Source organism: Miscanthus floridulus, chromosome 17 (assembly GCF_019320115.1).
Source record: "Miscanthus floridulus cultivar M001 chromosome 17, ASM1932011v1, whole genome shotgun sequence".
In the NCBI taxonomy this organism is placed as follows: Eukaryota; Viridiplantae; Streptophyta; class Magnoliopsida; order Poales; family Poaceae; genus Miscanthus; species Miscanthus floridulus.
In genome coordinates this window covers 9,329,191-9,400,230 of record NC_089596.1, presented here as the reverse complement: position 1 = coordinate 9,400,230, position 71,040 = coordinate 9,329,191, and the positions used below count along the sequence as shown (strand labels likewise).

Below are 71,040 nucleotides of genomic sequence, written 5' to 3'. Positions count from 1 at the left end.
CGAGCGGGGTGTACTTCAAACACAACTTTCAAATTCGATCCCCAATCAGGGCGATAATTTGGGTCGTCAATCAATGTTCACTCGCATTCAGTTTGGCGCGAGATCATCGGAGGCCCAACATCACTTTTCTTTTAATAGTGCCCTGCCTAGCATTTTGGGCAAATGTCATGTGCCTCCTAGACCAGCTTCATTGCCATCTGGGCTTATTTAATTTTGCACATGCTGCTTAGCATATGGCCATGCAAGTGGAGGATTTGGTGGAGTTTGATGCTTTGGTGCCAAAAGAGCCTCTGCCTATTGATCCACCAATTCAAATGGACAATGTGCAATTGGGCTTTGTGGAGGCCTTTATTCCCGTTGTTGATCCAAGCATGCATTTGACCAAAGCACATTCAGGCCCAAGCCTAGACACCATCAGGATGTGGGCCAAGTTTTTCAACTCTATGGATCAGACTCTTCCAACAGTTGCTATTTCCACCTAATGGATGAATTTTTTTCACCCTTCTGATGATGAAATAGTCGAGCTTTGATTGGGCCAAGGAGTTTTTATAGTCTACTGGTTGGGCTACTGTTGCCAACAGCTTTGCTGCCTCTGGTAATTCCTTTTCCTTTACTCTTACTCATGCTAAGCCTTTGATGATCATTACTGATATTACCTGTCCTGTCTCAGAAAATGCTTTGAATGCAATTTCTGATATTATCTCCACTGATTTTGAAGATGACCTGGATACAGGCTCCTCTGATCTTAATTTGCTGGATCCATCCTCTCCAGTGCTGACTATGGAGTAGCCAACGCCTCTTCTTCAGACTCCTTTACCCTCCTTGACTGCTGGCAAGTCAATGCCTCGTGCCTCGTGCCAAGAGGGGTAAGTCTCTACACCTTTCTGAGGTTGCTAATCTGCGATGAAGTGACCATTTTCATGGCATCACTAGAGGCTTCAAATCTCCAATCTACAGAGACCGTAATTGCCTGGGTTGTAACTCTGACCCACCCTTGTTATCTACCTCTATAGTTCATGACCTCGACACATCCTTCTACAAGATCAGTGTTGATTCATTGACTGATGAAAAGCTTGGAGAAAAGCCCAACAAGAAGGGAACTATTCAAAAGGCCAAGGCAAAGAAGCCCAAGAGTGGTGGCCTAGAAGGAAATGCTGACAAGGCCAAAGAGAAGAAAGCCAAGAAGGCAGACAAGGGTCCAGAAGATGGCCCTGATCGGAAGAAGGGCATCTTTGTTTTGTCTGAGCTCATTTTCTTTTGCTATTATCTTATTTTGTTATCTATGGCTGTAAGACAGTGGAAAATACTTAGCTGGAATATTCATGGCATAAACTCTGAAAAGAAGTGGAACTCGATTAGAGATCGAGTCAATGAAAGTTTCTGTGATATTATCTGCCCTCAGGAAACTAAGCGTTCTTCTTTTGATCTTGCTTTCTTTCGCCTCTTCTACCCTTCAACCTTTGACAGTTTTGAATGTCTGCCTTCCAATGATGCCTTTGGTGGATCTGTGATCATTTGGAAGAGCTCAATGTTCTCTGGTCAGCTCATTTTTCAGAATGAGTATGCTACTTCTGTTCTTTTTTCGTCCACCCAAAATAATGCAACCTGGGTTTTAACTAATGTCTATGCACCATGTACCCCTATTGGCAAGAGGGCTTTTGTTCAATGGCTAAGTAATATTGCTATGCCTGATAATGTTGAATGGTTACTTGTGGGTGATTTTAACCTCTACCGTAATCCTGAGGACCGTAATAGGCCTGGTGCTGATTTTGCTGAAATGCTACTTTTCAATGAGGCTATTAGTGCTCTTGGTTTAGTAGAGTTATCGTTGAAGGGTCAAAGGTATACGTGGACAAATAAACAACACCCACCTCTTCTGGAGCGCTTGGATTGGTTTTTTAATTCAACCAGCTGGACTTCTATTTATCAAAACATTGTTGTGTCTACATTGGCCATGGAAACTTCAGATCATGTTCCATGTCTTGTGATAGTGTGTACTGACATCCCTAAAGGTAACATCTTTCGGTTTGAAAACTTTCGGTTGATTGTGTCCTCTGTCACCTGAATGTGGAGGAAGACATGGATCATCTCCTGTTTCATTGTCCTTTTGCTACAGCTTGTTGGTCACTTCTTTTTGCAGTCATACCTGGCACCTCTGACCCCTGTGTGATTGTTGAATCATTGAAGATGCAGCTTCATCAACTTTTTTTCATGGAAATTATTGTGACCATGTGCTGGTCCATTTGGATGATGCGTAATGACATGATCTTCAGAGGCATCCCTCATTTTATTCTGCGCCGCAAAGAAGTCTTCAAGAAAGAATTTGCCCTAGTTAAGCTTCGGGCAAAGGCTGCTCTTCACCCAAGAATAGGTTTATGGCGAGAAGCATTTGTGTAATTCTTTTTTTTTCCTTACCTTCTTTGTTTCTTGATTCTTCCTTGTAAGACTGTTTTTATTCATTAATAAAATTCCAGTAGGGGTTCAAACCCCTCCTGTTTCATAAAAAAAATGCGGCATCCTTTTCTGAGACATTGCCAACAACAAATATTGCCATTGAGGAGAGCTAAGAGAAGCACCATGACCTTCATTTAAATGTCAAGTAGAGAGAGCAGTGGAGCATACAAGTAGTGGTGTATTAGTGACCTGGGGATGTTTCCTTACAACTCTAGTAAACAACTTTATTTTCATGCAAGGATCTAAGCCCATAAGCACTTGAAATCAACACCTGGGAGTGCTTAAAGCACCAATCAACTTCGCCCCGAGAAGCAAAGTAAACATGCCCTTATAGTAGGCTCTTGCTACGTGAAGCTAGAGTATGATGAGTAAGAGCCCATCAACTCATTAGTCAAACTTTGCAAGTGAGAGATGATCAGAGAAACGGTGGGATCAGAAAATGTAGTCCACGAGGATGGTGGCCTACAACATTTAACTTTAAAGAAGTGGAACTAAGGTTACAAGAACAAATCATGTTTTCCGAGAGCCATACATGTGTCTACTCCATTTCGCATCTGCTCCAAGCTAAGAAGATGCAATACTCCTAAATTAGTATGCTAATATCAGTGAAAGAATAATTAGTCAAAAGTACATCTGAAAGCCAATCAACTAAATATGTGAGCCATCAAATATGCCTGTAACTAACGATATATAAAATGTAAGGTAAATTTGCTATGGTACATCCAATTTGTGTGGCATAGGCCATCACATATCGAACTTCATATGTTAGACTGCATTCCATTATAAAGTCATGGTTATTTTTGACAGAGACCCAAGAAATATAATGCTCCTATCTCTATTTTCAAAGGTGAGAGAGAAGGGTTATTAAGAAAACCCTCGTCGCTGGCCAGTGAAGGTCGGGCCCAATTTAGAACGTAGGCCTGCTGCCACCGCACTACAGAGCCGAGGCCCAAAAGGCCCGCCAGGGGGGCAAATCGGTGAATCCCGCAAACTAAAACCCTACCCCAACAAGTATATATACCCTCCCAACCTTAGTCCTCGCTCTCGTTATCCCGGCGGCGGCGGCGGAGCGGAAGGCGAAGGAGGAGGAGGAGCAGCAGGCGGCGCCGAGGAGCGGCTTCCCACCTCGAGCTTGCAACCATGGTGAGCCCCGCCACCCCTCTGTTCCTCCCCGCTCCTTTGCACGCGCACGCTTTCGTGTAGATCTGGGTCGCCGCGGCGCCGTCTTTGTTTGGCCCCAGCGTAGAGCCGCCGCTGCAGGTGCCTCTAGCTCCTCGGTTCTTCTCCGCTGTAGGTCCTTTTTGCGCGTAGAGGCGGCGGCGGCTGATTCACGGTTTGCTGGCTCATTTGGCTAGCTCTAGATTTTGGCGGTTTGTTTTGCCTCGTGAGTAGTTGCTGTGCTTAGTACATCCCGCCAGCCAATCACCACTCACCGATCCATTCCTCGAAAATCCGGACCAAGCCATGACGGATCGAGGACGCACGTGTAGGGTTCATCTCAGTAGAAAGCCTATTGATTGTACCTCAGTTTTCAAATCTGTATTTGAACTTGTGAGGTGCAGTATCAGATTCCTGGGTGCAGTAGTGTGGGATGGGACGAGGCTTAGGACATAGTTTAGTTGAAGGGTTTGTGGTCATGGGCAATTTAATCTGGAGTGTAAACATGATGCTTTCAGGATGTATATAGGAATGATGGAATTATTATTGCTAGGAATGGCTTTCAAGCAACGTGTGTATTGTGATCTGTGACATCTTTAAATAATAAACAGTAGAAGATAGTTTATCTTTAACTTTTTGCTGAAAAATTGTCACTGATCTGTGTTTGAAATGGAACAGTCAGTTAATCTCTAGCCTTGTTCTTATTTAACAACCAATGAAATCAGGATGTGTTGCATATGAAAGCACTTTATTATAATATGTTGTGCTTTTCTGATCATTATTATTTTGCAATCCAGGCTAGGGGACTGAAGAAGCACTTGAAGAGGCTCAATGCGCCCAAGCATTGGATGCTGGACAAGCTTGGCGGAGCTTTTGTAAGTAAACAAAATCTTCTACCTTTGGCACCTTCATTGTTCTGTAGTTCTCCATTTGTCTGATGTTTAATTTGGTCTTTTTCTGTAGGCTCCCAAGCCATCGTCTGGTCCTCACAAGTCAAGAGAGTGCCTGCCTCTGATCCTCATCATCAGGAACAGGCTCAAGTATGCTCTGACATACCGTGAGGTCATTTCTATCCTGATGCAACGCCATGTACTTGTTGATGGCAAGGTCAGGACTGACAAGACCTACCCTGCTGGGTTCATGGGTATGCCAACATCTCTGTTAATGTTGAAAGACACTTATAAGCCTATTTTGGCTACTGATTTGTGACATCCTTTTTGGCAGATGTCATTTCCATCCCTAAGACCAATGAGAACTACAGGCTTCTGTATGACACCAAGGGCCGCTTCCGTCTTCACCCAATCAGGGATGAGGATGCTAAGGTTAGACCAATTCTCTTATGTAACATTTGTCAGTGTTCTAGTTGAGCGTGATCTTATTATCCGCTAGGAGGATCCTGTTTCCAGTTTTGTGTAATTGGAAGTTTGTAATAGTCCCTTTATTTGATCTGTGCTTAATGTTCCTTGCTATATGGTCTATGCTGTATGCATGGAAGTCTTGCATTTGAAAATGTTTGTGCTACGATTTGTAGGATTATTAATACATGTGGCTCGTCAATCTATCCATTTATTTATATTGCCAAAAATTCCCAATCCTTTTCATAGTTCATGTATGTTATTGGATCAAATGCTGATTGCTATTTCTTTGATCTCTGTGCAGTTCAAGCTCTGCAAGGTTAGGTCTGTTCAGTTTGGCCAGAAGGGCATCCCCTACCTGAACACCTATGATGGCCGCACCATCCGCTACCCTGACCCGCTCATCAAGGCCAATGACACCATCAAGATTGATCTGGAGACCAACAAGATTATGGACTTCATCAAGTTCGATGTTGGCAACGTCGTCATGGTGACTGGCGGAAGGAACACTGGGCGTGTTGGTGTTATCAAGAACAGGGAGAAGCATAAGGGCAGCTTTGAGACCATCCACGTCGAGGACTCCCAGGGCCACCTGTTTGCCACCCGTATGGGCAACGTGTTCACCATTGGCAAGGGCAACAAGCCGTGGGTGAGCCTGCCCAAGGGCAAGGGTATCAAGCTGAGCATCATCGAGGAGCAAAGGAAGCGGGATGCCGCTGCCCAGGCTGCTGCCGCATAAGTCCTCTGAATGTGCTTGGAGTTTTGCTATGTCTAGTTCATCTGCAATGATATAGAACTATGTTCAAAGACATGTTTAAGTTTTGCCTGATGCTTGTTAATTCGTGAACTATGTTTGCAGCTAGCTGTAATGCTGTCTATCGTATTCAACTGTGTTGTCGACAACGAGCCAACTTGTTTTGCTTCCCTGTTTGCTTGAGCCATAGTGGTTATTGGAAACTTGTGTCATGGTGTTTGCCTATGGTATTATGAATTCTGTCACTCAAAGCAGGAACGGTTGTTTCTTGAAAATCTTCGGTTTTACTATTGACTACAGAGTAATCCACCTGTTATCCGCGCATTGCTTGAGGCTTGAGCTGTAGCCTGTAGATGATAAGGATGTGTATGATTACTGTTAAGATTCCACAGGTCGGCATGAACTTGCTGACTTGTTAATTCCCATGCTTAGACGTGATCAAACAATGAAAAACTGTACATTTTGTCATTAAACATGCAGTAAAAAGTTCTCTCTTTATGTAAGGGATGGGAAGAAGAGGAGAACGCAATGAGAAATGGAGTGACCACCATCGGCAGAACGGCCACCACTTCAAGCCGTCGCCTCAAACCATCGAAGTATGGAAAGTCTCCAACGGGCAACGGCCTTTTTTTTTTATTTATCTGCCTCTCTTTTTTCCTACTCCTATTGCCGTTCCTGTTTCCGAATCAGTTCCCTTACTCCCGTTCCATCTCCGGATCCTTTTTTTTTTCTTTTCTTTTTTGTTTTTACTTGTAAACATTTAAAATAAATAATAAATATAACAAAATTAACCTTACATCCTCTCATAGGCAGCCTTTGCATTCTGCTTCCTCTTCTCCACAAGCTTTTGATAGATAGAGCAAACAAAGGGCAGTGAGTACCAGGATACAAGTCATGATACATTCCAATGTAAAAACAAACATGCATTAAGCTACAAGTTCACAGATCTTGCAATATCAAACTGGTGATCTCAAAATGATCTTAGAGACATGCTCGATATTTCACCAGTTTCATTGGATTTTATTGTTACAAGTTTCCACAAATATCTCGTGGCAATGATGGGTAACAAAATATTCCAGATCTATAGGTAGAGTTGGTAGGGATCAGTACCGGAGCGACTTATTTCCGATAATATTTTGATTGCTTATGAGCTGACCCATTATCTCAAGAATAAGAAAAAACGGTGCTGAAAGCTATGCGGCCATCAAGCTAGATATGAGCAAGGCATATAATGGGACCGAGTGGTCCTTTTTGGAAGCAATAATGTTGAAGCTGGGATTTTGTGAAGAATGGGTGGCGCTGATCATGAAGTGTGTTTCATCTGTATCCGATAAAGTAAAGGTTAACAGAAATCTATCAGGAAGGTTCCTTCCGGAGAGGGGGCTACGGCAAGGGGATCCACTATCCCCCTATCTTTTCCTACTATGTGCAGAAGGGTTTAGTGCTTTGTTACATGAAGCTGAGCAAAATGGTTCTTTGAAGGGTGTGAGAATTTGTCACTAAGCTCCAAGTGTTTCCCATCTCCTTTTTGCGGATGATTCATTGGTGTTGATTAAGGCAAACCGGGAGAATGCAACGCAGCTCCAAAGAGTCCTAGAGTTGTATGAACGGGTGTCGGACCAAACAATTAATAAAGACAAGTCTACTATGCTCTTTAGCGCCAATGCAAGGGAGTCAGACCGTGATGAAGTGAAGGGAATTCTCCAGATAGCGAAAGAAACTATGAATGATCGCTATTTGGGGTTGCCTATCTAGGTGGGGAGTTCACAGGTGGCCACCTTCAGCTATCTGAAAGAGAGAGTATGGTGGCGAACACAAGGTTGGAAGGAAAAATGTCATCGTGAGTAGTAAAGGAAATTCTAATTAAGGCGGTGGCATAGGCTATCCCAACTTTTACCATGGGATGCTTTGATCTTACCAAAACTCTATGTGATCAGTTAAGCGCGATGATATGCAAGTTCTGGTGGTACCAACAGGACAATGAGCATAAGATGCACCGGTTGAGTTGGGGAAAACTCACACAACTGAAGGGTGAGGGTGGAATTGGGTTTGGAGACATACATTGTAATGACCCGAAATCCGTTACAACCTAGGCAGTCATTTTTGGACGTCGAGAGAGGCCAACTACTGAAAATCCTACAGAGATCCATGTTATGATTACACAAGATGAAGCACCGAGAATCCGTTAACACACCTGTCATAGTGAAAGAAAACCTCTACTTGGATTAGAGTCCATTCTATTGACATCATCGACACCAGCTCAGTCCCCAAGGAACCACTCAAGAGAAATGCATTGGTCACCAACAACCACCCATCCAATGACTTAGTCAATTCAGCAAAGACAGAGACTACCAGACCGTCTGCCAGGTTACTAGACCATCCGACAGAGCATAGCGCAGCAACAAAAAGTGGGAATTGAGTTGTTTGCCACCTAAGTGGGGGGGACCCACATGTCAGCACGAAATGCGATGGATATTTCTCAGCTGAAGCCTCACTCTCACTCATCCTCCTATTTGCAACACTCACTCTCTCTCTCTCTCTCTACTCACTCAAGAACAAGCAAGAACCCTAGAAGCTAGAGGGGGGAGATTGGAGAAAGGATTGAAGAAGATGAAGGAGAGGAAGAAGGGAAGCACTAGCAGCAGCCCATGGACACCCCTCACCCCTCAACCCCTTCATGGTGAGCTCCAGAAGAACCATCTCCATTTCTTGAATTCTTCACCAATGATCAAATCCATGGATTTTTATGCAAGATTGAAGACTTCTTGCTAATGGTAGTTCCATCGTATGTAAGTAAACTCAAGGAGTTCTTATTTAGTTCAATCATCCAATGATTTCATGGATAGTCCTTTGATCCATCTCTTTGGTGTATTGCAGGAAAAAAACCTAAGAACAAGCTAAGTTTGGATGAAGAAGCGTGAGTGAAGGAAGCTTGGATCTTCAACCTTTTTTTCGCTATGGAAGCTCTCAGATCTCAGAGCTAAGGCTTTTATCCTATTCTCACGGTTTGTCCTCAAATTCTTGTATCTCTAAGTTTGATCCTAACCTATAGCCACACTTAGTAAAACAAGCCCATAACCTAGCTATCTTGAGCCTAGTAAGCCACCTAAACTATCCTAGGGATATCTTGCACATGCATAGACCACAACTGAGCACATCTAAGTTTGGAACCCAAGATCACCCAAGAGCATAGGTTCTATCGTCCGATTGATAGAGTGTCTGTCAAATTGACGGAGTGTCCGTGGTATTGCGCGGAGCGCCCATCGGTTTATAAAGTGAGCAGCCAGTGAACCCGAGGGCACCGAGGCCATACCGGAGCGTCCGATGAATTATAGAAAATAGTAACCCAGCAACCCGAGAGAACCCAGTTCCTACCGGAGCGTCCGTTAGTTGGTCGGACCATCCGATGTTAGCAGCGAACCCTAGGAATGACTAAGTCCTGAATCTACCGGAGTATCCGACAACCTAAATAGAACCAACCCAGAGACAACCCACCTTAGAACCCTGTACAAAGGAGTATCCGTCGCCTAGGACAGAGTGCCCGCCAATCACAGAGAGTGTGAGATTGTTTAGCAAGCTTACCCAAGAAGCCACCCATACCAGTTTGGGTCCTTTACCAAAAAGGACAATAGTAGAGCCATAGATAGAGCCTCTACCCCAAGCTCTAAGCCAAGTCATGTACCTAAGCCTTCCTCGGTCATCCTCACTCTCGATCCTTGTTCTCTTTCAGGAGCCGAGTAGCATAAGGAACGTGTGTGAGGTGTCGTCTACAACTTCGACTTCGTTCGAGCGACAAAACTAGGCAGGCACCCCACTACTATAAACCCTATTTTTGGTACTTATCATGTTTCATTATGAGTTTTGCATTCCATGTAGATTTGGAGTAATCTTGTTCACTCTACACTTAGAGTCACTCATTAATCTATTAGAAGCCTCTCATCTAAACAATAGGAATGGGAATGCTTAATTGCTTATTGCTTAGTTGGTTAGCAACGGTAGAAGTCGAGCATGAGAAGAGAACTCATACTCGCGCATGTAGGATGCTACACTTGGATAAGTAATCACTAAAACTAATGAGGGTACAACTTGACTTACTTTCCTAATCTAGATAGGATTCACTTCACCTAAGGTTATAAACCTAGACATTACCTTAGTAACTTTGATCATGCGAGGGGTAGGTCGTTGTGAGTATGAGAACTCAAGTGATGTAGCTCATGGAGATGTTAAGGACCATTTATTGGGATACGTGAGTCCGAGTAACCACTCGTACAGACCACATGTCACGGATGGGGTCGACAAGCCAAGTAACTAATTGCGACCGGTTTATCCGTGAAACTGGCAGGGGGTGGCGCTGGTCGGGAATGTCCGAGACATTGACCGGGCACCAGTCGAACCTTTCGTCGGACATTCAGGCTAGATTAGGGAAAGGTTGGAAGACGTGAGACAACCCTTATCTTGTGCACAATGTATGAAGGTTAGTCCTGTTCTTCCGTGTGGGTACAGTTATACACCTCTACAGAGTCTTGAAAGCCTGAAGTCCCTCGGGATGGACCTCTTATGGTTATTCTTTCTTTCTATACCCATGGTAGCATAATGATGGAACCCAATGATGTTGTTACGAATGCTGAAGGATCTTTTGGATATCGTACCATGTTAATGTTACTTCTTTAAAATGGATCATAGCATATCATATCTTTAAGAAACGCCATGTACCTTTTGCAATTATACAAATGCCTAATATTACCCTTTGCATCCACCAAATATCTATGTATTGGAATTAAGTCCCACAAGTACGAAATGTACTCACGGTGCTGACGTTAAGTTGTTTTGCAGGTGTTGTTGCCCCGGTGGATGCGAGGTAGTGCTCTATTCACCGCTGCATAGTAGACCTTGGATTGGGCGAATCCAAGATGAGCTACGAGTTGACTCTGATAAGAGCTTGAGCGAGATATCGAAGAGTTGAACCTAGAGGGAGAAACTAAAACTGTATAAATTTTGTGAATCATGCATTTTCGTAAGCTTAATAACCTTGATAGCCGGGCATGATGTTGGATGTTATATGCGTTGGTTTGCCACATGGGGGGTTCCGTGTCACTTGACCGTTACAAAGATCCTGAAGTGTCGCGGTGTCCTGCACGCGACATACATGTATTCAATCTAGCCATGCTGGCTAAGCAAGGCTGGAGGCTTGCTATGAATTTGAACTCGCTTTGTTCACAATTGCTTAGAGCTAAGTACTAGTGTACTACCTGGATGGTGATGTCCTAAAGGCAAAACCGCGACGTTGCATACCATACTCATGGATTAGTTTTTTATCTGGCATTGATCTTCTAAGGAAAGGGATTATTTAGAGGGTTGGGGATGGATCGGGTATTAAGATTTGGGAAGATCCTTGGTTGCCACGGGACCATCTTCGAAGACCGTTCATGCCAAGGGTAGGCAGCCTCTTGTCGCGGGTGTCATAGTTGATTGACCCGGCCACAGGCTTATGCATAGGATGAGCAGCTGGTTCATGATCTGTTGTAGGAAGATGGTGCTAATGCAATTATGTGTTTGCCAGTTCATAAAGTTACGGATGATATGTTAGCTTGGCACTATAAATCCGCTTACAAAGTTTGTGTTGAGGATATTAAGAGAAGCGAGGAAACGAAAGGGGGTCATCCTCCTCTTGGGGTAATAGCAAGGCTGGTAAATGTTGGCAGCAACTGTGGAAGATAAATTGCCCCAAGAAGATGCTACATTTTCTTTGGCGAATGGGGCATAATACTTTGGAGCTATGGGTGAACCTGAGGCGTAGAGGCATGAAGATAAATCATATCTATTTTCCATGAAATAGGCTTGATGAAAATGGAGATAGGACAAACTAGTGCTGCGAGCCAACCGACTCTCTCTCTTTTCCATGAAACTAGTGCTGCGACCCAACCGACTCTCTCTCTTTTATAAGGGAGATAGGACAAACTAGTGCTGCGAGCTTCCATGCATCGTCGTTCTTCATTTTGGTTTTCAGTTGGGTCGCAAAGGAGCTTTAAAGTGTAGTGTCGTGATATATAGAGGGCGATGCACGGTTAGGTGACAGCCTCCGCAACAGTAAAAGGTATGGCACAGTGCGTAGGGGCATATTGTAACACCCCTGGTGTTACGAGCTTGCTTAGTACCAGGATTAAGACCTAAAAGAGACTAGCAAACAGGTTCGCTGGTTTTAAGAATTTAAAATTAACATGAGATGATAAACAAAAAATTATATGACTCACTTTTGCGATTGAGAAAAAGTCAAAAGAAATATTATAAGTTAGTTTACTTAATGCGTAAACATGCTAATAGAAATCGTAGCAAGGAAAGGTTAAATAAGTAGTTTAATCGTTAGCACGAAAGACAATTTTTATAAACAAAAATAAAATGTAACTGGAGCATAGTACTTAAGTAAAATTGACGAGCAAGTTATGTAGATGAAAATGCAACATTAATTTTGGAGAATAAATACTGTTAGCTAGTATTTTCGGAGCTCAGAAATCAAACTTGGAATTAAGATGAGTCATTTTCGTTGTCGGAGAACACTTGAACTTATGTTTAAAAGTATCATTTTTTACGAATTATATTGAGCAAAATAGTTAAATGGTGCTTAAATATTTTGCTCCTATGGGTTAGTATAAGGTATAGACTATCGCATGAAATACTTGGTAGCAGTTAATAGGGTTTAGGCCTTTTAAAAATTATAACAAAAGTGTTAATGACGGTTAGTTTGAATTGAATCCTTAACTTTCCTAAGTATGGAAAAGTAGTAAGACGATGCGATTTTGTCATTTAAATTTTAACAAAAATGCCTAAACATTAATTTCAAGTTTTGGTATCGTTGGTTGCATCAAAGTGAGTGTTCGAGCTTGGTATAAGTGGTTGTGGTGTTGGGTAGTACGCTGCTCTTGCAAAAATTGCCCAAACTACGTTGGAACGCGCTGTGAACCAGGTCGTTGGCTCTTTGTTCGTGAACTGGAGCCGGCGCGACGAGCTCGTTTTGGCATGCTTCTATCTCCCTCTCCAGTTGCTCTCGGGGCATGAGGTTTGCTTCGCTAGCTAGTGGGTAGTACCGGCCTTGGGTTAGCATCATTAGTTGGACTTTAGTTGAGTTAATCGACAGCCTTGGGTCCACTTTAAAAATCATGCAAGTCACTGCTGGCAGCCGCTCAGTCGGAGTTTATGGTCACCGCGTACACGGCACGGCTAGCGACGAGCTCAAGCGTGGCCGGGCTATTGCTGCTCCATCGGCGCACGCGCGTCTGGACGTTGCCGCGTGGCGTTCCTGGCTCTGCATGCCATTCTCGGTGGGGTCGCAGCCTTGCTCCTGTCGCTACCCGTGGGCTTGCCGGGCTCGGGCGGCTGGCCATGGTGCCGAGCACCAGTTCGAGGCAGGGCTGTGGCTACCATGGCTCAGCCGACGTGGCGACCGCCCTGCCATTTGTTTCACCTACCGCGACGATGACCCCGGTCACAGTGGCGACGGACGCCTCCCTACTCTGCTCTGCTGCTAGCCGGCACCAGTGACCCCGCTCGGTCTTGCCACTTCATGTCGTGCACTTCGCGACAACCCTTCCCATCTCATCAATTGTACCACATGCTCGCTTTGCCACCAACCGGAGCTGCCCACCATAACTGCTCGGCTCACTCGTAGAGACCACTCCACCGCCTCACCGTGCGCGGAGCAGCCATCATTTCTCCCTTTTCCCATTTCCAAGTTATAGCTTCGTACTGAAATCCCTCGCTCCTGTGGATAGCTTAGAAGGTTGGCTAAGCGCCTTGTTTCTCTTGCACTGTGGGCCACCAATTTGGCATTTTACCGCCGCCGGTCATGAGCGCCGACGCGACCTATGATTTGGGGGTAAGTCCATAACCCAGAGGTAAGGGTTCAATTGGTGGCGTTTCTAGGCTCACATTGACCTCCTCTATCCGATGCTCGTGTTGATTTGGCCAGGAAACCCATCGGCGACGTGGTGACGCGTCGGTGCCGCCGTGCTCGGGCGCATGTGGCCGAGCCACCTCGACCCTCCCCTACTTCAACCATCTCCATAGCGCGCACCGCGGTGAGCCTCTGACCCTTCTCTGCCATCACGACCTGTCTGATAGGGCATAGACTCACCAGGTGGATCCTTCGTCGACGTGGATAGGTGGGATTAGTACACCGTTGAACGTGTCACTGCCTTCTACTTTTGTGCGTAGGTCCAGAGGTCCATGTCGGTCCAGTAGATGCGTCATTGTGGGCCTCAGTAGGCCAGCGTGGTCGGGCGGTGCCGGCCGGGGCCGCGCCGACACGCACAGGCACGTATGGGACCCGCTGTTGCGAAGGCGAGGTATTCTGGGGTGCTTTGTGCAAAACTCAAGACTAGTGGAAGACAAGCACCTCCGTAAGTGTGTTGTTTCGGGTGGTTCTGCCACAGGTGGTATCAGAGCATAAATGAGGAAATAAAGCTTCAAAACCCTTTTCTAAATTAAAATTTGATAACCTATTTTTACAAAGGTTAGGGCATTTGCATATGAAGTATATAAATAGCCCTATTACTATAGTTAAGAATTCAGAATAGGTACAACTAGTTTTCTCCGATGGACTAATTCCCGTGCCGTATACGATCTTAACTCTGTCGCGTTAGTACTGCCTTGGTTGTCGTGTAGTACTAGTAGTGGGTGTGTCTTCTGTAGGAATCACACGTGTCGTATTATGCATGACTGACCGGTCCTTATTTGAGAATTACTGCTGTACTGTGGCTCCGTGCTTCACGTTCGTTTGTGGTTCACGCCTGCCATGAGCCACACCTTTCTGTAATCCTTCTGTGCTCATGCTGGACCTTTGCTCTACAACCGTACTAGTCCTTTATGGCCTCGGGTATCGCTCGCCTCGAACGCGCGGAAAAATTTGGCCGGTTCATTTGTAGTGGCCCTGTGCAGGAACCTAATGGTGGACTGCACCAGGACCACTGACCGCTCTACCATTACAAAAGAGGCCTGGTCTAGCCATTGGTACCACCACTCGGTGCACTCTAGCTCACTTAGCCTTCCTTTTGAGCCAGCTTTTCACTCAGTCCTTCCTTGCAACCACCCAACAGGGATGGCAGGAGCCTAGGTTAGTAGTTACAGCCTGAACACTGAGGCTTTACCCAAAATCCTATATGCCACCCTGCAAAAACCTAGGGTCAAGGATCGTCCCAAGTATTAGGGCCGTGAGTATAAAAAGCATGGCACTGAGCGGTGTGAAGTTACCATCTATATTGGGAAGAGTGAGGAGTTCCCTGACATCACTGAAGCCAGTAATGTGACCGCAACTGGGTTTTGCTTCGTCAACACCTACCAAGTTGTGGTCCACAAAGCCTTGTGGCACCTTTGTCAGATCTATGAAGAGCCCATTGCTCATACCCTCATAAGGTTCTTTCCACCTTTGGAAAAGAATCGATAGGTATGGAGGGCTCGTATGGAGGCTTTGCAAGGGCGGGATGCGTAAGAAGACAGTCCAACCATGGTGCACTTGACCATGTACCTGCTTGCTCTGGATGAGTAGTATGACCAGCAAACCTCGGAGCTAAGGAAGTGCCTCTGGCGAGCCGAGGAAGCCAAGATCTTCTCTAGGATGCTCTATGTGCAGCTCGCTGAAGCGTATGCCAGTGTGGCAGCCATAGAGAGCCGTGAGACTGCCATGTTGAAAGCCCTAAAAGAGGCCGAAGATCGGCATGGCCATCAGTTGGGAGAAGTCTACCTTATCACCAGGGCCAAGCGTATGACGCTAGCCGCTGAAGGGCAGGATCCCTTGATCTTGGAGGGAATCCCTGTCCATCCGGAAAGACGAAGAACCGATATTGTAGTGCCGCTAGCACCTCCACCCTCGGAGATATCAGAAGTAGAGTCCTTGCTTCCCATCACTCAGCCACCGTGAAGAGAGGAGGCAGATCTATAGATGGAGTGGTAGAAGAATCCACCTAGCCGGGAGGAAAGCTGTCATTTTTTTTTGAGCATTTTAATGACTTTAAATGAAAAAACTTAAAACTAAAAAGTCGTAGGTCTCGCCGAGATCTATAATTTTCATATAAAAATTATCTTTATTTAATTCTATAAAAAATATGATTTGATATGATTAATATATCTAGAAAAATCTTTTTTTTTTTTGCCCCGGCGGAACGGCGCGGCTCGATGGCAGTGCGACGCGAGTGGGTCCAAGACGCAGGCTCGCGGTCGAGCTGGAAAGATGGAGCTGAAGAGAGAAAGCGTGCACCAAGATTCGATTTCGAGAAGCTTCTGTAACCGGAAGCGAGGCAAGGGCCGTTTCGAGCGGGGCAGAGCCCGGCCCAGGGCTGCCGACGCCTGCCGTGCCGCGTGCGAACCACGCCGACGGGCAGCCGTGCGGACCGACGAACGGCGCTGTTTCTGGGCGTCCTCGCGTCGCGTGACGGGGTCTCGGATGTGGAGGAGGAACAGGAGGGCGGGGGCGCGGGAACGGCGTTTTGCCGGCTAATGCGTGCATGATTTTGTTTATATAAATAATGATAAACATATTAATAAATGCTTTAAATAACATACGTAAGCCAGCTATAACGTAAGGTTTCGTGGTGTAGTTGGTTATCACGTCAGTCCAATGTGATGCACCGCTAAGCATCGGAGGGTCACTGGGTCAGCGCTGTCACGTGTCAGAGTAGGTGACCCATACGGGTACCTGAACCCAAAATAAATTTTGTCCTCTCTCATGAAGACTCATTTGTAGAAAGAATATTTTTTGAGTTATGTTGTTGAAGAAGATTAAAAATAAGTATTGAACCTTTTGCCTGTAGCGTTACTTAAACTTGAAATGGATCTTAGACGATGTTCCTGGAGATAGTCTAGGCTCTAAATACTCCATGCTTCATTCAGCCTATGTATATGAACAGTGAACAAGAGGCTCTAATACTCCATGCTTCACTCTCGTTCCTACTTGATCACTGTAACTGTAAGGCCCTGTTTGGCAGCTTTGTAATTTTATTCACCAGTAATTCATTTTCAGGTGTAATATCTTGTGCACTAGAATATAGCTTTAATATCTTCGGTATGTTAAATATTTGTTTGGGTAATCATCATGGAGCCGCCATGACAGGTCTGTGCAGTCTTCGACAGGAGCTGCTGCTCTCTGCGCCGCTCAGGATGTCGGAGCTGCTGCTCACCTTGCCGTGAGGGCCTCGGGCTGCCCGACTCACAGCACACCGTCGGACCTGTCGCTCGCCTTGCCGCGAGGGCCACCTGAGCCGCCGCCCACCTTGCGGCGAGTGATGCTGAAGCCATTGCCCTCGCCTCCACACGCAGGCTATCGGCGATGAAAAGAATTGTCCGCGGCAAAGCTCGAGCAGTAGTAGCTTGGGGCTGTCGGCCACCTCACCATATACAGCTCAGCTTCAGCTAGACGGTGGATCGAAGGCCAGCGTATCTGTCTTCGTCGGCGATCGTGGTCTGTGCATCAGGACGGATGACGCATTTCATCAAACGATTGGTATTCGCAAATCACAACTAGCAAGAAAATTTGACTCTGCAAAGCACGTGAGACAAAGAATGGATCCTAGGGTACGAACGTGGGCAAAGGAGATGGCAGGGTCGCCGGAGTGCTCAACAGCTATGACCATGCCACCAGGGGCGGAGCCAGGAATTTATGGCTGGGTATGCCACATGTATAAAATTTTAAAGCAGCCGCAGCAGGGAAAAGGGCAAGGGCCGTAGCCCATAGAGGGCAACCGGTCGAGCCGGCGAGGGGGGGGGGGGGGGGGGGTGGTGCAGGGGCGAGTCGGCCGAAGTGGGGGACGTGGCGAGGTGCTGCCCGGCGGTGCCGGTCGCCGGAGTAGGGGAGGTGCTACGTGCTCGGGGCCGTCTCGAGAAATTTGGGGCTGGAGCGACGATAAATCGGGGCCCTAAAGTTTATACAAGTTATATGGCTAATAAAATTAAATCATAGCTTCAGTGAAATATATAACTTTAATATGTATTATACACATACTTTCACTTAAATTTATAACTTTAATATGTATTCTTTTGTACCATATGTAGAAATACAGTAAAAATATTACTAACCTCAAGAATCATATTTTCTATTTCTAGTAGACATGATGTGGATTGAATTAATTTAAATAAATTCATAGAGTGTATATATGTATTAAGTCAACTCCCATGCCTAAATGTCTAATCTCTTCGGCCCTTCACTCTAATCAGAACAAAAGAAAACACAAAAAAATCAAATTAGCCGACAACAACATTAGTAAATTATTAAATTAAGAATTTGCTAGCACACCAGGACTCTATAGGTCTAATTAACTTACCTGTTCCAGCCAGTCCAGGTGTTGAGACTTGCGGTCTCAGACAATGTGGAGGAGGTAGAGGCCTCCGCCCACCAGGCGCTGCCCTCAGGCGAAGGCTCGGAAAACAGGCACGACAAGTGGCGTGTAAGGGAATGACGCGTAATGCTGTGGTTTCATTAATACATTCACCAACCTCCCGGTACTGTTACAAGTGTTCCCTATTTATAGGGCTCAACTACCACTTTTACAGAGTTTACAATAGTACCCTTCAACTGCTACAGTACATTCTCAGAATATTTCACTACTCGCCTTTCCTCTCGGGGGTAATCTTGTCATGCCGCCCTCAGGTACTGGGCCTACGCGATCAGCCGGCCCATCAGGCCTCAGGATTCGGCGATGGGCCTTTGGACCTCCGCCGTCGGTCTCCGCCCCTGGGACGCCAAGGCCGCAGACCCCCGACGCCCAGTATTGTTGTCCTCCTGCTTGGGTCTCTGCCCCTATGAGCGGAGGCCGAACCGCCGCGCCCGCGCCGTCCACGAGCGCCTTCCTCTGGTTACCTGCACAAACACGTAGGTAACGTTGACACTTGATTAGCCTTGCAGCGGGGCGGCCTCCGCCCCCTCCGCCCGGAGACGCCTACGAGCTAACCGGGCGGAGGCTGCGCCAGGGTCACCAGCAGCGTCCTACAAGCAGTCTGAGAAACCGTCATCTTTCTGGGTCTAGAGGCGTGGTAGCTGAGCCTTTGCTTAGGTAGTTGGTCGGAGACGTCTTTGCGAACTGCTGGCCGCGTAGGTCTCCGCCACTCTCGGAGGCCGTGTTACAACACCATGCACATATTCAGAGTCACAAGCAGGCCAAGATCGGAAGACACTAGGCAGGAAGAGGACACTCGGTAGACGGGGTCGACGCTCAGTTCTTGCGATATTGCGGCAGATGAATCATCGAGTGTAATGCTTCGGCTTGTGGGGCGCGGCGGCAGATGAATCGTCAGCCAGTCAGGCACACGACAGGCAGCAACGGGCCGTGAAGCCGCATGCGAGCAGGGGCGCTGGGCAAGGGCGACCGAGCGACGGAGTCACGGAGATGTATTCCGGGGCTTCGTTCGTGGACTGCCAGAAACTTTTGTTGTATTAGGCCTTCGAGTGACTCTTCCAAGACACGTATAAACCTGTGTATTAGTGTATATTATACATATTATTTTTTTCTTCCAAATCATGGGTATGCCAAGGCATACAGGGGCATACCCCTGCCGCCGCCCATGCATGCCACTACGGGCGCCTAGGTCGGAGGAGAGCTCGGGGAGGCACGAGCCTCGCCGTTCCTCGGGAGGAGCCATTGGCGCCGCCGAGCTCCCAGACCCGGAGCCCGCTGAAGAAAGTCAGAGAGGTTTGCCGCTGCGTCTCCATATGAGAAAGAGAGAGAGATCAGAGGCGGAAATGGAGAGCTCGGTGCCCCCACGGCAGTCTTCCAAGCGAGCGGATGGGAGAAGGCCCCGATAGTTGTCGTCTTTTTCTCCGGAGCTCAAGAGATGATTATTTTTATCCGCTGGTTTTGGTCCAAACCGGATGCAATATTATTACTTATTAGTCTCACCGACCATCCAAACAACTAACTTTAGTTTGGGTTGAAAAAATTTTAGGACATAAAATTTACAAGGGTTTTAGTCTAAATACCGGACACCTAAACATGCCCTGACACTAGTTTGATGCAAGGGTCAAGTAGTTTGGAAATCGCTTTGTCATTGTCCCCTAGCAGCACTGTACAGCATGCCGTTGCCGGTGCCCACTTAGGCTGCGTTTGGTTGCCGAAATTTTTGGCAAAACGTCGCTGTAGCGTTTTCGTTGTTATTTGACAATTAGTGTCTAATCATAGTTTAATTAAGCTTAAAAGATTCGTCTCGTGAATTTCGTCTAAACTGTGTAATTAATTTTATTTTTTATTTATATTTAATGTTTCATGCATGCGTCAAAGATTCGATGTGATGAAGAATCTTAAAAAATTTGGTATTTTAGGAGGGAACTAAACAGGACTAAACAGGACCTTATTGGTCGGCTGTCTTATCTACGAGGCGTCGTTACTCGTCACAACCAGACGGCCCCGGCTGCCGGCAGCGTGCGTGGATCAGCAGCCAGCAGGAGTGCAGGACCAGGGACCAGAGAGTGTACTGCGATCTGCTCTTGTCTCGTCTCCCGTGTGACCTGCACGCACGTATGCGTAGTGCATTTGAGGCCCGCCGACAAACGCGGCCCATTCAATTCGCTGTGTGAAGTAAACTACTCCTACTCCTTTGTTTTCCGCAGACTCTAGGATAAACTATTCTTATTTGCTTTTAAAGTCTTTTATAGCTGTGCGTTGTACGAGGTCATGATCTTTTTAGGGTATTTTTTTTACCGAACCTCCGTAAAATGAACACACGAGATTTAAGGATTTTGTATCGGACATGGACACGTGGATCCGGTGGTCTTCGTATCTGAACCGAATAGGAAGTGGACACATGAGTGGGAGACGATTCGTATCGGACACGGACACGTGATCATGGATCGAGACTTGGTATCACCGGGTATATAAAGGCGTTAGAGTCTTCTTAGGCCCCATTAGTTTCGTTGAAAAGTCAGGTTAAAAAATATTGTTCGCTGATTTGCTGTGAGAGAAAAACATTATAACATGATAATCCAAGCTGATAAGTTCGGTACTTACAATCCATTTCGCACCTGTTCCGAAGATTTGAATGTATGCCAAATTCGGATTCCAAATAAATTTCTAACTAACCCAGACCTCGAAACAAGATGAGGATGAGACAATGCAGGCACGCACACTGGTCCAATCGGTGGCCGCAGAGGATCAGGATCCCCCCACGGCTGTCTGGCTGAACGGGCATCCGATGCGCCTGCACTTCTGCAGCAGCAACGCCCTCGCTCACGCGTGGGGCCCTGCCCTCCCACCGCGCGGGCCTCGTGGGCCCGCCTCTCTTCACGCCGCGGCAATTATTTTTCCCGCCGCCCCGCCGTGCACCTCGCTACGCTGCTCGCACTCTCGCTCAGCTGCTCGTGGAAGCCTCCCATCAATGGCCGCGGCCGCCTCCGCCCCATGCTGAGCCAAACCCCTACTAGTGCCAGCCCAGCACAGGAGGAGCGCGAGAGATCCTCGCCTACCTCGGGCCTCGGCGCAGCCGGCGCGCCCTCCGGTGCCCCGCCCCACCACTCACATGGCGGACTCGACGCACCACACCATCTGCCGCGCCGCGGCGCGCCCGCGCGGCTGGTGCTGCTCGTTCGCGGGCGTCCCGGACAGCCCCGAGCACCGCCGCGCGCTCCCGGCGTCGCCCGCGGTAGGCGCCGCCGTCCCGAAGCTGCCTCCGCCTCCGCCTCCGCCGCTGCCGCCCAAGTCCCCTCTGGCGCCGTCGTCGCACCACAGCTCGCCGTCGTCGAAGCTGGCGGGGCTCATCGACCCGCGCAGGATCCTCTCGCCGGGCCGCGTGTCCCCGATCGACTCCGAGGGGTCGCCGGCTGTCGCGGACGCGGAGGGGCCGCCGAGGGAGCAGGCCGCGCCTTTCGTGGCGGTGCGGGAGGACGAGGACGAGGAGGACGGGGAGCGGGGAGGGGAAAGGAACGCGCTGGATCTGAGGTTGTGCCTCAGGGGCAGGGACGGCCGGTGCGTCGCCATGGACCTCGACTCCGCCGTGCTGTGCGGGAGCAGCGCGTTCTTCGCCGCCATGGTTCCCAACGCCTCTGCGAGCGGGGGCGGCGGCGGGGGCAGGAGGGTCGAGGTGGATGGGGTGGACAACTTGGAGGCGTTCAAGGAGGCGGTGGAGCTCATGTTCGAGCCCGACGCCATGCGGTGGCTCGCCAGAGCCGGCGTGTCACGGGCAATTGCTGTGCTCGAGGTCAGACAGATGCATCCCTTTCATTTCCTTTCCCTTCTGTTTGTTTCTGCCGACAGCACGGTCCAAATTTGTGATGTGAGTGACTAGGGAGGTAGTACTAATGGTTGTACCAGTCACATTGCATGATTACACAGCTTAATTTGACTGATCAACTGATCATGTTGCGATGAATTCAAGGTATAATTGTCGCCTAGATGTTCGTGTTCACCTATTCAGTTAGCCTGTGCACCATCGTTAGGTGTAGGTGCACTTGATTTTAGACTAACACAGCAACCAAATCCAAGTGTACATTCTGCAGGTGGTGTTTTAGTCAGCAACTAATGAATTTGTTGCTTTGACATGTCAATATCATTGTTGAGTTGGTGCTGATGATATATGTTATGCAGCTGCTACAATAGGTGGTGTTTTAGTCAGCAAGTAATTAATTTGTCCATGCGACGTGTCAAAATCGTTGTTCAGTTGATGATGTATGTTATCCAGTTGCTAGAAAAGAAGCTGTCGTTTATGGTAGGCCTCACTCCATTTAGGTTCTGGTAACCGGCGTTGCTAGGAGGGGAAAAAGCAATTACGTATTGTTCTCGAGTAACTGACTTTGTCAGTGTCGGTTATTGCATCGACATCACAGATTGGCCACTACCACTTGTTTCCATCTGGCAAACTGCTCCAGTGATCCATCTCAAACACTAGCCAATGGTTTCCTCTTTTGCCACCTTCCTTCGGCAGTTCTCTTCCTGACGCCGTTGGTTTCCTTCCTTGCTGCTTATCTGTCCCGGCAGCTCTTAAATCTCAAGTTCCCTGTCTGCATAAAGGCCACAGGAACGCTGAATCAAGATAAACCCGATGCTTACTGAGTCTGCTGAAATCATGGTTGTTGAATTACTCAGTTTCATGGCCCAAGTATTGAGTCTACACGGTTTAATAATTATTTGCATGGCCCCAAATGCTGAATTAGAAGGGCAGGCCTAGTGCAGTGGTGAGAGCTGTCTCACTAAATCACCAGGTCGCGGGTTCGAAGCAGCCTCTCCGTAGATTTTGCGGGGAAAGGCTTGAAGTAGGTTTGCTCAGTACTCCTGAGCGCTACTTCATCTTGATTCTCTGCTGGCTGCGACTAGTCGGCCAAGAAGCTTGCTGCTGCACTATATTCGAGTAGGCAGAGGATGGATGAGGCTGTCTAAGGTGGACAAAAGACAAACAGAATTGCAAGGGGAATTTGCATGGGAGAGAGGAAGAAAAGGTAGCCGCAACCATAGAGCTTTCCGAGACATTGGGGCTCATGGTGGAGGGTATCAAGGAAGGCATGACGTCGATGGTGAGCCCTCCTCACTGCAGAGGCCTCTGCCCTTCCCTATCTTCACCTCCTCCATCACCCTGTCTCCATCATGTTCGCCGCAGCCCCTTTCTGTCCATGCACCCTCTACCATGCGTCAGTAGTGATGCGGACGAGATTTCTGCGACTTGCGATTTACTCGTCAACCAGTCAGGATACTCGGCTGGCCATGCTCTGCGCCCTCGCGGCCACCTTTGTCTTCATGGCCAAGCGAGCCTGACCTTGTCATGCTGCAGGATCTGATCCCCAATTGGAACATGGTAATCTTGCAATGGAATCTCACTTGGTTTGTCAACACAATGTCAATTATGTCAGTGTTGGATTGGGCCATGAGAGAATGAAATTACTTTTCTACACTTCAGTATAATTCTCTGATCGGTACTTGGTCCACAGCTTATGGTACCGGTTCATGAGTTACTCACCTTTTAATAGGTACCTTTTATTTTTAATCGCTGAATTTGAACTAACATTTTAGAGGGAAGGTACTTATGGTTCCATTTGAGCACTATAACGCCTCAGATAATATTATTGCTGGCAAAATAGTTCAGCAGGGCTTAGGGCACACATACACAGATTTCGGGAATAGAAACCTTTGCATTACTGCGACATGGCACTGATCTACTTTGGCCTTATCATCAACCTCATACTTCTTAGACGTAATTGTTGACAATAAAATGCCAAAAGAAGATTCTGGTTTAAGAGTTCACAAGTTGTTCCTGTTGGATAGTTAGGCTAAAAATAGTTAGGAAAGAAATCCAACCAGGAAAATACTTTCATTGTTCAGTTACTTCAGTACTGCTTTTAAGCATATAGACTTGATATATATTTTTTTTAAAATGAATCATTCCTTGGTGCATTTTTTACTCTAAGCAGCTCTTGTTAGGGAGTTATGGTCCTTTGTGTCAAGTGTGATTGTGGATCAGTAAATTTATTATGTATGTAGGGCTAGGATAGTTAGGATAGTTAACGGTATGAAGATCCGGTAACATTATATATGTCAACAAGTGCCATTGAATATCGAAGAAAATAATATAGTAGCAGTAGCAGCTTAGCAGGTTTTCACGTTCGCGGCATAGGTTCTTCTGAATTTTATGGTTGACAATTGACTGTTAATTTATGTGCACTGCACAGTTCCTATTTAGTTCTAGTTCAGACAAATACATTTGTTTGGTGCCGCATGTTTGATCCATTAATTGATGCCATCTGCTCGGTGCACACTGTATATACACAATCTCTCATTATGACTTGTTCAGTTTCAATTGTGAAAGTAGATACTGAGATGTCAATTACAGACAACCTGATATTTTTTTATTGCTATACACGTATTCAGTTGCTCTATTTGTACTTCCTCGTTGTCTGTCTTCTGCTTCCTGACACAGTCTGAACTGTATCTTTGATGTTTGAATTACAGGTTTCCTCCTCTATTATGTTTGACAGAGGAATTGAATCATGTTTGAAGTACATCGAAGCAGTTCCATGGAATGAGAATGAGGAGGAGAAGCTGAAGCATGTTTTTGCTAGATGCACTTTTGATGAATCAGTATGTAAAGGTGTGCTGGCAAGATTACAGCAACAATGCACGAGCGGCTCAGAGGACTTGACAGTGCAGCTCGTTGAATCTATCACCAGTGGAACCAACAATGGTGCAAGAAAAGAGATGCAATCTTTTGTCAGTGGTCTCGTAAGTAAAAGCTCAGTCTATCATAAGGACTTGTCGGGGCTAAACAAAGGGGGCCTCTATCAAATCTGTCGTTCCTGTTTGAGTTCACTAGTGGAACTTTTCATGGAAGACTCAGAGCCAGTCGAGGATGTGGGCCAAGCTATGACAACTTCAGATAGCAGGCCTATGATTGAAAAGATCAGTAAGCAAACTGAGAATCTCAATTGGCTCTTTGACATCCTTTTAAACAATGATATGGCAGAAGAATATGTTGAGCTGTGGGCTAGGCAAGTTGAACTCATCAGAATGCATGAGCAAGCATCGCCCATGTTCAGATACGAGCTTAGCCGGATATCAGCGAGCGTGTTCATCGCTCTGGGGAAAGGAAGAATCCAATGTCCCAGCAATACGAGGTGCCAATTGTTCCATGGATGGTTCAGGCCAATGCTTACGGACTTCGGCTGGCTCCAGAGGTGCTCCAAGGGGCTAGATGTGAGAATCCTGGAGGAGAACCTGGGGCAAGCCCTGCTCACCCTTCCACTTCACCAGCAGCAGAGCTTATTCGTAGAATGGTTCCAGTGCTTTGCATCTAGAGGCACAGAATGCCCTAATCTCAGCAGAGCTTTCCAGGTATGGTGGAGGAGGTCATTTGTTAGATCATCTGTAGAGGTGCGTCGGTGAGTGTTTTTACTTCACTGTGAGGTATATCATATATATGTGCTGCGTGCATCATTGTAAAATTATAGCTGTGCAATATCTAATAGATTCAATTTTGTTTTTTCTTAATAAAATTCAGCTGGTTCTTCCCGTTCTGTGCCCTAGATGTTACTTGCACCTTACAAACGTAAACCAATACAGAATACACTACGAGCCATAAACATCGTCATAAATATGTGGAGTTTCGTTAATTTTTGCCTTAAACTTGGCATCATTGTACATGACCTTATTCATATCAGTAGTATGCAAGCAAACAAGATGGCATCACTGCACTCTGAGTCTCTGATGATCGCTGCTATATATACATACATGAGTTCCATCCATAGTTTTAAATAGCGGGCTAAGGTGTTTAGCGGAATATCTCTAAATCAGCTCATAGCGGAGCTAAATCAGGCTATAGCGAGATATAGTGGCTAAATTATACATGAACACAAATAGCGGCACCTTGCCTTAAAAGGCTATAGCAGGCTATAGCGGCAGCTATAGCGAGAGATTTTTTCCATCACAGACACTATACAGCTTAGCCGTGCTTGCCACACATGAGGCTATCTGGCTGGGCATCGATGTTGAGCCAGTGGCAATCCTCGAACGCGCACGTCCCGGAGGCCTGCAGCGTCTCGCCGACGTCCTCCGGCTTCAGGTAGTACGGCGTCCACGACGGCGTCCCGTCCTCGAAGGAGTTGTGCGTAAGCCGGCGGATGCCCGACCCGTCGATGTTGACGGTGAAGATCTCGCCGTAGGGCTGGTAGTGGTGCGGGTTGGAGATGGGCTCAGCGGACACAGCGGAGTAGTCCGACGTGAACACCAGCGTCTTGGAGTCCGGGCTGAACCAGGGGTGGTTGGTCCGGCCGCCGTCGGCGCTGTGCACCACCCTCCGCAGGCCGGTGCCGTTCGGGTGCACCATGTAGATGGCGAAGCTGCCGCCGCCCGGGTTGTCCCGGTCGGAGGCGAACGCGATCCACTCGCCGTCAGGGGACCAATTGCACATGGTGTCGGACCAGGGCCCCTCGGTGAGGCGCCGGATGCCACCGGCCTCGCCGTCCTCCGCGTCCATGATGTAGAGGTTCTTGTGCCCGGACCTCCCGGACCGGAACACCACCCACTTGCCGTCCGGCGAGGGGGACGGGAACGCGTTGTTCTCGCCTCCCACGGTGAGCTTCTTGATCGAGACATTGGGGTCGTCGTCGTCGCCAAGGGACACGGCGACAACGTCCACCTCGGTGCTCTCGCTCGCGAAGTCCGGCCCGACGCTGGTGTAGATGACCCCTTTCCTCTTCCAGTCCCATGTCGTGGGGAACGCGTTGCCCGAGAAGACCCGCCGGCGGCCGCCGGAGCCGTCGGAGTTGACCACGAACAGCCCCGGCAGCCCGACGAAGGCGATCCTCTTGCCGTCGTGCGAGAATGAGGGGAACGACCCGTCAATCCTGAAGAGCGAGAACGTGTCCGGCGCAGGGCTCTTGATGCTCTCCAGCAGCAGTGGCCAGTCCCCGTTCCCGCTGCCCCGGCACCGGTGGTACCCGACGCGCTCGCCGTCGGGCGAGATGAACGGGTTGAAGTGGTGAGACCAAAAAGACATGAGTATTCATAGAGTCGTCCCTACTAGAGAAAGCTGTTTTTGATATATTTTATATTCGGATCTTAATTTGGTGATACCTAAAACGAAGATCAATCTTTAAAAACACCTTGACACCAGTCAACTGATCGAACAAAGTATCAATACGAGGTAAAGGATACTTGTTCTTAATGCTTACCGTATTGAGAGGGCGATAATCCACATACATCCGATGAGTGCCATCCTTCTTCTTCACAAAAATAGATGGACAACCCTATGATGAAGAACTTGGATGGATGAATCTCTTCTCCAACAATTCCTCTAAATGTTTTTTCATCTCAGCCAATTCCTTTGGAGCCATACGGTAAGGACGCTACAAAATAGGAGCAGTACCAGGTTCTAACTCAATGACAAACTACACATCCTGATTCGGTGGTAACCTAGGTAGGTCCTCGAGGAAGATATCCGGAAACTCATGGACCACAGAAATAGAAGAAAGGTCCGGAGAAGCTTTAGCATGAGCAACAACTGGCAGGGTGGGGACTGAAGACTTAAGGAGAGACATTCTATCCTCAGAAGAAGGAAGCTTCAACTCAACAATTCTTTGCCTAATGTTCAAGACTACCCCATAGTTTCTCAACAAGTTCATTTCCATAATTGCATCTATGCCTTGCCTAGGCATCACCATGAACCGGAGACGATAAGAGTGAGTGGCTAGCACTAGTCTCACTATGTCTGTGTGAGTTTTAACGCACAATTCATAACTTCTTCGCTATAGCTCCGATTAGAGTGTTTTTCACGTGTGTGTGTTCGTAGTAACGTGTAAAATATCTTTAAAACCTTTTTACTTGTTGTTTATTATGTTTGATGTACTGATCTAATCTAGCTCTATTGTTTGCTTCGTGTATGATTACATGGATGCTTGTGTGATGCTTTATGATCATGTCCACTCGATGAACTTTACGTTGATGATATAGAAGAAGTTGGTGATCTAGAAAAAGTCTTTTGGAGGTTACAATTCAGTAGAAGAAGGATATGAGTTTAAGATAAGTATAGCATGGAATCATCCTTGTTGTCCTATATACCTTTAATCATTTAATTCATGTTGCATGTGTCTACCTTGACTACCACTAAGAATTTTCTAGTATTTTGTTACCTTGTACCTTGATTCCTATGGGTTTATACATTGGGTAGTATGATGCTAGTAGTCAAACTAAAGCCATGATCTTGTAACTTGACTAATGGATTATGCAATAAACACTAAAAGATGCTTTTTAGCAACATGAAACAAGAGGGCTAGAGCATTGAGCAATTTTTATGGTGTTCTAGATTTCTCTCTCCAAGGATTTATCTGTAAGTGATCATCCGGGACTTATAGTACAACTATGAGGGTTATATGACTCTGGCTTTAGTTAAGTATGATGACATTTTCTAGCTTATTAATGGTTACCTTTATGGCACAAGAGGGGCTCCGATTGGTTTGATCTCGGCCTACCAAGTGATGAGGACATGACACCCATGCATACGACCATGTTTGACGCATGGGATGGAGGGGAAGGAGGTCAGCAAGGGTGTCCAAGTCAAGAAGGAGGCCCGAGGCTAATTCGGTTCGAGTTTCCGCGGTGAAGGCCCAAAGCAACTCAAGTTCGAGTCTGCCTCGGAATCCAGGACCAATCTGCCTCAAACTGGTCACCCAGGACACATTCGGACTCCGTTTTCGATGATCCACATATGGATGGAAAGATAATTTGATAAGGAAACCAATCCAAGTGGTTTCACGTCAAAAGCTCTTCGGAATCAACGGGAATCGTCGAAACAAGTCAGAGTCCTGAATCTGTTAGGGTGCTGCGACACCTTCTTTTGGTCCGTTGGACCGTGTATCTTGTTTGGGCCCATTAGGGGGCGTGTCCAAGGTATGCGACGACCCTAAGACCTTTATAATCATACGCCGCCGCCGTCATTAGGGTTTTGGGTTTTACTTAGATTATTCCGTCAAGAACAGTTTCGCCATTCATCGGTTTGTGAGACCCCAACTTCGTGAGATAATCATTCATCTGCAATTTAGTTGTGTTCTTTCTTGTTCTTACTTGTGTTCTTCGTTGCGCAGGCAGGGATTAGCTTTCTTGGCGAGGTCAACCTGGTCTGTGACTTGGTTGATAACCAGAGGAGCTATGGTGCTAAGATTGCAGGGTTCGATCTTTCGATCTGAAGCAGGATCGGTGTGTCATTCTCCGCCACAACGATAGTTACCATCACCTGACGGAAGATCAGGATCCCCGTCTCCATTACCAAAGGAGTGAACTTTGGTTTCCTTAGTCATACCTTGGGGGAGGGATCTTACTGGTTGATGGAAAATCCTTAGCGGCCCTAACTTATTAGACGAACCTTTGAAAGGTTTCATAGTGAACCCTGTCGACCTTCCTAAGTTGTAGGTTAAGAGGCTTAGCTACCTCGGACGAAAGGGTAAATCACGATTCACAGTGAAAGTGTACAACCTCTGAAGAGTGTAAAACTGGTATATCAGTCGTGCTCACGGTCACGAGCGGCCTTGAAACCCTTACGGAATAGATGATGAACACGGATGATACTGATGATGAAGATGCTCACTAATGATTACTGTTTATGCTATTCATTATTCATGTTTACCTGATTATGTGTTTATGTGGGCTTATGATAAATTTGATGCTAAATTGCTAAAATCATGACTCACTAAAAGCTAACCGCAGTAAACCAATGTTAGTCTTTTGAGCCTCATAAACCCCATGTTATATTTGTTGAGTACGACATGTACTTACGCTTGCTTTACTTTTAAATACTTTGGAAAAATTCCGGATGGGTACCAGATTGCTAGAGTTTGGAGGAATTAGGCTTGTGATCAACCAGTTAGTTGTTCCTGTGGAATTGAAGTCTTCACCCGAAGATCGGAGTTGTCTTTCCGCTGTTTGCTGTCTAATGTTATATCCTTTATACTAAGTACGTTATATATTGAGCATTGTCTTTAGATATTACCCTTATTTGTAGCTATACGTGAGATTTAACTTTCTAGGCTCATATATGGTGTGTATCTGGTTTTGTTCTTAACATCGGGTGCTACAATAACTAAACTAATGATCCAAATTTTGTATTGTCAATGTTCATACTTGTTTATATAACCTTGGTCAAAGTACAAACTGCTTGACTTTTTGAAAAGCGAAAGTTGCATTCATTCGTGGACGGAGGTAGTAAAATAAAATAGATAGGTATATATACGTGGCTGTCACGATACATAATAGCAGTAGGCCTTGCAATCAACATAATCTGATCTCCATCTGTAATGATGTCACCACCGTGCATGTTTTATATATAATCTTGATTTGCAGAAGTACAAAGATGCGGCTGACGCGTTCGTGGAAGCGCTGAAACTTGACCCCGGGAACGATGAGATGGAGAACACGTTAAGGTATTAGCGCAATCTGTCGCTGCATATATAATTTCAGTGGTGACCCACCCGAATGCGAGTCGTCAATCGTCATCCATGCCTGGGTGCTTTTTCTTTTTTGCGAACACATTGGGGGCATTGACATCTGAACCGCCGCAGCTCTTGCAGACTGCATTTGTGTTGTGTGGACGGTGCTCTTACTAGGCTTTTGATTCTTGATTGAAACCTGCAGAGAGGCCATGCATCTAGATGGAGAGAACCCTTGAGCATTCATCATCCTTGGATCCTCAGCATATGTTGATACAAGAAAAAGATATGGACCCGGCGTTGGCGGTTATGTTAATGCTCGTGATTTCGTTGAAATCTCACCACTTGCAAGTTTGTCGATCCATCCAACTATCCAAAGCTTTAGTTTTGATGTGCTCGTTTAATTTGTTGGCGTAAGCAATTTCTAGAGAGTATGCACATTGCGGTGGTCCTTTATTTTTGTTTCCCCTTTGAGAACAACAGGAATGTAAATATGTAGGATCATTTTTATTCTTGTGTCTGTTTGGAGTTCAGCAGCTCATTTGCCGACGAGCTTTGCATGTCGACGGCTGCGCCGTATTTGATTTGTTCGATGATCGAGCCCGGCTTGTCCACGTGGACATGGCGGCCGGTCCACACTACTTGCATTCCTATTTTTGTTTTGTTTTTTTGCACAATCCCGTCAATTGAAAAACAAAATTACGTTGTCACACTAGCAAGTTGGAATCTATTACCCTTCGCTAGAGTCGGCCGTGCACTGTGCCGATGCTTGTGTTCAAGTATGAATGTAAATGAAATAATGGAATGAAAGAACTTATGGTTTGTATTCATTTGATGATTGAATTGAATTTATATATGGTGAAGTGTCTCGTCACTTGAAGGATAAAAAGCAATCTTTCTCACTATCTCGCAGTAAGTCGAGGGGAAGTTGAGGCGAACAGATTATAGCCAGGTTTGAGTTTGAGCCCCCTCCTAAACTGTTCTTGTCACATCGAATATTTGACACATACATAAAGTGTTAAATATAGATTAATTACGAAACTAAATGCATAGATTGAAACGAATTTGTGAGACGGATTTTTTAAGACTAATTAGTCCATAATTTGATAACGTGTGGCTACAGTAAACATATGCTAATATCAAATTAATTAAGCTTAATAAATTCGTTTCGTGGATTACCGAGTACTTACATAATTTGTTTTATATCATGTGACTGCAAGGTGTGACACACCTAAACTTTACTTTAGGTCTGGATTCAAATACCCCGCGTGATGCCTCGTAGGGGGAGGGAGTTTTTTTTTTTTTATGAGGCAAGCACATTGTAATAGTAATAAATATAAACAGTCACTTACGAATAATAATAAAGTTTCTCCCCCCAAAAATGAACTGCTACTAGGTAGCAGTAGCAGCAAAATGGTTCATGTTTGCAAATGGCGGCCACCCTTTTGGTCTGCAAGAAAAGCCCACTTTGCAGGCTCTCCGGCCCAGGAAACCACGACTCACCAACCAGGTCAGGAAGCGCTTCCTCTCCGCCCGCCGCCGCCGCTCTCTCCCTCCCTCCTCTGTCGATCAACGAACGGTATTCTCGTGCGGCAAGGTTGGCTTCCGATTCTCGGGGAGTAGATCGAGGACGGCGGCTGGGGCTCCGGGAATGGGATGGAGAATAGGAGCGGGACGAAGGTGACTCCGGGAAGGTAATAAGGTATGGGACCAAAATCCACTTCTGTAGGTACCTGAAATAGTCTGGTGGTGTTAGAGGTGGCTTGGTTTTTGTTCCTCGTTCATCCTACTGTTCTGTTCTGCGTTGGTTTTGTACAAATTTTGTGGATCTTGTTAGCAGTCCTTTTATTTAACATAATCGATTGATGTGGGCGTGGTATATGATGTGTCTATGTGTACACATGTGTGTATTCTATCTACTAGGTGGATTTTGTCTATATTATGGTTTTATTTATTGACTCCAAGATGCTGCTCTGCTTTAAGCTAGCACTGTCTCCCAGTCCCATGGAATTTTCAGGAGTTCATGTCAATCTGAAAGTTCTTGACTTTCTGATAGATGCTTGTATATTAGATCAAAGAAAAAAAATGTTGGTCTTTAGGAAATTACTTGTTACTCACCAGTAGGTTTTAGTGCTTGTTCTTACATATCTATCTGAGTTATGAGGACAGAAAATATGTTAAGGTTTATGTGATTTGTTATTTCTCTCATTATGTGAGTGATTCCTAGTATTCCTTTTGTTTATGCTCGTATTGTTTTAGAGTCGCAAACTGACACCAGCAATCTTGTTTATGACACACGTGCTTGTTTTATGTGTTTCCAAATGTTAATGCAATATTTAGGAACATGAGATTTTTCTTAGTGGCGTACCCAGTGCAGAGAGCTCCCGCTCTGTGCGGGGTCTGGGGAAGGGTGTTAGTGGCAAGCCTTACCCTCGCCTGTGCAATGCGAGGAGACCGCGACTCGAACCCGGAACCTTCCGGTCACAGGCGGTAAGACTCTACCGCTTGCACCAGGCCTGCCCTTCGAGATTTTTCTTAGTGAATCTAGGAAAATAAGCAGGTTAGTCAAATCGATGCTCGGCATCATTCAGTTTTTGGTCCAAAACACATCCAATTGGCCATATTTTAGTCCTCTTTTGTTTGCTGCTATGTGTGAACTTTTCTATTTGGTCTTTCATTTAGCACCAATCTGAAAAGTATTCCTAGTCAATAGCTGGTGGAAATAGTCAGGTCTAAACTGCAGTAGATATGCTGCCTCATAGTCATAGCTGTGTTTCAGCATGTTTGGATTCTACATACTCGACTCATACACTTGAGTACTTGACTACCAGTCAGCTCTAGGATTAAGAAAATAGCCATTACCTTGGCGTTTTTTTAAAGCTACCTAGGTTGGTTGGAACATTTCCTTGGCCTGTGGGGTACGAGTCTCCAAACAAAAGCTATTTACTTGGCATTAAGACATTTCCTTTTCCGTATGACACATTAGATGTGGCCCTATTTTCCTTGGCAGCCAAACAGCCAAGGAAATGTATTCCCATTGCCCTGTATTTTTGGTGGACTTTGCTGATGGTTTCCCACCATGAGCTATTTCCTTTATGGTTTCCCGCCTTGAGCTATTTACTTGGCTCTCCCGGGTGCGCCGAGGCCTGGGCCTGCTCTCCTGCCACCGCTCACCTCCGGGAGCTGATGCACATGGTGGCCATGGAAGATTAGAGAGAAGGAAAGGTCTATTTTTATGAGAAAAGTAAATGTGAGGGGGTTAAAGGCAAAATACATGCCACGCTAGCATGCCACATCAGCGAAAAATGTCCACATGGCTGGCAAGGGCCTGCAGTGCACCACTTAACAAGTTTAGGGGTCCAGAAATGCATTTTCAAAATTCAGGGGCCTATGTGACACGCTTATAAGTTCGAGGGCCTCGTGCATTTAACTCTATTTTTTTATATCAGGTGAAGGGTATCTCAAACTCTAGTTATTATGTTATCTGTGGGTGAACATAGGACTATAGAAACAGCTTTTGTCCCTGACATCCAGGTTCTTTCGAGATATTTTTTGGACTATTTAGCAAGCGTAACTGATTAACTGGCTAACTGCATATAGCAGCCAGTTATACACAGAGGAAAACTCTGGTTGCAATGAGTTGCAGTACATCTAGTTTGTCATTTTAATCTCATATCAATTGACAATATAGTTAAAACTGACTAAATAATCTTTTAAGTTCCATGGTGTTACTTTGTAAATTCATGTTTGCTAATATGAATTTTGTTTACTCTTTCCATGTGTCAATGCAAAGTTTGCATATATCTGTGGTCTTTCGAAAGATTTTGTGGCTTTTCTGCAAGTTTAACTGATTGTGTATTACAGTTGCACAAGTAAAAGAAAAATCTCAGGTTGCAATAAATTGCAGCACCCCTAACTACTCAGATTCATGTCATATTGATTTAATATAACTTACTCAACTAAACAACCATTCTTTAAAAGTTCGAATAATCATTCTTTAAAAGTTGCATAGCATGTTTTTGTAAATTTTAAAATTTTTAATATGACCTTTGCATACTCTTCCCATGCTAATTGATTGTGTCCATTGGTGGTCTTGATGCAGACTGGAACACCTGTTGCAGTGCAACATACACCATCAGCAGAGAAACCACAAAGGGCCCTGAAGCCTTCAACTCCAGCAACAACTACAAGCTTTGCTGATTGTCGATATGCCTGCGGCCTGCCCCTATGAAGCCTGCAACAAAGCATACATTCAAAGTTACAAATGGACCATCTAAAAACTCAGCTCCTGAACACGATCAAGAGGAAAATGGTAAGCTCGGTGCTTCTGCTAGTCAGCATGTTGTGACTGAACCGACCTATCAGTATAACTATGCTGGTTTATGTGAAATTGCAGCAAACCCCAAAAGAAGCAAGATGAACCCTGTGCACAAGGTCCACTCATCCAAAGTCTACAATGGCAAGATTTCGAGACCGATGCCTTCTGACATCAGTGCTCAGTGGTTTCAGGAACCAGTGGCCAGGTAAAACAAAGTATGAAGATGACAGTGAAGCGACCGAAGATGGGGGCAACATTGAAGATGTCTGGAGATATGGCAACAACGCTGATGATGAGGAAATGCTGGATGAAGATTGACCTTTAGATTGGAGTTGGGCATGTAGATAGATGTGGTGGTCTGCTACTTTTTAGTTTCTGCAAACTATAAATCAATGCAGCAGTGGGTAATTTCAAGCTTTAACCGTAGGTAGTAGTTGGTTCGGATGGTGTGCATCAATATATTGTACTCTGTTATCTACTCTTGAATATTTGGTTTCCCATGTGACAGAGGGACTAATCGCCACATCTATGTAGATAAGTTGGAATCGGTTTCCATGACACAAGTTCTGATTTGAAACAGTTTAGTTGTTTTATTTGACGAGCTATGTAGTTGAAAGATTCATCCATGCAGACATGCAGTTTAACCATGAACAAGCTTTGTTTATTACAGTGCACGAGAACTTATTCAAGCAGATCACTCTCAGGTGCCTACTGTTGGGCGCTGCCAACATGAACTTGATCATAGCTGCCACCAGGAGGAGTAAACACAGCGAGCTCATGTTTTCTACTGTTCTTCAGCTCTGCAGCTTCCTCCATGGAGACGCCATAGGAGCTGGCGATGACGGCCACCGGCAAATCGCTGAAGACAGAATTCTTCCCGGCAATGTGGCTGACCATGGAGTTAGGGTTGGTCTCGAAGGAGATGTACTGGAACCCTTCTCCTTGTGCCTTGGTGGCAACAAGGTAACCTTGTGGTATGATGAGCAGCTGCCCCGGACGAAGCACGCCGTCGAACACCGTCGTCCCGTTGTCGCTGGCGACCTGAACCCTGGCACAACCTCTGATGGTGTACATGGCGCTGTGGGCATTGAAGTTCCAGTACGGCGACAAAATGGCATCCTGCAAACACAAACAATTCCAGTTAGCAATGAAAGAAAACATGTATCTATCTGCACATTATTTATCGCAAATTCGTAATTCACATTGTACGTCATCGATTGTGTTTACCTGATATAGGTCTACTCGCACCGCGCTCATCTGAATCAGGTTGAGAATTGGGAACTTGTGGCTGGTCAGGCGTGTGATCCTTCCAGCACCAGGGCTGTAGACGTCAGCCTGGTCCAGGCGTTCGACGCTGTGCCTCACCTCCATGGTGCAGATGTTGTTACTGCCATCGCCGTCAAAACGTTGACATGTTTGGCGATGCTGGTACTGAAGATGCTGGTCATGTGATGGAAACGACGGCGACGGTGGGTTCAGCAGGTGAAGGCCATGCTCCAGCTCCACACGCACTATTTCGCCTCGCTGGTCATGTCGGCTCTGAAGCTTCTTAGTGACATTCATGCTGACACCCAGGGCTTCGCTCAGGAACTGGGCGTCGATTCCTTTAAAGATGTTCTCGGCGAAGTGGGGCTGCCCCTTGCTGAATCCCCCAGCCAGCAAGAACTTCTGCAAATTGTAGAAATATATATATGTAAGATGCAAGAACAAATTGGTGACTTATATTGTAATGAAGGATGGAGCTAGTACTAGTACCCTCATGGAAGGCTCAAGCTGGTTGATGTTGTTGTTTGTGTCGAAGACGTAGATCGCCACAAGCGGCGCATCGCCGTCGTTGTACAGCCAGTGCTGCGCACCGGCCGGCATGGCCACCACATCTCCCTGTTCGAATCGGTGGATCTTGTGATGCTCGTCAGGGTGCTGATGATGATGATGTTCATATCCATATCCGTATCCATACTGCTGCTGGGTCTCTTCTTGGCATCCCGGAAACGAGAACCCAATAATCCCTCTCCCTACACATATAGTGAATTAATGATGGATAAGATGAAATGAAACTATTGTTCAGTTGTTCTTGTAATTGCATATATAGCACAATCTCTAGAATCTAGATGAGGTACATATAACACTACACGCATATATGTTACCTTGGAGGATGTAGACAAGAGAATGGAGGTTGGAGTAGCGAGGAAGAAGGAGGCCCAAGGCGTCGACGACGACACGGACGGCGAAGACGCCGGCGCAGGTGAGCTCTCGGTCGGCTTCGGTGAACCGGCTGAAGTACTCGACGGAGCCAGCCTCGGACTGCACCTTGTGGCGCGGCTCCAGGGCCTCCAGCTTGCCGTCGAAGCCGCACTCCCTGGTGGCTCCTCCCCGGGACGCCCCCCATGATGAGCTGCTGGTTGCTGCGCCGGCGCCGGTGCAGCACAGGAGGAGAAGCAGGCACAAGGAGGAGGGAACCGGCAGCTGGCCGGGGAGTGCCGCCGCCATTGCTTCTGCTCACTCACTCACTCTCTTCAGTAACGACACAGTGAGTGCTGTTGCCGCGTGTGTACAGTGCTAGCAGAGGCCGTCCGGGGTCTTTTTTTATAGAAAAAAGAATGTGCTGCTGGTGTTCCAGAAAAATAAAAAAAATGGAAAGAAACGAAACAAACAAAAATGAAATGAAAATAAAATATTCAAGAAAAAAGTGTTGCACCTCTGAACAAATTTCTGGCCTTGTCTTTGTGTGCTGGTGCTTGCTTTGCTCTGATAGGAGCTGTGTTGGTTGGGAATCTGACAAGTTAGACATGTAAACTCGTAGGCGTGACCTGCTTTTTTTACACATATATGCCAGATAATATATTTGTATCTAGCTAACAAACTCGATCGACCAGCAGTAGAGATCGACGTGGATGATCAACAGTTTCGACTTGTTGCTTGTGCTGACAGTAGTCAGAAAGGCCGCTTCAGTTTTGTACTGACTCCAACAGTTTGTTGCGCCTTTAGTTTACACGCACGTACGTACAATCCGACTACGACCGTCCAGGTGCATTTGCGATCTGCCTACTCCTCTTCCTTAACACTCACTACCAGATGTATGATGACAAAGTTGTTAGATTAATTACGTTTGTTTGGTTGCTAGTTATTGTACGTACATGTTTTCACCTACAAATTTTGTGGCCGTGGGATAGCTCACTGGTGCAGATAGGGTTACAGTGCCGGTTGCAAAACCCCTTCAATCTCGGTTTTTCAACCGGGACTGCGAATCCGGAACTAAAGATCCTTCTAAAGACGATATTTAGTCCCGATTGGTAATACCAACAGAGACTAAATGGGGCCCAGACCTTGCCCTAGGTCTGACATATTTAGTCCCGGTTGATGTTGCCGACCAGTATTAAAAGTACTTTTTTCCCCTTTTTCTTTATGGTTTTTTAATTTATTTTTTTTGTCTCAATTAGCTTTTTGTATACGAAGTCTACGCTACTAATATATTTCCATACGTATAATTTTCCGTTCCAGCATTATACACAAATAACACATTAAAATATATGAAAGTATACAAAGATTTCAAAAGCTTGTACATGGAATTTGTGCATAAGCTAACAAAAACTTGTAATACCCCTGGGATTACATTCAATCCTAATCTTCATTACGGCTGGGAACTAATTTTCTTCCGTAATAGTAGTACGCGTCACTGGGATATAAGACCTGGTCATTAATAAATCTAACTAATGACTATTGAATTGATTTGATCTGGTCATCTCGTAGACCTTTTGCTTCCTCCATTCACGCTTCAATTCGAATGAAAGAAAAAGTATGAATATATGATTAGTGTGTGTATATATATTAACACAATAGTAATAAATAAATTGTGTATATTGTTTACGTACTTCGAGGTACTCTTTACTTGTTTTCAACGAGTACTGCATGAGGTGCTCGCAAACGTAGTATCCACATAAGTTGTTCCCCTTTTCCTGCATTAGACACACTTTACGAGAAAACGATTCATCAACTAATGAAGCATGGTAATAATGAATTGATACGAACTTAAAGATCACAGAGCAGATATAGAGGTTTGTCCTGGTTCGGGCTATCGGGCCCTACGTCTAGCAGTTTGAGGATCTTTGTATTCAAGGGCACCTAAATCGGGGGTTTACAATAGAGTGTAAGAGAGATATTTGGCAGGGGATCGCTCGGTGCTGATCCAAGACTCGTTGGTGGTGAGTGTAACACCCTCGGTGTTACACTGTACAGTTTTTTGCTAAAACACTACATGTGCATCATGTTTATGTGATAGTGTATGAATTATAGTGTGTAAATAAATTTCCATGACTCGAAACGTTCATCGGAAACGCGAAACAAATGTTATATTTCATGTCGCGTTATGTCACGTAGGGTTCTAAATGAATTTTTATTGAACGGGAATGCTATAGAACGCATATGCGGCACTTTAATAAAGTTTGTAGTGTAAGCTTCGTAGGTGGCGGTGAAATACTTGCGGTCGAGAACGGGGTTTGCTAGATAGCTTACTTAATAGCTTGGAAATCGCATTCGACGTGAAACCGTTTAAGACTTAGCTGAAATTCCTAAGTCGGACAACGCTTTGACGAAGCTAGGTTTGGAAATTTTTGTAGGCGGATTGGATTAAGAAGTAGTGTAATTTCATGGTTGGTTTTAGTAGTTTGACATACTATCTTGAGCGTAAAATAGGGGTGTAGCTACTGGATCATCGGGTTGGATTTTTAAGCAGCTTTAAAAAGCGTGCAAGTCATGTTTTTGAACGATGCTAGTGTCTGGGCGCGGTCACCCTGTCCGGCTCTCGGCATTGTCGCGCCGGCCGCCCGACGCGCACGGGCACGCACGCCCGCGCGTGTGGTTCCGCGCTGCTGGCCATGGCCAACTGCTACCGCGCTGTAGCACATGACTCGCGCGCACACGCACAAGCCGGGGTCCAGCAAGTCTGGCTGCTCTGCCCACCGTCGCGTCTGCCTGAGCCACGCTACTCGCCGTCGCGTCGAGCTACGCCCCTAGTCGCGCTGCGCTCCGACTGCCGCTCGCCCAGCCACTGCTGCAGTTGACCCTTCACGGCTGCACGCGCATAGGCCTGCCCGTCTGCCTTCGCCATCACGTCCGCGTTCGTGCATCGCCACACTACTGCCTCCCTAGACCGGCATCAGCCTCTACAGCGCGCAGTACCGAGCCGCCATCGCATTGCGAGTCGTGGCGCTGCAGTCGCATGTTGTCGTGCCAGACTCGTATGCGCACGTGGAGCCATCACCATCGTGCTGCCGTCCTCTCCCAATTAGTAATTGCACCACGCCAAGCCCTCTGTCACATCGCCTTCAATGGCGTCGCACCGGTCGAGCCGTGCCAAGGCAAAACCCATAGAGCTGGCCCCATCCTTATAATTGTGCACGTCTGGAGGTCGAGTTGGAGTCCAGCTTCATGCCAAGCTTGCTACATTTGCAGCCGTACGGTGTCGAGGCTTCAATTGGAGTTTCCCCCGCCGTCGACCCCCTTAAGTCCGAACGCCATCGTCCATCTAATTAGCCTTGCGTAGTCCACCTCCGTCCAATTAACCGAGCACCCAACTAGCTCTGGTAGTTAGCTCGCGATTGGAGTCGTTCCGACGTGTCGTCATCCCCCAGTGAGGTAATGTGGAGCGTTTTCCCCGCGGCGGTCTGCCATGGCTGTCGAGGTGGGTGCTCAGCCAGGGCGTCGCTCCTTGATCCTTTGTCTTAATTGAGCGGTGCCTTTGCATCATGTTGACTTGGTTGCCTTGCTCGTGTAATAGTTTCGCTGACGAAGCAGCAGGTCACCGGGGACGCCGTCGCCGTGCTTGCCGTGAACCAGAACGACCTCATGCTCATGGCCAACCACCCTGCCGAGTCCCATGACTTCATCTAGGCCATCCTTCTCATATCTGGTGAGGCACCTTCACTCCTAGAGTAGTGGTAGAGGTATTGGGCTAGGTTAATTTGCCAGCGTCGGCGTCACCGTGGCCAAACCCCGCCGTGGTGCGTGGCCATGCCTCTGTGCGTCACCAATCGTGATGTTTATTACCTCTATCGAATGCGCTTGTGATGAGGAGTGCAGCGGTGGTGAGTATTGCTGCCGAGGAGGTCCATGCTCGTCGGCGTTTGGTCGGAGATGCAGCGGCCTCTGTTATGTTCCAGCCAGGGACCTCGAAATGAGAATTCGTAGTGAACCGGGGGGTTAAGTGCAAGCGTCAGAGAGAGAGAGAGAGAGAGAGAGAGAGAGAGAGAGAGAGAGAGAGAGAGAGAGAGAGTGAAATAGTGGTAAGGACCGTGGGTTCATTTAGTTGGAAGTCGGGGTCTATTTTGCATAATTGTCGGCGCGCGCGTGGGTCTCCCCGCGTTGGGCTGCTGTCGCGTGTGGGCCGAGCCACGTGGGCCGCGCCGGTGTGCTGCACATGCGCGCGCGGGGCGCTAGAGTGGGTCGAGCCGCTCGCTCACGGGCCGCGCTGAGGAATTAGACTTTTCAATTTATAGTGAAATTATGAATGTTTATTCAATTTAGTTTTGAGCTGAACTTTGAAAAATAATAGTATATTCTATAGATGTCCAAAAATAATGAAACAAAATTTGTTAGGTTCACAAAAATGCTATCTATCTGTTAATGTACATAAATTCAATTTAGAAAGCTTAGTTTTGTGTAGCTCAATAATTGTAGGAATTTTTGTGGCAAATCAGTGATAGCTTTAGCCATAAAATTTTTACAGTAGGTTCATTAGATTATTATGTACTCACTGTCATTTTGTAGCCCTAGAGTAGGTTGATAAATAGAGTAGCTAGTACTCCCTTTTTAATAATATATAGAGTAAATCGGTATTAAGAGTAAGAATACCTTTAGTTGCTAAGATAATATGTCACGCTTCATACTTTTTAGTGGTAACAGTATGTAACTTTGCATCTTAGTCGATAGAACTCGCTTAGTAGCTTGATAGACGTATTTTTATTTAAGGGTTGCTATTGCCGTATTAGTAAGTGTTGCATCATCATTTTATGCATGTAGATCATGAGTTGGTAGAGTTCGTGCCCGTGGATGAACAAGACTACGAGGAGGTCATTGAGGAGTACGAGGAGGAGATTCTCATGCAGGAGGGAGCCCCGAAGCCTTTTGGTGCTGACTTTGTTGACCCACCGCCTGCCTAAGGCAAGCCCCGGTGCATAACCCCTATTTTTGAATATTCAGTGAATATATATGATGTGCATTTACGTTACAGGTATTTTATAAAAACTACATGCATAGCTATATCTACCTATGAGTCCTACTAGTATAGGCCGAGTAGCTGCTATGCTTAGAATTTCGGTAGCGTGAGTAACCTGCCGTTACTCACAACAGGTGAGAATTATAATCACTCATGATAAAATGGTGGAAAGGAAAAATGGTGACCGGGCAGGGATATGGTTTGGGTATTGGTGGGTGTAAGAGGTTGTGTCCTACGACCAATAGGGCATAGCTTGGTTACTCTTTTTCTCTGTCTGTGTCGGTTAAGGATTGGTCGTTGCATTGGGCTCTAGGTATGTCACAGATTTATTATTCCGAGCACATAGTTGGGTATGGGCATAGGGAAGACTTGTTGCTCTCTTGTCGTGGGTTCCGGCTCTTTCTGGACCGACTAATTGGAGGTGGGGATGGTGGAGGTCCTTGCACCGCACTAAGTCTAGGACTCAGAAGCGGGGGCTCGGAGTCCAAGTTTGGACGGGGACCTGGACCCCATGACAAGAGGGTGATGGGTTGGTCCTACTTATGCCTGGGGTACAAACGGGGCATGTGTTTTTGGGTACCCAGCTAGGGGCATTGATTCATGAATCACCAGCATTCTGGTACGACTTGTCTATGGTCCAGCACCATAGTAAGAACTGAAAGATGGAAGGTGATGAGATGGAACTGATTGCTCAAATCTTGCTTGAAAGTAGAATATGTGCTTACATAGAATGGCTAGATAATAAATTAATCATGGATGCTAATAATAACTTAAATAAGGACTCACTATTTGTATTGCTTTCTGCAAAAAGGAAACCAACAATCCATAAAGCTTTGCATATCTCTTGGAGTCGGGAAGCTATTCCCACTAGTTGGATAAGTCTTGGGGTGTGCCCGACGGAACCCACTCGCTGTAACTTGGTTTCGGGGTGCTCAGTGTCTAGTGGAAGACGAGCGCCTCCGTAAGTACGTTATTTCGGGCGGTTCTGCCACAGTGAGGTCTCCTCCTCGTCAGAGAGGTGGTAGACAATGGAAAGGGTGGAGAAGCTCTCGGTACTCCTCTAGGGGTGGCTCTGCTCTCGATGTAGAGATCAAACCATTTGGTCATGAGGACTCTAATGATCTGTTATGTTTTGTCCTCTCCCCTTTATAGGATCCGACATCCCCTTATATACTGAGGTAGGTCAGGTACATGGTAGTTTGGGGAGTCTAGTCTATAGTCTACATGCGCTAGAGTCTAGGAGGGTCTTGCGGTGGCATGGATGGACCTTGGTCTTATCGTGGAGCCGAAGAAGCCCTCGACATCGTCCAGCTGCTCTGCCATGACACGCTGAGTGTTAGGCTCTGTCAGCTTAGACCGGCCTCCACCAGGTGCACCTTCTGGAGGCTTCCTTGGTGGCAAAGGCGTCTGGCTTGAGGGGCTAATGAGCGGGCCTAATGAAAGGTCCTAATGGCTAGAGGGGGGTGAATAGCCTATAAAAATTTTCTACAACAACACTTAGCAAATCGGTTAGACAAATATGAGGCGAAGCGAGTGTTGCTCTAGCCTACTAAAAATGCAAGCCACCTACCACAATTCTAGTTTATATAGTCTCTATCCACACAATGGCTATGTTGCTACACTAAGTTAGTGTGCTCTCAAAGGCTAACTAAAGAGCCACACTAACCAAACTAACAAGCTCTCACGACTAGCTACACTAAAGAGCTTGACAACTAGTTTGCGGTAATGTAAAGAGAGAGAGAGAGTAAGATGGTTATACCGCCGTGTCGAGGAATGAACCAATCAATCACAAGAATGAACACCAAAGAAGACCAATCACCTCAAAATCAAATGATGACACAATGATTTTTTACTAAGGTTCACTTGCTTGCCAGCAAGCTAGTCCTCACTGTGGTGATTCACTCACTTGGAGGTTCACGCGCTAATTGGCATCGCACGCCAAAACCTCAATAGGGTGCCGCACAACCAACACAAGATGAGGATCACATAAGCCACGAGCAATTTACTAGAGTACCTTTTGGCTCTCCATCGGGGAAAGGTCAAGAACCCCTCACAATCACCATGATCGGAGTCGGAGACAATCACTGACCTCCGCTCGACGATCCTCGCTGCTCCAAGCCTTCTTGGTGGTAGCAACCACCAAAAATAACAAGCGAATCCTACCGTGAAACACCAACACCATGTGCCTCTAGATGCAAACACTCAAGCAATGCACTTGGATTCACTCCCAATCTCACAAAGATATTGAATCAATGATGGAGATGAGTGGGAGGGCTTTGGCTAAGCTCACATGGTTGCTATGTCAATACAAATAGCTAAGAGAGTGAGCTTGAGCTGGCCAAACGGTATTTATAGACACCCCCAAACAATAGAGCCATTGGCTCAATTATTGGGCTGACTACGCGTCGACCGGATGCACAGGTCGTGTGCACCGGACACACCGGTCGTGTATACCGGACACGTCCGGTCACTACCTGACCGCCACATGTCTAACTTAAAATGTAGTAACCGTTGCTGCCACGAGTACCACACAACCAGACGCGTCCGGTGTGGGACTGGATGTAGGAGACTCAACGTCCGGTCGAGTCCAAAGAGCTCCCAGAGCCGCTCTAGGCCGATCGAACACGTCTGGTCACACCGGATCGGACGCAGGAGACTCAGCATCCAGTCAAGTCTAGAGAGCTCCTAGAGCCGCTTTGGGCCGACCGGACGTGTTCGATCACTCCAGACCGGACGCTCCTAGAGTTTGATCAATTTTAATGCTGAAAACCAGAGGCTTGCTGATTCACACCGGACGTGTCCGGTGTGGCGACCGGACGCGTCCGGTCGCTCTTTGCAATTCAGTACCGAGCCACATCACTTTGACCAGACACTGAATAGTAACTCCTCAGTGTCTGGTCTCTCCACTGAGCCAAAGTCCGGTCGTTAATATGAGACGCGTCCGGTTGCCATACCAGACGTGTCTGGTCACTCTATGACTAGCGCGACTAACTCCTTTTCAACTCTATCTTCTTCACCCTTGTTCAAATGTGCCAACCACCAAGTGTATCACCTTGTGCACATGTGTTAGCATATTTGCACAAACATTTTCAAGGGTGTTAGCACTCCACTAGATCCTAAATGCATATGCAATGAGTTAGAGCATCTAGTGGCACTTTGATAACCGCATTTTGATATGAGTTTCACCCCTCTTAATAGTATGGCTATCGAACCTAAATGTGATCACACTGGTTAAGTGTCTTGATCATCGAAATAAAATGGCTCCTACCACTTATACCTTTGCCTTGAGCCTTTTGTTTTTCTTTATCCTTTTCCAAGTCCAAGCAATTGATCATCACCATGTCATCACCATCATCATATCATGATCTTTATTTGCTTCATTACTTGGAGTAGTGCTACCTATCTCATAATTACTTTGATAAACTAGGTTAGCACTTAGGGTTTCATCAATTCACTAAAACCAAACTAGAGCTTTTAATCTCCCCCTTTTTGGTAATTGATGACAACCCTTACACAAAGATATGAATTAAAATTTAATTGAATCCATGTTGCTTGCCCAAGCATATTTACCATGTGTAAAAGGATATGGACAAGTTTCATGAACTCCAAATGGTAGCAATTGCTCCCTCTACATATGTGCTAAGAGTTTGGATTATAGCTTGCACATATGTTTAGATAGGAAATATAGGAGACAATGCCTACCGAATGATGCTAAGGTATAAAAGATGGACCTTTGAAGCGTGATACCAATCGGAGTGCACCAATATACCATCCTTAGCACCATTAGTAACTAGACATACACAAAAACTAGAATACCCCGTGAGATCAACATTAGAAGTAAGGGTCTAGTTTTCTGAGTAAATGATGAACTTGATTCACCAGCCTCAGCTGGCTAATGCTCGTTGTTTACCATAACAGCTACATGAACTGCCGCAGGGACCAAACCAACCAAACAAAGAAAAAATAACAGTAGTTTGATTGCTGAAAGTCACCATCAATGTACTATGTACATCAAATGTCCTGACCAAACCAACCAAACAGTAGTGTATTGACCGCTCAATACACTACTATTTGGTTGGTTGGTGTCATAATCTATGTACATCAAATGTCAAGATTGACCACTCAATACACTAACAATCACATGTGATACCAAAGCAAGAGGGTTCTAGAAATAGAAAAGGGAATAAAGAATATAAACAAGCAAACCATCAGATAAGGTTTCAAATTCAAAATGAATGGACAGTTGTTTGATTGCTGACGTGGGAAGTGGGAATGGACAGCATCAATGAGAACCATTATTGCAGTAGAAAAAATCAGCTGGAAAAAGATACAAGTTAGAATCAGCTCAGATCACTTTCAACATGGTGCTCAGTTTGTAGAGGATCGAATAATTAATCCAATGTTGAAATCATCCTAGACAAGAATCTACTATGTAGCATTGCTTGCACATGAATTCTAGAAATATAATTCCTACAAAACAAGACATAGATAGAGACGTTCCCACACAGTATGTCAGCTAATTTTTCAGCAGTATGATACTACGCACTTGATGCTCTACCATTTATAACGTCAGTATTCATATTGAACTTCTGATCTGTTGCGAAATCCACATCAAAGTTTACCCATAAATATACATTAACAGTTACTTATGCTTCCAATAATAATTTTTGCAAAAAAAATTGAAGTTAGTAGGCATGTATACACTTGTAATTAGATCAGATCCGGATGCAAATAGTCAAATAGCTTAAGTTAGGGTTAGTTACTTATATAAGTTAACAGTTCCGATAATTTTTGCAAAAAAAAAAGAAGTTAGTAGGCATGCATACACTTGTAATTAGATTAGATCCAGATGCAAATAGCCAAATAGCTTAAGTTAGGGTTCAGGTGCTGACTTCGCACAACAACAAGATAGATGTTTAAAACAGAGAGAAAATAATGATGCGTACCCAGGAACTAGATCAGTCCAATTGCAATCCATAGCACAAGCAAATCAGAGAATCACTGTTTCATACTCCTGTGAAATCCTAAGTTAACACTTTACCCACTGAATCCACAAATCAATGTAGATTTTGGGACAAATCGAACTCTCACCTCAGTTCTGGAGGAGGGTGCTGCCGAGCTTGGGCCTATGCCCTGCGGGTACCGCGTCCTGGCCTGCGGGCGGCGTGGCCTCAGGCGGCATGGCCTGGCCGCGAGCCAGTGTCGGGGTGGGTGGCCTGGGGAGGAGCCAGCGACCCATGAGCCTGGACGCGAGCAGGAGGGGGCGGGGTGGACTAGGGAGCAACGGCCCCGGTGCGGCGGCCACCGGCGTCTGGCAGGCTCTAGTGAGCGGAGTGCTCGGGTGTCAAGCACGGGAGAGACGAGACGAGAGAGAGAGAGGGGAGGGGATAAGGGAAAAGGGGATTTTTGGGGGAGAGGAGAGTCTAGGTTCTTTTGTGGGCCAAACAAAAATCTGCGAGTGAGCTTGATAGAGATGGGGCACGCGAGCTTAGCATGGGGCCCATTTTCTTTAGCGTCAGACAGATTGACGGTATACTTAACTTTAGCGACAGACAAAAAATCACTAAATATGAATACCTATAGCGTCAGACACTAAATCGCTAAATGAGGATTTAGCGTCAGATGGTCTCTGAGTTATCTTTAGCGTCAGATCATCCATCACCAAATATAATTTTTAGCGTCAGATGTCTGACGGTGAAACGGTGTTGTGGTGTAGTGTATGTTTGTTAATGTTACTTTGAATATATACATGTGCTTTCATATTGTCTTCATATTGCATAACAAGTAGTTCAAATTTTACAATGCTACATAATGTTAATTTGAATATTGTTAATTTGAATACTCTAACCCTTTGTTTATCAATTTGTAACAGGATGGCCCCTCCCACGCAGCACCCGTTGTATCCCATTCTTGAGGTGGAGTACAACGACCAGCACCGAGCACACATCTTGAGTGACACCGACGCAGAGGTGGCCTTGCCTGCTTTGAGGCCCCGCACGCACACTAGGGCGTACTAGTGGGACGAGCGTTATGTGCCGTATATATGGCGTGTCGGCTTCCTCAAGCTTGTCCATGTTGTCAACTACGGTCTTCCGCCCCTTGACCCAGCACTACTTACTGCAGCTGTAGACAGGTGTGAGTGCCTTCTTTGTACGTAAACATTCTTATAACAAATTTGAGTCGACTAGCAGTCATTCTATTCTTATAATAGGTGGAGGCCTGAGACCCACACGTTCCACCTACCTTGCGGCGAGATGACCTTGACCATGCAGGACGTGAAGGCTATCTTTGGCCTTCGGTTGGGAGGACTTCCAGTGACGGGTATAGTTGACAATGATCACTGGAGGGAGCTGGTGGCTCAGTTCACTGGCTTTCTTCCATCGGACGACGAGGTTTCAAAGAAAAATAAGTGAGCAATTCAAGCCTATTTAATACTTGCATTGATTTTCTGCAGCCATCGGGTCTCATTTTCTTTGTTGAATTTCAAGAAAAGTTCTAGAGTTTCATCGTCCTGGATCACAGAGCGCTTTGATTACTTAGACCCACAGGTTGAGGAGGCTCAGATCGACAGGTTCGCTAGAGTGTGGCTCTGGCACTTCCTTGGTGCTTTCCTCTTCCCAGACGCCTCGAGCAACACCATCAGCTAGATCTTCCTTGACATACTACGCCAGCCGTGGGAGAACATAGCGGCGTACAGCTGGGGCAGCGCAGTTCTGGTATGGACGTATCGACAATTGTGCGTTGCCTGCCGTCGCACCTCAGGGTATATGAACCTTGGGGCTTGCTCCTACCTACTCCAGGTTTGGTGTTGGGAACGATGGCCCATTAGGAGGCTCCTTAATACTGGTTTACCAGTAAGTACTTCTGTTCACTATATTCTTTGAGGCAGTTATATATAATTAAATTATTAATGGCTAATTCATTATCGTGTTCAATGCAGTAATGGAACAGGCAGGATACACTCCCTACAGCTCTATATATCTGGATGGAAGCAGAGTTAGTTAGAAGGAATGCGAGGCGCAAGTACAGGGAGTACACGGACAGTCTCTATGTCCTGACACAGCACCAGGTTACGGTCTCTTTACTATCATACATGTGTCTTGTTCGATGTACACTATATCACAACCTAACTCAATTACGAAATATTCAGGTGCATTGGTGTCCTTGGGATACTCCGGTGCTCCAGTACTATCTGAGTCCTGTCACTAGGGATGAGTCAGATGAGTATCGCTGCAACGTCCCTCTTATTTTCTTCCACGTGGTCGAGATTCACTTACCCATTAGGGTCTGCAGACAGTTTGGAAGAATGACAGGCTGCCCACCGCTGCTTTACTCCACCAACCAAGAATTGCACGGGTGCGTTATCGATTAATAACAAAGCTACAATTCAGAGGTATGTGTGGTACAACTAACATCATTTTGTTGCAGGTATGATCGCAAGAAGAGGTATAAGACCAAGGATTGGCGCGTGACACACAACGCATACATCCACTTGTGGCAGACTAGGGAACGACAGCCGGTCCATGTGGGTCCCCCACACGACCAGCACACCTTCGACGAGTACCTACGGTGGCTTCATAGGTCTACGAGGACACATATCAAGCCCCCGTACACTGATGAGGCGATTGACGAGGACTCGGAGGAAGATGTGATCGAAGATGTGTACGACGTTGACACTAGAGAGGACACACAGCTACAGAGATCCCCGCTTTAAAGATACATGATAAGATACTTGAATGGTATAATTTATTATCCATTTGGTATTAAGTATGTGTACTAAAACTGTCCAACCACATTTTTATATCCTGGCGACACAATTGTCAAGGATGTCCAACAAAGCAGCGTTCTGGCTTCACGAGTCTAGAGGGCAGGGGTCAGGCGTTCTCGAAGCTTTTGTGGAGGTAAACATAAACTTGTCTGTTCCAAAAATGTTTCTTTAGTGTATATACGTTTGGGAAATGCACTAACTTTAATGTCTATTTATGTAGAAGGTGAAGAAGAGTTGTAGGAAGCTAGCTCAGAAGCTGAGCTGCATGGACACTCCTTAGGTGGAACAACCACTCCCGGCGCGGTTGGGTGGCACGTCTTCAGCCTCTTTGAGGACACCAGCTGGCTCTTCTCAGCCGGTGATAGGTGCCACTTTCGCAGTACGTACACCACCACATCATAGTGCTGGGAAGGACCCTGCAACCGAGGACGACGAGGACGACGACGACGACCCCCCAGGCTTCTGCAGACAGCACGACCAGTGGGACTATTGGCCGGAGGACGAGATCGACATGTCTCAGCTAGGTGGTGCCCCGCTTGGTATCTAAGGAGCCTCACAGGTACTAACAAAGGCAGTTTCTTTAAATACGTAGGCTCTATGAACTAATGATCATAAAGATTATAAGTAATTGTGCATATCATATACTTGCAGGGTACGAGCCGTACGTACCGGCAACGCGACCACACCGACGTTAGCTACACTCCCAATGTGTTGCCAACAAATCCGAAGAGACAGAGGCGTCCGAGGGATCCTTACACTCCTGTGTCTTAGTTTGTTAGGTCGAACGAATATTGTCGTCCGAAACTTGCAGGCTTAGTTGGTTATGTTATGTCGAACTTATGTCGAACCAATGAAAATGTTATGCGGCAGCTTGTCAACTTGTGCACGGACTTCATTTATTTGCTTTATGTTCGTTTCAATGCGTCGCGGCAGCACTGCCGGCGAGATTAAGTAGCAACTAGTTCGGGAACCGACAGTCCCGGCGTATCTCGACGCTGGTGGCCGGCGTCTTGACCCCGATCCTCCTGAGCTTGGTCATCGCCGCCACAAAATCGCCGAAGAAGGCACCCTCGTTAGACGCGTAGTAGTCGACCGTGCTGCGCGACCTCATGTCGGACTAGAGCACCTGGTCGGAGCCCACCGGCGAGGGGTCAAGGAAGCCGGGGTCCATGGTCGCGTCGCTGCCGATCCTCACCTGACAGTAGCCAATCTTCTGTCTGCGTCCAGGTACTGCCGCGCCATGCGCCGTGGCGCGTCACTGCCGCGCCAAGATCGGTGGCGCGGCAGGCCCTGCCACGTCACCGGTTAGCATTTACGGTCGTCGCCACGTCAGCCCCCCGCCACACCACCATGCATGGCGCGGCATAGGCTTTTCGCCGTGCCATGGCAATAGGCGCTGCCAAAAGTGTTAGTTTTGAAGAAAAAAAACAAACAACGTTAGATTTAAAATTAGTTTACAAAAAGTGTTAAAACAATTAAGTAGTCCAGTCCAGTCGACTGGTTCGAGTCAATCCTCCACTCCATCCTTGACAGAAAAATAATTAATTGCTGCAATGCTGCTTTGATTTCATTCTAGAGGCTAAAAATTTGTTATTCTCCATTCCTTTTCCCCTGTGTGTTTGGGGATTGGATTACTCGGAGCTAAATTTTTAATTTTCAAAATCCTGCATATGGCTGCTGGTTCTGCCTGAGGGGATTAAGCTCCCTCCCTTTTACATTTAGGCCTTATTTGGATGCGTATGTATTTATCTCAACCTACATGTGTTGAAGTGGATATGAGTGTAATTAAACTAAATTCCATTCCATTCCACCCCAACACATATGAATTGAGGTGAACACACATGCATCTAAAAGGCCTTATAGTTTTATATACGTACCAATATTCAACTCGATCGGTTGTAAGCATGATTGATAGATGCAACTGATGATCTAATACCCTTTGTTTTTCAACATGGATGCACCACGTACAGCACCCTTTGGTCCGAAAGTAATCGAGACCGAGTACTACAAACTGTCTGGGGCCGTAAACTTCTTGCCTGTCAAGGTAGCCTCTTCGGATATTGGCTTCCCGATCCATGTGTATGGCACTGTCATTGTCAGGGACAGCATCGATGAAAGGTGTGTTTATCACTTCCGTCGCGACGCTGACCATTGCGAACTCATCAATTCTGAGGTACCTACAACTTTCATCTCTTATCCTTTCTAGTTTGCATTACTTATGCGCGTGCTAGTAGCCTCATATTGTGCCCCTTTCTTCATTTTGTATTTTTATTATAATAATAACAGAGAAAAGATAAAACTTTTATGCTGAACTGAACTGACCTGACCTGTAACTTATAACCAGTTTGTATTTTGCATGCTGAACTAAACTCCAGATTTTCAGGTTGACACATATGTTTCCTACCACGCATTTAATTTATCTCTTAGTAGAGGTTTTTGTGGAAGAAATCGTGAAATGGTGAATCTGTATTCACATGGTAGTACTTGTTGCTTCCTATCGTGACCGACCATTAACAGTTTCATCAGTTAGCTACAGAGTCGCTGAAAAGGAGAAAATTGCTATTATACAACGCAAAACAATGGGCTTCGCTATTATAGGACTTTAATCATCGACTTCGCTAAAACAACATTTGAAACGTTGACACTTTGTTTGACATGACATTTGGTCATTTTAATCACTTTTCTCATTTCAAATACACGTATTTTGCCATGGGAGGACCGTATTGCTCTTCAGTCATATTCACGTAAGAGTGGGCAGGCAGGTGCATAGGCTGCCTGGCTGCTACCGCCGCCGCCTGGCCTGGGTAGGCTAGCTGGCTGCTGCCGCCGCCGCCGCCACGGTATGTCACACATTATTAAAATTCACAAAAATACAGTAAAAAATTTTAGAAAATTAGAGTAAAATTCTGGGCATATAACACAATATTAAGTACACATGAATTCATCTCACATCATAATAATGTTCCAAACAAGATTCAAGTCATATCAAATAAATCATAAGTTTACATCTAATCACAGCTAAAATAATTCATCCAAAGTATAGCTTTATCTTTGGAGTCATCTTTTTTGGTGCTGCCGCTGTAGGTATCCTCACGGGACAAGTGTTGTCGGTTTGTGAAGATGTGCCCTCTCCTAATAACATCGCAAGCTTGCTGCGCATAAATACAATACCATAATTAGATGTATGGAAAGAATTAGTGTACGATAGATGTGTTAATATTTCTTACCTTCTTGTGGCCCTTGCTGAACTATCCCGTAGGATTTCTTCTCTAGTCGGCCTCCGTGGGGTGCTAGGTTCTGCTGGCGCAGCTTTTGTAATATTCTTCCTAGGTTGCCTACGCTTCCTACAAATAATCAAATAAATTAATATTGACATTTACATTCAAGTTTCTAGATAAAGAAAATCAGTTCATACCTCTTTTTTGCGGTCCCATTGAGTGGGCACTTGGCACTAGCTTGCCTATGACCTTTTTCTCCGCATTTTTTGCAAGTCATAGGTCCTCTGATCATTTTCTTTCCCTTTCCATTTGTTGGAGCTGCATCGTTGTCACATCCCTTCTCACCTTCACCATCGTTGATAAATTCACCATCTTTGGAACCTTTCTTCCTGTGTCCACCTTCCATCCATCCATTCATTCTTAGTTTCCTTCGTTGTCTAACAGGTAGTTTAGCAAGAGGTGCACCAACTAAAAATGGTAGGTCAACTTGTGGCCATTGTGTTTTATCTGTCATTGGCTCAATCTCTCTTCCATAAGCAGCCCTTAATCTATTGACCGAGTAGTAGTCATGCACAAACTGTTCTAGGTCAACTCCCCGATGGCGGGTTACATAGGCCAATACATGTTGACATGGCTTACCAGTGTGCTGTCATTCAAGACAAGTGCAGATCCTTTGGTGTAACTTGATAATATGCCTCTCAGCTCGGTTGCTATGGTCCCACACCTCTGCACTCCAATTAGAACATGGTACAATTTTCAAGTGTCCCAAACCTCTAGTATGTGCCTTTAGCTGAACGATAATAGCTGGAAGTATCCTGCCTTCAGGTAGTCTATTTGCAATATTTCTTCTCTTGTTCCAAAGTACCATGATCATTTCTCTGATCTTATCAGCAAGGTCAGCAACAGGTAAGTCTTTATGGTCTCTAATCTAGTTATTAAATGACTCAGCAATATTACTAGTTACGTAGTCATACTTAATTTCTGGATTGAAACCACACCTATACCATAATAACTTATGATTGGTCTGTAACCATTTCACTGCTTGTGCTGATTCACTTACCATTTTTGCTATATTGTCATAGAATATGTCTTCTCTTTAAGCCCTTGTCGCATGATATATCTGGCCAAACCCTCTAAATCTCTTCAAATTTCTGACAAGATGATAAAAGTATTCTCTTTGCTCTGCATTTGGGAATACATTCTTCACTGCATTCTCCAAGCCCTTGCAAGCATCAGAACAAACAGCAAGCAGTGGAGGATCACCTATTGTCCTTCTTTAATTGTTCCATGAACCAAGTCCAGTTGTTTGTGTTTTCAGAAGCTATGAAGCCATAAGTGAGTGGATACATCCAATTAGTGACCATCAACTGCTACAAGCTGTGGCCAAGTGATCATTCCACCTTCCATTAAGTGTTGTAGCATCTATGCTCAAATGAGGCCTACAACCTTCTAAAAAACCATCAATGCATGGTTTAAGAGCACAGAAAAAATGGTGGAAATATATTTGACCATCCACCTCAAGTACCTCAATCTCAACGACACTCCCGGGGCACCGCTTCATTACCTCGGCCTTCCACCTAAATAACAAGCTCAAAACTCTCTTCCTATTTGCCATAAACCTCTTCAAGAGCTCTTTGTTTACCCCGCCATACAGTGTCATATGCAATTTGACACTTGTGATCTGTCTCCAACTTCTTTTGCAATTCCTTAGCACCAATATTTGGATCAGCTCTAAGGATACTCACAGCCTTGCTAGCTACCCACTTGCAACTTGGAGTTGTAGTTATCTACCTCATGCTGGACACACACTCATGCTTATCGACTAAGACGGTTACCTGCAAAACAAAAAATCAATGAGATTGATATTAATTTACATAACAAGTAGAATTAATGAAATAATAAAAAAATTATTCACCTCCACAGTGCTTGGCCTTTTTGTTTAGTGCCATTTATCCTCCAATGGCAAGGGCAATCTTCATCACTAGACTTGCAAAAAGCCCTATATATCGTCTTACATGACTTCTGTACTCCTCAATCGAACTCCTTATTGATGGCAAATTGCCGCACTGCCAGCTTGAACTCCTCCATTGTTGGGTACAGTGTTTCCTACCTCCATTGATGGGTTGTTCTTATCGTATGAAATGACCATCTCACCTGGTACGGCATCACTAGTAGGAATGGCAGCACCATCAGTATCTTGCCCAATCTCATTATCATTCCCCTCTTCATCCATTCGGCAATCAAAGCCTTGTGCAGGTATATTTGTTGCGCCCTCCTCTGTCAAGCCTAAAAGCCCATAAATCTGTGACTCACTCATAAGTGCAATACGACCTTCATCATCATGTGTCTCCACTATTTGTATCATATCCCAATCAACTCTTTCTATATTTTTCACATGATCTACTTGGGACCTAAACAAGTGAAATCAACTTTAACTAATATGTACTACTATGGTGGTAAAAAACAAACAAAAAGCATACAAGCATATATACCTTTGCACTTCAAGAACAGGAAGGTTGCACTCTACTGCCGAAAGAGGAGCAGTTGGAAGCAGCGATCTCGCTAGGGCTAGAGCAGTGGACATGCCTTCTGCCGGCTCGTCCAGACCTTTTGCTGGACCTTCTGCTGCTGCGTCCACGCCTTCTGCTGCCGGCGCGGCCATGCCCTCAGCCAGCCTGTCCAGGTCAGAGGCGGCGGTCGCGGCCACACCACAGGCAGTGCCGGTCCTGGGATTGTTGAGGCCTACAGCCAAACTCAAACTCTAGTCCCCTTAATATAAAAATCATATCAATAGTACTAAATTTATAATGGATACTCTTTGATTGATTAATTCATTTACTTATGTAAGAGTGGGTTTTAAGGATCTCCTCTTGAGGAGCTATTCTATCTTAACTGGGTTGGCAAAAATTTTTTGTTTCATATAGATTTCTTAGCTTGTACGACTCTTAAAAGATTTATAATGGATACTCTCTGACTCATTAATTCATTTACTTATTTCTTCTTACTCTTTTTTGTCTCCTTTTCTCATTTCTAGAAGATTATTTTTGACATAACATGGTGGTGTTGAAATTTAATAAACAGACAAAAGAAAGCAAATGAAACAAAGTATAATGAATAAATATAGATTGTTATTACGGGCTGCTACTTTCTAGCACTAGCAGCTACTAGCTTTCAAGGTGGATGTCAATACGTATATACATCGTACATACTTGGGGCCCCTTGGTCTAGGGGACCTGGAGCGGCTGCCCCGTTAGCCCCCGTCCAGGGCCGGGCCTGACCAGAGGGCGGCGCGGCCAGGCCACAGCCGGCCGGCGCGGCTACGCCTGAAGGCCGAGCAGCAGGGCCAGAGGCCGGCGCGGCTAGGGCACAGGCGGCCAGGCCAGGGCCGGCCAACGCGGCCATGACTGAGGGCAACTCGGTAAGGGCAGAGGCGGCCGGCGGCCCTTCTGGATCCGGTGGGGGCGAGTTCGTCTCCTCCATGGGCGGCGTGTCGAGGAGGATTGGGCGGGCGGCGGCGGTCAAACAAAATGTCGGAAGATGAAACGAAACGTCGGGCTCATGCAAAAGGATACATAAGGCCAGAAGGGTAAAAGAGTCAATTAAGGAGCAAAATACATGTATTTTAATTACCAAAGTCAAGAAATACATCAAATGTCATCTAAAATAAAGAGCCAACGTTTCAAGTGTCGTTTTAGCGAAGCCCATTGTTTCGCGTCCTATAATAGCAATTTTCTCGCTAAAAAGTCTTTTTGCAGCATTATGTATTTGTAGAAATAATTTATGTGCCACTAAAATCCAGATTATTTCTTTTTTTTTTTTGCAAAAGAAAATCCAGATTATTTCTGAAATCCAGATTTTCAGGGTGACATATATATCCTTCCTGTCACACATTTGTCTCTTGTAGTAGTGCTTTTTGTAGAAGAAATTCACACATGGTGAATCTGTATTTACATGGTATAGTACTACTTGTTGCTTCCTATTGAGACCAACCATTAACAGTTTCATCAGAAATCCTTTTGCAGCATTATGTATTTGTAGATAGAAATAATTAATGTGCCATGTAAACCTTACCGTAGGCTGAATCGTTGATCTTGACTGGGCCAAAACATGGGCTCGCATTGTGTGGTTATATGTATGTGGAGATTAATATCAAGGATCATCTAGGACAGCACAGAGAATTTAGTAAAGGACTCTTAAGCATCAGTGACCCAACAGATTGTGCATCGATGGTATCCATGGTCGAAACCAAATCCCTTGCTACCAGGCTCAGTACTATGGATGTGACTTATGCAGTTGTGAATCGTGCACTGGAGGGATTTATTGCAGTCGAAGTTCTTCAAGGAGGTTTTCATGGGAAAGTCACTGCCTACACAACGAGCATCGAGGACATCCTCGTGCTTTATGATAGCAAAGAGGCAGATGTGGTGACTGTTGATGATTGCGGAGATATCCAGCTTATGCGACCTGTCGTATCTGTCCATGTCGAGGACTTCCTGATAATTGTTGTCCAGACTAGTGATGATGGTAAATCTTGTTATACAATTCACTCCATTGATCAACGGTAGAGATGAAGGTCAACTTACTGTTGGTGCTACCAAGATGCGTGTGAAGCTTGCTTGGTCAGTAATGAACCCCTGACTAATTTGGATTAGTCTATTGTTAATTAAGCTTCATTATATTGGTAGGAATAGGATACTTATGGCCATCCACAATGTACCTTAAGGTTCTGTTTGGAAGCCTGGTATTTGATTCAAAACACTTGTAAATTTCAGGTTAGACTATTTTTACAACCCAAACTAGAATCTGTTGTTTGGATAGTTAGTGAGCACACTAATTTTACATTTGGATTGTACCAAAACCGGTGTAAAATGAAACACACCTCCTCAGGTCTGGAAAACAAAACGATAATTATCGGGCAGCAGCCCTGTGCTTGCACAGCTCAGTCATCACGCGCCCCGCTGCCATCCGACCGCCGTCGCTGCTCCGTCCCCAATCCCCATCCCTGCGGCCGTACCCCGCGCGACTGTATCTGCCAGTGAGTGACCCCACGCGGTACTCGTCCTTCGCTCGTCGAGTCATCGTTCTCTGCCCCACCGCGGCGCTTCTCCGCCATGGCGAGCGACAAGCTCGGCACTGGCATTGGCGCTGGCGGGCCAGCTAAGGCGGCCAAGTGGGTGCGCTGGCAGCTCGCCCCCCCCCCCCCCCCCCCCCCCCCCCCCCCCCCCCCCTCGCGACGCTAGGCACTCCTGATCTCGTTGGTGGTCTCGCCCATGGTGATTGCATATCTCCGCTCTGTATTCATCCTCATCTCCTCGCAAGTCGCAACTACCAACGAAATGCAAAGAAATGGCGATGGCAAAAACCCCTCATGTCAGAGCATTCGTGTTCTGTGGTAGTGATTCGAGAAGGGAAAGGATAGCATAGTCGAAGGAGTTGAAGCAGGGTTGAAGCAGATGCATCATCTCCGCTCGGCAGGCACATCAATGGGTTTGGAAGTTAGCTAGTCATCAGTATCAAAGATATGGATGCCTATACTCCCTTGCATCATCCTCTCTATCACATTTCTGGTTTCATTCAATCCATCTGGATGAGCAATGGTGTTTCTGCATGTAATTTGTTTTTCTGCTCGACACAGTGGTGGTACCCAAAGAATCCATTCATGACATGATCTGAATTTTCTGACCTCACCTGCTCCAATCAATCCTAAATAAAGCAAAGAATTTGGGGCTGCTGCAACTTCCCATCCCTCTATCTTCCTCCTCTGATTTCCCTGTTATTCAATATGCTAATGATACTCTGATCATTATGGAAGGAGATACTAGACAGCTCTTATTCTTGAAATCAGTCCTTCACTCCTTTTCTGAATCTTCTGGTCTAAGGGTCAATTATAACAAATCCCACATGGTTCCCATCAACATCTCTGAGGAAAGATTCACTCTTCTGGCTAACACTTTTGGCTGTGCTAAGGGTTCCTTACCTTTCACCTATTTGGGGCTCCCCCTTGGGCTTACCAAACCAAAAATTGAGGATTACTTGCCCCTGGTTTCCAAGTGTGAAAGAAGGCTCTCTTCAACCTCTTTATTCCTTTCTCAGGCTGGTAAACTTGAAATCACCAATGCTGTTTTGACAGCACTGCCCACCTTTCACCTCAGTGCTCTCGCCCTCCCAAAGGGTGTTCTTAAGCAAATTGATAAGTTCAGGAAACACTGTCTGTGGAGGGGGGCTGACATCAACTCTAAAACGGCTCCTAAGGCTGCTTGGGAAATGGTATGTGTCCCCAAAGAAGAGGGTGGACTAGGGGTCATTGACCTTAGAAAGCACAATGAAGCTTTGCACTTGAAAATTTTGGATAAGTTCTTCGACCATAAAGATATCCCCTGGGTATCCTTGATCTGGGAAAAGCATTACTCAAATGGAAAACTTCCCAGCCAGACCAAAAAAGGCTCAATCTGGTGGAGAGATATCCTTAAATTGCTTGACTCCTTCAAATCATTCTCCACAGTGCAGGTCAACAATGGCAATTCCTGTCTCTTTTGGTCAGACAACTGGATTCAACAACCCTTGAAGCTTGAGTATCCTGAACTGTTCTCCTTTGTCAAGAACAAATCAATAACAGTGTCTAGCTTCTTCTCGCAGCTAGCTCTCTCTGATCTCTTTATGCTACCCCTGTCCTCTGAAGCTTTCCAACAGCTCCAAGTGCTTCAGTCCTTCAGAGATCACTTCCCTTTAACCGAACAGGAAGACATCTGGGTACCTCAGTGGGGCAGATCATCGGCAGCAAGAGCCTACAAATATCTCATTGGTCACAGACAGACACCACAGGCATTTAAATGGCTTTGGGAGTGCTTTTGCCAGCCAAAACACAAAGTCTTTTTCTGGTTACTATTGAAAGATCGCCTAAGCACAAGAAACGTTCTAAGGAAAAATATGGCTCTTGATTCATACACATGTGTGCTCTGCCAGAGTCTAGCTGAAGAAACAAGTGAACATCAGTTCATTCACTGTCAATTTGCTCGAGACTGTTGGCACTTGTTGGGTATCACAATACAAGCAGATCAAAACATCTTTGAAGCAGTGGATCAGATCAAAAACCAAACTCACCCAAACTTCTTTATGTTGGTCACAATTATAATGAGTTGGGCTATCTGAACAGTTAGGAATGACTTCATCTTCAAAGATGTTCAACCATCAATCTACTTGGCCAAAGCAGTTTTCTCAAAGGAAATGCAGATCCTCTCCTTAAGGGCTAGGACGAGATTCTCCCACACTTTTGATCTATGGATTCATAATCTGTTGTAATTGCTATTCTTTGTTTCGTTTTTTGTTTCCTAGGTCCTTAGTACGGCTGCTGCTCTGTTTTTGTACCTTTGTTTTTTCAATAAAATTCCTGTAGGGGCTTTCAGCCCCTCCAGTTTCGTAAAAAAAAAACAGGTATGGAACCAATGGCGTTGGTAAATTCAACGTGTAGGGCCCTACACATATATACGTACGTACGTTGTTATGGACTTGTGCAATCTACGTTGTTAATTTGTTCCAAATAATAATATAACAATACGCCTTAGGAATTACTTAGATATGATCGATGCCTTGCATGAGCTAGGGCGCGCTGGATGGATCAGATCGGAGCTTAATCCACGTGGTGTTGTGCTCAATGCTGGTCCCGAGATTTCGGTGACCTAATAAAGTGAAGTAAAAAAATACCTCACTAATATAAATACGAAAATAAAAAGCATTCTAATTTGTACATGGTACTTTGTATTTGTTCTAACATTTCCAATAATATTTATCAGCAAATGTGCCTGTGTGATCCAATAGAATGCAAAACTTTGAAAACAAGAGCCACATGGATATATTTAGATAGAACTATATTACGGGCATCTATTTCTTAAAGATAGAACTTTTTATTGAGAACAGGCGATGTTCTATCTTTTATATTTTCTATTTATATAACATAACATAAAGAGATAACAAAAATAACAAAATCAGGTAATAGAAGAAAATTAAAAAAAAAACATCACATTGATATTATTTGAATAACCTAAAATATATTATAAAAGAGTAAAGTCCACTGGCGGTCCTCGAACTTGTTCGGTTGTGTCATCGTGGTCCATAAACACGTAAATCGTCCATTTAGGTCCTCACTTGTCCGGTTGTGTCGTCCAGGTCTCTAAACCTGCAAATCTCTCGTTTATGTCCTCAAACTTGTTTGGTTGTGTTATCCAGGTCTCTACACTTGCATATCGTCTGCTTAGGTCCTCAAACTTTTTTGGTTGTATCATCCTAGTCCATTAATTGCAAATAACTCCTTTAGATTTTCAATTTATGTTCTGGTCTTATAGCCAATCTAAATGGGCCTAGATCTATCCGTATTCAAGGACATCTCCATAGGTTCCATGCTCATAGCACCCCAAGTCTCTAGCCATGCATGCCGACCCAAGCTCTACCACTACCATCCCCAAACGTGTCTCCCAAGCTGTGTTGGTCCTAGCCATGAACTCACTAGAGAAGAGAGGGAGCTTAGGGGATAGAGGATGGAGAAGGGAGATGGAGCTAACTTGTGGCCCCATATGTTTTCATATCACATCGGCATAGGAGCACAACCCTAGACCCGTTTACACTGGCTCTAAGACTCTAACATAGATTGAGAATCTAAATGGGTGATTGCGATTTAGGGACTTGGGTGATACAATCGAATAAGTTTGGGGACCTAAAGGGTGATCTGCAAGTTTATGGACATGGATGACACAACCAAACATGTTTGAGGAACACTAAATATGCGATTTGCAAGTTTAGGGATTGAGATGACGACACAACCGAACAAGTTTAAGGACCTAATGAACGAACAATTTATGAGTTTAGGGACCGAGTTGACATAGCCGAACAAGTTTGAGGACCACTAGTGGACTTTACTCAATAAATCTCTCACCAGTACTATGTGAATACTCAAGATAATCATAGAACATCCCAATTATACTACGTGAACATTAGAAAATATATCATAGAACAAAACATGTACATTGCGTGAACAACACATTCAAAGTCAAATGTTTTGGTATATGATGTTGTGACATCCGGCCTATTTTGGATTTGGCCTATAGTGGCCCATGTGTATATTGATGTGAGGTTGTGAGGGTTTAATCCCATCTTGGTTGTTGAGGTTGGGTTAGACTAACATATAAGACTTCTAGAGTCCATACTTGATGGGGACTGGGTTCCTAATCTTCCGTCAGGTTGAGGATAACTCTTGTTTTGGTTAGAGCACGACACATCGATTTAGCTTTAGATCAAAAACTCGAACCCTACAACCTTAGTGTCATGACTCCTCTGGTTATCAATCGTGTCACAATTCGGTTGACCTTACCAAGAAGGCTAATCCATGTTTGCAAAACAAAGAACACAATCAAGAACTCAAAAGAAGAAATTCAATTGAAGTGACAAACTATAGATATTTATCAAGCCCTCAAAGGGTTTCAAAAACAAAAAATGGCGACTGTTCGAAGACAGATTAATCTAAAGCAAAATTTAAACCTTCACTTGGGCGACGGCTATTGAATCCATAGTCTAAGGGGCGGCCGAGGACCCCTATTTGTGTCCCTAAGGAGTCCCAACATGTTACAAGGCCCAAACGGCCCAAAAGACGACAATGTAGCACCCTGACAGATTCTGGATGTCAAATTGTTTCGACGAGTTCCCTTGATTCCGAAGGAATTTAGATGTGGAACCAGCGCCATTGGTTAGCTTATCAAAGTCTAAAAGTCAAATTATTTCAACAATTTCCCTTGATTCTGAAGGAGTTTTGATGTGGGACCAATGCCATTGGTTAGCTTATCAAATTATCTTTCCAACCATATATGTGGATAGTAAAAATAGAGTTCGTATGCGACATGGGCATCCATTTTAGTGCGGGCTTCTCCTGGAGTCTTTGGACTAGTTCCATTGGTTAGGTTATCAAATTACCTTTCCAACTATATGTGGATCGTAAAAAACGGAGTCCATATGTGACTTGGGTGTCTGTTTTAGTGTAGACTGCTCTTGGAGTCTGAGATGGACTCAAACTTGACACGGATTGGGCCTCCAACTTTGCTTGGACGCCCTTGCTAGCCTCCAAAGGAAGCCAAGGAGGAGGACATGCAAGGGCTTCCTTGGCGTGTTCCTCCATTTCCTTGGGCGTCCTCCAACTTGGTCCAGAGTCCTAAGGGGCCCCATATGACGACGACGCAGCTCCTCGGCAGAAAACAACGACAACTTGACGTGATGGTTTAGAGGCCTTGCTGATGTGATTTTGAGGTCAAAACAGATCCATTTGAAAGCTTACCCCATCAAGTGCTCATGGACCTCAAACTCACTCTGGGTGAAGGAGTTATGGCATTCTCAATGAAGTATTGTGGGGCCACCGACATAAATAATGTTGTGCTTTGATGGTATTGTACCCCAAGATGGGTCTTGAGCATGGTGCACTCTCATGCCATGAATTACAGAGGTCATGTAAGAAGTCTCTCCAAGGTTCAAGCATCCTTAAATTGTTCCCTAAACACATTGAAAGTAGTGACATTAGGTAGCAACAAATTCTTACTAATGTTGTTATGCAAACATAAGAACGAGCTCACCTTATTTATAACTTTCGTGGGCGTATCTATAGGTGTCATGTCCTCATCATCCTCTCCTTCTTGATAGCAAACCATCCTCGGTCTGACCTTAGTTGGACATGTTGTAGGTAGTAGCGAACAATGCTCTAGTGTTAATCTATTTCTTTAAAATAAAACTTGGGGAGCTCGATAGGACATGATTATAGCTATTGCAGGCTTCTAGTTAATCCCTAGACTATCTCTATATAGACAAGAGTTGTGGGTCTGAATTGTAATTGGGCCACACTTAGTTGTATTCAACAATTGGGTCTTGTGCTTTCGAGCAAAACCGATTAGCTGAGGGGCTACTGTTAGGGTGTATTACATGTTAGGGACCCTATTAGTGTTTATGGTCCATTTGTAGCCCCTAGAGACTCTTTTGTAAGAAAAAATTAGTTTCTTGGCCCCCCAAAAAGTTGTGTTTCCTTCCTTGGCCCTTCCGTTAGCTTGAGGCTCTAACGGTGTTAACTTGTATGCAAAATTACCCTTTTACCCCTGGCGCCGAAGGCAACAGTACAACGGTCTCAGCCTCATGTGCAACAGTAGAGCCATACTTGCCATTCAGACTTCCTACTATCAATAGTTTCCCAAAATAAGGTATAATATATTTTCAAGCATGAAATCATTATTTTATTTTTTGGTCGTGCTTCGGGTGACTAGAAACAGGAATGAATAACTAAGGGATTTTGGTCTTTTCGCGTTGCTTCAAAGGCCTGGTTCACACAGTAGAACCTGACGGATTGGACAGAAGGGCCAAGAAAGGAACGAATTTCGTTTTGGAGCCAAATAGGCAAGTTCAAAACAAAAAAAGGCCAAGAAAGGCAACACAACTTCCTTTAGGGCCAAGAAACTCATTTTCTCCTTTCTGTAATGCAAGCCCCACTAGGGGGATAATGAAAACCTTCCCTTCCACTCACTTATAAAAGAGGTAGATAGGGAAGGTTGGGGAGCCCTTGATTCATTTGGCTCTCTCTCATTGTCTTCACTCCACCTCTCTTATATTCGGTCCTAGACCAACAAACATGATAACTAATAGTGTGTGTAACTATTCTGTATTGTGCTTGGCTTTTTATATTTGAACGCACTTCGTCTACCGTGTCGGGCTTGTTATGTTGAATTAGTATGTAATGTGTTGCTCTTGTTATGCTGAGCCACTATCCAATATATATGTTGTTGAATCTGATTTGTTGGTAAAGTTATCTAATGTGTTGGGATGTTATATAGTATAGTAATAAGGATAATGATGAACTCAAAGAAGTACTAGAGGTTCCGTGCTGAAACCCGGCTAGATAAAGGTTGTGGAAATTGAATACAACTAGGACATACATGCGGACGATGGAAAACCACCCGCGAGCCTGAGGAAGGAGCCGGAAGCTGTGCTCCTCCTCGTTGTGAATGATGTCGAAGGTGCCGTCCTTGCTCGTCACCTCCCCTAGATCCATGTCCAAATAGCACTGTGGCCATCCACCATCTCTCCTAGGAATAGTAGGACAGATATCAGTTGGTGCTTATCACCTGCAACACATTAACAAAAAACATAATAAAACAATGTTAGCACGGTGGTGAGGACAGATACCTTTGTGAAGAATTGCTACTAATAAGGGCACGAATACATGAGGGTAGGGATGGTGGACGCCGGTGATAGAGCGGACACCGAAAATAAAGTTCACTGAAGCTAGGAGGATCTTCAAACATTTCCAATTCATATCCCATCTCCTCAAACACACCATCTTCTTTTCTAACAATTCCTTCATAAACCAATCAGACTAAACAATCCATCTACAAAAACATTTGAGCAAACATCAATTCATCAACTATTCGCTTCCTAGCTAATATAATTAAATATACACTGACCACTAAACCTTCAAATATATAACCTAACTGACTAACTAACTATACTAATCTAACTATACTAACTATGCTAATCTAACTAACAATACTAATATAAGTAAATCAAATTTTACTACATACCAACTCCCAAGCACTTGCTTCAAATCAACATGAAAAACAACAAATCAAGAGGGGGAATACGTTGCCTAAGAAGGAGGGAAGCTTGGGAGGTCACCTCAACCCACAAACAACGAGGAGAGGGCCACCGGCAGCCTGGCTCGGCCGACGGCGGGCGGCTGCGACGATCGCACTGGGGGCATGCGGCAAGGGGAGAGAGGGAGGGAGGGGGCGGCAGGGAAGCTTGGGGGTGACCACCAACCAACACCCAGGTGGATTGGGTCAACGACAAGGGAGGAACGAACAGTGGCCAACGGTGCGGCGGCTAGGTTACGGCGGCGGGGACGAAAAGAGAAGGAGGAAGGAAGGGAGAGAGAGAGGGGAGGCCGGGCCGTGGGTCTATATTCGCCCCTGTCGTGCCAGGCGGGTTGGCACGGCAGCACCGCGCCCGAGTCGGTGGTGTGGCAGGGGCTGCCATTACATCGGGTCAGCGATGGGATGACCTGCCATAGTGGTAGGCCAGCCGTTCTAGGATCCATGGCGCGTAGGAGTGGTTTGACCGCGCCAGGGCAATATGCGTGGCCAAATAGGTTAGATGTGAAAAAAAATCAACGGTGTTAATTTTAAAAAAATTTAAAAAGGGTTAAAATAAAAAAATCGCAGCTGTGTGTTTGTGCTACAGCAGCAGAGCCGATCAGGATGTATGACGTGGACAGCCCTATTTTGTGTTCTGCATGCTAGCATGCTTGTGTGCATACAGTTCCTTTTCTTTTATTTGTTTTTTCATAAGCAGAGAAAAAGGGTAATACAACACACGCATCAGGGCACCCATGGATTGCGAGTGCGGCGCAACGGACGCCTGCATGCATGACTGGTCACCCGCGTGCATGACAAAAGTTCTCCTGCTCGGGCGCTCGTTCTCTCACAAGAATCTCTTACGAGTGCTTGCTGAGCAATGAATGGGGATAGCAGAATGGAGATGAACGCGTGTTGCATTGGTTGGCTCTAACTCTGACTGACCAAATGACAAGCCAACCACTACTTGTGTTGGGCCCAAAACTTACAACTCTGCTCTCGTGACTATATAATTGGGCCCACATGTCAGTCGTACTTTTTCCCTGAGAAGGAAAAAAAACCCGAAAATAGTGGTGTGTTTGTGAAACGGACACAAATTGTGAACGTAGGCTTATAATTACAACGTGTACACCAATGGATGCAGGCATGCGGCAGTGCTGTTGACTGTTGAGAATCAGTCTCACCACGATCTTAGCCCCTCCGAAGATTGATACAGATAAAAACCACTGCATGCTCAATGTCGTCCAAGAAATATATGCACAAATTGAGTTATGCATGAGTTGTATTTGTGTTGTTATCCAGTTGGTTAGTATAGTTGCCAAGTATCGTGCATGCATGAGTGTTGTTATAAAGGATGCGTTGTTATTCATTAGTTATGTACTAAATTAAATAGCCCCTCTTTATTATTGTGGTCAATGTTACCAACCTTGTTTATGAAGCTGGACAAATCCAAAATATTTGACTTGGTACAATTAAAAGTACATTAATTATATCTCAGAACTGAAGGAGCAATTGCCAAGGTGCATTATATTGCTACTAGAACTCCACTTAATTATTTTGGGGTCGAAGTAGCTATTATCAGAGCTTGTTGTGCAATGCTAGGTTAATTTCTTAGATAGTTAATTGCATTTCACTTGGTTTTACTGAGTAGTTAATTCTATCGATTCTAGCTTTTTAATCAGTCCTATAGATAGCTAGATTGGCGTGCCCTCTTTCCATAGACAAAAGACAGCTCGATCATGCAGGTTAATATAATTGTAGATTATAGATGCTCGATCATTTCACTTGGTGGGCCACCGCGGGGCGAGGTGTGGGCGCACGTGGCCAGGGTGGTGGCGGGCCGGAGTTCGTAGGGGCAGGACGCGCGCGGCCACGATCGCGACGGAAGAAGAATAAAAATAGAAACGAACCGGTATATATCTTTGTTTTACAAGTGGCGGTGATGGGTAAATTTTTTCCAACTCCATGAAACTGTACCCCTTGACGAGCCCCACCAAAATGGTGAATGTGGTTTTCAGATCCACCACTTTGGTGAATTTGGATTTCGTGTAGTTAGACCATTTGGTAACTTTTTATGTAGTGGAGTTATTGTTGATGAATTTTGAGCTCGTGGAGCTCTACCAAACAAGAACTTAGGCTTGAGACAACAGCGTGTGGTAGTGGGCCTGGATGATTCATATAGAAATTAGAAAATCGTGATCATTAGTGTCACATCACACTACTATATGTAGGTAAAAAAGGTTTCAAGGTAAAAAAGGTTTCAGCAGGTTTGGCGGGAGATCTAATATAGAGATAGCCAGATAGGGGCCGCGCTCACAAGTCACAAACCCTAGATCGGCTTGTTTTCTTGCTTCCTTCGTTGGTCGGCGGCGGCTATACATGAGGCAGCGGCGGCGTGGTACTAGAGTTGCGAGAGGTCGAGTACCGCCAGGAGTCGATCCATAAGAAGATGGGGTCCATCTCCAGGAGGTTGATGATGGTCAAGGATTTGTCAGAGGCGGAGGTGGCCAAGCTCAAGGAAGAGCGCACGGCCTTGAAAAAGGAGGTTCAGCGGCTCGCCCTTGAGATGTCGCCGAGGCCGGATTTCTCATGCATGACCGAGGCCGAGCGAGCGGCGGCGGCGGAGAGGCAGAGGAAACACTACTATATTTACATGTTATAGCTAGCTATATACGTACCCAACAGCATAATTACATATAATACCGTGGCTATAGTTGTTTTTCAGCACTATTTATTTGTAGACATAGTTAATGTGTCACTAACTTATATCCTGTAAATAAACCTTGCCGTAGGCTGAATCATTGATCTTGACTGGGCCGAAACGTGGCCTCGCATTGACTGGAGATATCTATGTGGAGACTGATCTGAAGATGAAGGATCATCTAGTACAGGACAGAGAACTAATAAGTAAAGGACTCGTAAGCATCAGGAACGCATCAACAGGTCCATCGGTAACGGGATACACGGTCCAAACCAGTGACGGTAAATCAGAGAGCATACAATTCGCTCCAATTATCAATGGCAGAGATGAAGGTTCACTTACTGTTGGCGGTTTTACCAAGATGCGTGTGAAGCTTTCTTGGTCGGTAATGAACCCCTGACTCATATGGATCGGCCTGTTTTTAACTTTCTTTGGTAGGATCGGAATTGGGTCCTTATTAATGCTTCATTGTTGGGCAGAGCTAGAACAAATTTGATGAGGGTGTGTTTGCCTTAGCTGCGGATTCCTAGATTTTTATTATGAGGATGCATACATCGTAAAGTTTAATCATAACCACTATTTTTAAATTTTGCCCGCCCGCACCCATAACTATACCACCTTCTCTCGTTGAGTGATTCTGCATGTTTGTCAGCTTGTGGATGCTTGCGCGCCGTCACCGGCCAGGCCGCTCTACTGTTGGTTGCATCCCCTTCCCCTTATTAATATCATGTCGGGCTGTCCTTTTGCCAAGGAATTTTGGAGGAAGATTGGCTGGCAAGAGGAGAACATTGCAAGTGTTCAATGCCCGTGGGAAACCTCTCCTCTCCTCCAGTGGACATGCCACATTCAGTCTTCTCCTCCCTGATGCTCCTCCTCAATGCTGGGAATTGTGTGGAAACACAGACACGATGGAGTATTCAGATCTATGGCACTTGATCACTCGCGTCTCATTGCTGCGTGTCGAGGCTCGGCCAAACTTTGAGAGTGTTGCCTCCCTCGCTAGGAACAGCGCTTCTTTGTCTGTTCTATGGTGTAACAGTTTGCCTATTTGATCTCATCTCCCATCTCGTTGTAACTCTGTAGACTCTGTAATTGGGCCATGTGCCCGCCACCCACCGGTTCACTGCTGGCATCTGTGGCTTGACAATATATCAGGTGGGGTTGTTCAAACCCCCCGTCGTTGACCTCGAAAAAAATAATCGTGTGCTTCACGTCGATCAACCATCAACATGTAGCTAGACGAAAAGCAGGACTAGGACTCGCGGCCACTTTTAGTTGTGCACCCGCGCTGTCACGATGGCCGCCGGTGTGGTATTACTAGAGATATGTATATACTTACACTTGTGTACACTCTCTTATTTGAACTTAAGTTATAATTATCTATATTTGAACTTAAGTTTTCTCTAATTCATTGTCTTTGTTTGTTTTACCGTTCTAAATTATTGTATCAAAAGACCGAGCCTAGATCTGACCGTCTTCCACCCCTTCTGGTGCCCTCCCTCATCAAAACCGTAGGTCGCCACCCTTCCTCCTCCTTGTGGCGTCACCCAGACTGTTGTTCCCCTCATTCCTCGTCGTGATGTCGCTCGACTCGATGGCCTCCTCCTCGACCAGTGGCGTTGTGCCTCGCCCTCCGCGTTGGCTGATGTGATGACCTTTGCCGTCCAAGCGCCCCTTGTGCAACGATCACCCTACCATCTGCTCGCACGTCCTGATCGTCCTCAAGATGAAGCACCCTAACTTCCACAAGTGGCCACCTTACGTTCTTCAAGTCCCTGTGCAGGAAATCCGGCCTCTACTCACACATCGATAGCACCGTCGACCCACGCCCCACCAACCCTCAATGGGTCGTCGACGACTCCTGTGTCCACAGCTGGCTACTAAGATCCATCGCCACTGACGTTCAAGTCCCTATACCATACCAGATCAGTTCGCTCGCCATCTTTTGGTCGCCATCTTTCTGCATGAGGAGTTCTCCTCCACGACCCAAGGCAATAATCTGTCCAACAAGTCCTTGTTTCAAGCGAATAAGGAACCCCGCACCCACCGTCTTTCTGCACGAGAAGTTCTCCTCCCCCAGGGCAATCTGTCCGTAGCCCAGACGCCTGACGTGGTCAATTCTACACAACTAATGGGAAGTTTGACTCACAGAGTTTACACAGGTTTCCCAGTGCAAGGAATATAATGGTTCTCCATGCCCGGCCGCAAGCTTCATTTGGAAAGGCCATGCTCCGCCTCGCGTGCATTTCTTTCTCTGTTTGCTAGCGCACAAAAGAATCTAGAGTACCGCAGCAATTCCACAAGAAAACAAATAGTTGACAGTTTAAATTGTGAAGTCTGTGGTTCCGGGAACGAAATGGCAGGTCACATTATTGTTATCGGTCCATTTGATGTTTAGTTCTAGGAAAGGATTGGGATTCGGCATCCAACAGCCGTTGCATCCATAATCTCCAACTCACACTATCTGGAATGCCCCCAGCAAATCCCAACAAAACACTTTGGGACATTCATTGCATTCTGGCAGTTGTGGAAGCTAAGGAATGAGGTCTTATTCAGAGAAGGGTATGCGAACATCCGTTAAACTCT

The 71,040-nt window shown here is 45.6% G+C and overlaps 4 protein-coding genes, 1 long non-coding RNA gene and 2 pseudogenes across 5 annotated transcripts; 4 read left to right on the top strand and 3 right to left on the bottom strand.

Moving 5' to 3' along the window:
• The first annotated feature begins 3,460 nt into the window (after window positions 1–3,460).
• Window positions 3,461–5,924, top strand: LOC136516633 (small ribosomal subunit protein eS4). Its single transcript, XM_066510085.1, has 5 exons — window positions 3,461–3,597; window positions 4,410–4,487; window positions 4,576–4,756; window positions 4,837–4,934; window positions 5,272–5,924. The coding sequence occupies exons 1-5, from the start codon at window positions 3,595–3,597 to the stop codon at window positions 5,704–5,706; spliced, it is 795 nt and encodes a 264-aa protein (XP_066366182.1). The 5' UTR covers window positions 3,461–3,594; the 3' UTR covers window positions 5,707–5,924.
• Window positions 5,925–20,714: 14,790 nt separating this feature from the next.
• On the top strand, window positions 20,715–25,631 carry LOC136518373 (BTB/POZ domain-containing protein At2g13690-like; annotated as a pseudogene).
• A 481-nt stretch (window positions 25,632–26,112) lies between these two features.
• On the bottom strand, window positions 26,113–27,168 carry LOC136519014 (uncharacterized). The gene has a single exon (XM_066512685.1). It carries the CDS (start codon window positions 27,166–27,168, stop codon window positions 26,113–26,115), a length of 1,056 nt encoding a protein of 351 aa, XP_066368782.1.
• Window positions 27,169–32,066: 4,898 nt separating this feature from the next.
• LOC136517903 (uncharacterized) lies at window positions 32,067–35,443 on the top strand. Its single transcript, XR_010774365.1, has 3 exons — window positions 32,067–32,291; window positions 34,692–34,901; window positions 34,986–35,443. It is a non-coding gene; the product is annotated as an uncharacterized lncRNA (long non-coding RNA).
• Window positions 35,444–35,564: 121 nt separating this feature from the next.
• LOC136517902 (glutelin type-B 1-like) lies at window positions 35,565–37,436 on the bottom strand. The gene is made up of 4 exons (XM_066511558.1): window positions 37,055–37,436; window positions 36,663–36,922; window positions 36,135–36,575; window positions 35,565–36,026 (listed from the first exon to the last, which is right to left on the bottom strand). The coding sequence occupies exons 1-4, from the start codon at window positions 37,395–37,397 to the stop codon at window positions 35,616–35,618; spliced, it is 1,455 nt and encodes a 484-aa protein (XP_066367655.1). The 5' UTR covers window positions 37,398–37,436; the 3' UTR covers window positions 35,565–35,615.
• Window positions 37,437–48,374: 10,938 nt separating this feature from the next.
• Window positions 48,375–57,744, top strand: LOC136515178 (uncharacterized; annotated as a pseudogene).
• On the bottom strand, window positions 52,917–53,620 carry LOC136517299 (uncharacterized). The gene is made up of 3 exons (XM_066510847.1): window positions 53,304–53,620; window positions 53,116–53,232; window positions 52,917–53,040 (listed from the first exon to the last, which is right to left on the bottom strand). Exons 1-3 carry the CDS (start codon window positions 53,618–53,620, stop codon window positions 52,917–52,919), a joined length of 558 nt encoding a protein of 185 aa, XP_066366944.1.
• Window positions 57,745–71,040: the final 13,296 nt, after the last annotated feature.

Excerpts from the sequence above, each read along its gene's own strand:
- LOC136519014 (XM_066512685.1), bottom strand. The coding sequence starts at position 27,168 with ATGTCTTTTTGGTCTCACCACTTCAACCCGTTCATCTCGCCCGACGGC.
- LOC136517902 (XM_066511558.1), bottom strand. The coding sequence starts at position 37,397 with ATGGCGGCGGCACTCCCCGGCCAGCTGCCGGTTCCCTCCTCCTTGTGC. Across the intron at positions 36,923-37,054 it reads TCTTGTCTACATCCTCCAAG|GGAGAGGGATTATTGGGTTC; the intron begins GTAACATATATG and ends CTATATGTGTAG. Across the intron at positions 36,576-36,662 it reads AGCTTGAGCCTTCCATGAGG|AAGTTCTTGCTGGCTGGGGG; the intron begins GTACTAGTACTA and ends TACAATTTGCAG.
- LOC136517299 (XM_066510847.1), bottom strand. The coding sequence starts at position 53,620 with ATGACAGATAAAACACAATGGCCACAAGTTGACCTACCATTTTTAGTT. Across the intron at positions 53,233-53,303 it reads AATGGGACCGCAAAAAAGAG|GAAGCGTAGGCAACCTAGGA; the intron begins GTATGAACTGAT and ends GATTATTTGTAG. Across the intron at positions 53,041-53,115 it reads TCAGCAAGGGCCACAAGAAG|CAAGCTTGCGATGTTATTAG; the intron begins GTAAGAAATATT and ends ATTTATGCGCAG.
- LOC136516633 (XM_066510085.1), top strand. Across the intron at positions 4,488-4,575 it reads ACAAGCTTGGCGGAGCTTTT|GCTCCCAAGCCATCGTCTGG; the intron begins GTAAGTAAACAA and ends CTTTTTCTGTAG. Across the intron at positions 4,757-4,836 it reads CTACCCTGCTGGGTTCATGG|ATGTCATTTCCATCCCTAAG; the intron begins GTATGCCAACAT and ends CCTTTTTGGCAG.